Below are 72,089 nucleotides of genomic sequence, written 5' to 3' on the forward strand. Positions count from 1 at the left end.
TTAATTCATAATTAATTTAAGATCAATACTAATTAAATAATACAATTTCATATTAATATATTATAACTTATAATATATTAGTAGGCCGCAAATATACTCTTCTCATAATGTTATCCATATAAATAGTTCGGGTGAAGTGCAACCCAAATGGACCATGCCGGGTCGGGTCAAGTATAGACCAAATAAGTTATGGACTTAGACACCTTATCCAACAGAAAGTTCACGAGCAGGATGTACCGAAGACTCCTTTCCGTACTCGATATGGGCATTATGAATTCCTTGTTATGCCGTTTGGTTTAACAAATGATCATGCTATATTCATGGATATGATGAATCGGGTATGCCGCCCAATGCTCGATAAATTTGTCATCGTACTCATTGACGATATTCTAATCTATTCCAAGTCTGAAGCTGATCATGCCATTCATATTCGTGCGGTATTGGAACTTCTTCGAAAGGAGAAACTATATGCTAAATTCTCGAAATGTGAATTTTGGCTTCGCCATGTTCAATTTCTCGGCCATGTTATTTCTGGTAACGGTGTATCCGTTGATCCTACTAAAATTGAAGCTATTCAAAATTGGGAAGTGCCCCGTAATGCTTCCGAAATTCGTAGTTTCTTGGGTCTCGTAGGATATTACCGGAGATTTATTAAAGACTTTTCTCGTATAGCCATACCTCTCACGAGTCTTACACGAAAGGAAGTCAAGTTCGAATGGGGTGAAGCTCAAGAAAAAGCTTTCTCAACCCTAAAAGATCTTTTGAATCATGCTCCAATCTTATCACTTCCAGAAGGTGATGATGATTTATCTGTATATAGCGATGCTTCAAGATTGGTACTCGGTTGTGTGTTGATGCAACATGGTAAAGTGATAGCCTATGCCTCAAGACAACTGAAAGATTATGAAAAGAATTATGCCACTCATGATCTCGAACTCGCTGCAGTGGTATTTGCCCTAAAACTTTGGAGACATTACCTTTTTGGTACAAAATGTCAATTGTATACCGACCACAAGAGTCTCAAGTATATATTCAGTCAGCAAACTCTGAATATGAGACAACAACGAGCCATGGAGCTGATCAAAGACTATGACTGTGAAATCCTATATCATCCTGGAAAGGCTAATGTAGTTGCCGATGCACTTAGCAGAAAGGTTTATCGTAATAGTATGTGTTATGCTATTACTCACACCACAGTAAAATTCATTATTCTAGATGAACTAGAGAAATGGCAAGTAGAGGCCCTAAAGCCAGAAAATGTGAAGAAAGAAGAGGTGGTACATTATACCGATGTTTTACTTGAAGATCCACGAGGACTAAAGGTATTCAAGAATCGGCTATGGATTCCAAAGATTGGTGGATTAAGAAAGAAGATTTTAGATGAAGCCCATAAGTTTAAACTGTCAATACATCCTGGTACAAGTAAAATGTACTATGATGTAAGAGCTGATTATTGGTGGCCTGGATTAAAGAGAGACATTGAAATATATGTACATGAATGCTTAGTATGCTTACAAGTCAAAACAGAGCACCAAAAGCCTTACGGAACCCCAGAAAGTCTTAGCGTTCCTGTATGGAAATGGGAAGAACTGTCCATGGATTTTATTACCAAATTGCCAAAGACTGCTAGACAGCATGATAGCATTTGGGTAATCGTCGACCGCCTGACTAAAAGCGCTCATTTTCTTGCCATGCATGAAACGGCTCCAATGGAGAAATACGCACAAGTATACTTGGATGAAATTGTTGCAAGACATGGTGTGCCACTAAAGATCATTTCCGATCGTGATACTCGCTTCACTTCTCACTTTTGGGCGAGTATGCAACATGAATTGGGATCTCGAGTTGCTCTCCGCACAGCCTATCATCCCCAGACAGATGGTCAGACGGAGAGAACAATGCAAACAGTAGAAGATATGCTTCGTGCGTGTGTCTTGGAGTTCGGTGGTAACTAGGATAAATATTTACCTCTTGTCGAATTCTCGTATAATAACAGTTACCACGCTTCAATCAAAATGCCACCATATGAGGCATTATATAGTCGCAGGTGTCGTACTCCATTATGTTGGCGTGAAATAGGACAGAAAATCCTTGGAGGCCCTGAAATGATTCAAGACACCACCGACAAGATTCAAATTGTACGAGAAAGAATGAAAGCCGCCCAGGATCGACAAAAGTCCTATACGGAAAAGAGGAGGCGACCAATAGAATTCCAGGTGGGTGATTTCGTAATGTTGAAGGTATCCCCATGGAAAGGTCTTATGCGATTTGGAAAGAAAATAAAACTAAGTCCTAGATTTGTTGGTCCTTTCAAAATCATTCAGAGGATTGGTAAACAAGCATACCGCTTGGAATTGCCTGAAGATTTGGCAGGTATTCATGATGTCTTCCATGTGAGTTATCTGCGCAAATGCTTGAGCATCTATGATGAGACAGTTCCATTATCCGAGGTGAAACAGGATAATAAGTTAAATTATGTAGAAGAACTTGAAGAAATCGTAAACGAAAGAACGACTAAGCTACGTAATAAATAAGTAGAGTTGGTGCTTGTCAAGTGGAAACACCATTGAGGCCCGAACTATACTTGGGAGAATAAGAATGAAATAAGAGCGTAATATCCCCATTTATTTTAATCGATATAATTTCGGGGACGAAATTCTCAAAAGGAGGAGGTATTTGTAACATACACGTTTTGAAATCGTGTTTTAAGTAAATAATATTATGAAATATTATGTGATATTGAGTATTAAGTTCTAACAGATAGTTTTTACTAGAAATGAAGCAAAACTATGTTTAGAGTCACTCATAAATTATTGGAAGTCTTATGAGATTCCAATTAAAAGCCAAATAGTGAAATTTAGCGAAAATATGAAATAAGTAAAATTTTATTATTGAAAGTTGTAGATAATCTCGTTAGAAACATGTAGGCGAAAACCTCATCGAAATCCGAGTTATAACGAAGAAGTTATGACCAATCGAAGATCCGCAACAAAACCGACACGGTGCCGAATGACGTAAAAAGTGAGTTTTTGATAAACTACTTTTTAGCCTTAGTGATCTAAATGAAAGTCGTAGTATTCGTTAAACCGAGAATTTTGATAAAAGGAACGCCAAAATCTGACTTCGTATGAGGAAGTTATGATTTTTCTAAGTTTCAGCTTAGCAGTAGACAGCTAAAAAATTGAATTTTAGATTGAGTGATTTTTAGCCGACACTATCTAAACGAGAATCGAAGGTCTCGTCATTAGCAGTACAACGGTAAAAAGTCTGACGAAAACGGACGTCGGATGAAGAAGTTATAAATTTTTAACGGATTTACCAGTCCTGGTCTGTTAAAAATAATAATATAAAAATAAATTCAAAATTTTCCGATGAAGTCTAAACGAAAGTTGTAGAGCATAATTTTCCCTATGCGTGCATATAAATAACGTCAAAAACAGAGCCTGTATGAGAAAGTTATGGATTTTACAAGATTGGGCACAATTTTCGAGAAAATTCGCATGGAATGGAGCTGGTCACGTGATCCTCGCATGCTTGCCCCGTGCCCGACTCGCGTGTCGCATGCTGATTCGACCGAGGGTGCGGTCCAATGAACTTCTGACGCGCATCGCTGCTGACTGCCCTGTGTCCGAGGTGCTGGACCAATCTGAAGTCGGCACGCAGCCTCCTCGCATCCGAGCCTCGCCGAAGCAGCCAGCTGGTCCGAGCCTCGCAGACACCTGCCCTCTTCCCTTCGCTTCGGATCCGGACCTAGCTACTATAAATAGTAGCTACGAGATCTCCCGGGTAAATTTTAGAAATTTTCCCTTTTTCACCCTTTTTCCACATTTTCACTACTTTGACATCCCCCGAAGCCCCGGTATTAATTCCAACGCCCGAAACACGCCCCGAAATTCCCGAGAAGCCCGAAAAATTTATCTTTTCGGTTTCGAAGCCCAACCCTCGCAGGGCCCGGTTTTCAAGAAAACTCCCGGTTTTCAACGAAGGAAGTCATATTTAGAGCCGAAGTGCTGCCCAAATTACTATTTTAACCCCCGGTTTACTATTTTAACCCCCGGTTATTTCACGGTTCAAATCTTCTTCTAGGTATTTGACATATACGAGATCAATAACACTTTAGCATTGAACGCCAACGATTTGAACCGAGAAATTGAACCTTCTTCATTCTAAGAAGTTCGTGTATGTGTGTTTGCATGTTGTTGCAATGAGTGTTTGTGTAGGTTTTACTTTTTTGGATCATTCATTCTCATATTAGGTATAGTTGATTACTGTTCATCTTCAATCTATGTGAAATGAGCAGCTGGTGTAGTTAATAGAGGGTAGTAGGACATATGTAAGCTTTGGAATTGATTATTCTTAAATGTTTATGATGACATCGAGAAACAGACGGAGAGAATGAGTTTCAGATTTATTGCCAAGGATTTGATGGTTGATTATAGGTTCACATAGCTATGATGGAGAAAGAGAGGGGGAAAGAGAGAAAGAGAGAGAGAGAGAGAGAGAGTTAAACAGAGAAGGGGATATTGTTGGCTGTTTTTTTCTTTCTTATTTTTAAATTAAAAAATATTAAAATAAATATAAGAAGTGAAAAAAAGAAATTAAAATGGCATAACAGTCATTTCAAGTCTTCCAGGAACAAAACCACAAAAAGTTTATGATTTTGGACATTCCATGTAAGTCAGAAACTTTTTGGATCATATCCACATTTTTTGTAATACTACAGGGACCAATTTTGTAATTTAGTCTTATTATTATTATTATTTAAAAAATAAATAAGATCATAAGTAGGGGTGACAATTCTCGACTCAACCTGTAAGCTAAAATGAAACAAACACGAAAATAAACAAGTTTGGGTTAAGATTTCTGACCCGCCAACCTGTTTATTTCATGGGTTGGGTTGGGTTACCTGTTTGGGTTCGCGGGTCAATCCGCTTGTAATGTCCCAAAAATAAGGCCCGAAAATTTCCATTTTTAAATTACTAAGATAGTAAATTGTATCATTTTCATGAAACCAAGATAATCAAAGTATTATCAATACATCATCGTTATCAGAGTAAAACACAAAAAGCGGAACTAGGTGGTGTGTGCCCTATAATCATCCCGAGCCCTTCCCTTTACAACTGGAAGTACCTGAAACATAAACTGAAAGCTGTAAGCACAAATCTTAGTGAGTTCCCCATAATAACCCATACCATACATAATAAATCACATACTGGGCCCCCACTCGGTATCAAGCTCCACTCGGCTTCAGGCCCCGCCCGGCATCGAGGCCCGCTCGGTATACAGATCTGTTATTATTAGGCCCCGTCTGACATAGGGCCCCACCCACTATACACATAGAAATATATCTCATAATCATACTAACATATGCAATGATCATAAAACAATAGCATACGATACAGTCATCGGCCCTCTCCAGGCAGCATAAAAACACATACTGATAACTAGCATACAATATACTCATCAGGCCCCGGCTGGCATCGGGTCTTGACCGGTAAGCATACCATCACATAACACATGAAAGAGACACGCATACATATAGCCTCCTAACATATAAACCATGGGCCGACATTGGTGCCTTCGACCCTCTAAACTCAGTGAGGAGACTCACCTCGAGCTGCTGAACCACACTGATAAATCCCTGGCTGCTGATCTGATAAATTCCCCGAGCTATCAATACCAAAGAACATCCAGTTAACAAACAGTATTCCATTTCATGATCATCAGTCCATAATTAGGGTAAAAATACCATTTTACCCCTTTCCTAGTTTGGGACCAAGACTTAGGCCGAAACCTATAATCCAAAAGGCCCAAAAAGCAAATAATCATTTAAGCCCCATACTTGGCCTAATTTTCCAAATTGGGCCCAAAACCTTACATGGACCTTACCCTAAGCCCCACTAAGTTTCCTAGTCCAAACACCTACATTTAGATGGCCCAACAAGACCCCAAACATCCAAGCCCAAAAGAATGGCCCGAATACAAAGCCCAAAACAGTTGTACGCTAAGCGTACAAGCTTTAGGGCTTGTACGTTGCGCGTACTGGCTTGTACGCCCAACATACTCCTCATGTTCAGCCACCTTTCACATTCAACCCTTAATCCCTTAAGACATAGCTCCAAAACATAGATCTGACTTCCTTGAGTTAGATTATCACGTAAAGTTGCTAACTTTACATTCATGCATGGCTAAATGAAGCTCTTAAAGCTCAAGAGGACTTAATAAGTGACTTAATGCATGCATGTGACCAAATATCCCATAAACCTTGCACCTTTATGCCATAGGAGTCCATAACAAGCTCAGATCTAAAGAATAAGTCCTTAAAACGATCCAACTCCTCAAACCAACCCAAAAGGGGACCAAAAGCATAAAAACAAAGAAATGAAGAGATCTAATCATGGAGAATACAAGGTTTGAACTTGATACCTCAATAAGCTTGCAACAAGGGTGATGATTTTGGATCTATAACCTTCTCACCAAGCAAAGCACCTTCCAACTTCTATACTTCCTTCACAAGGAGCAAAACAACCACCAAAATCTTCTTAAGAACTCAAATGCACAATAATGGAGGCCAAGAGACGATTTCTAGGGTTGTGGAGGCTTAGAGGCTGGTAAAGAGGCGAGCCCTAATGATTAAGGTGTTTATATAGGGTGCAACACCCTAAAATTAAGATTTCTTAATCCCTTCGTACGCCCCACGTACTTCTCATATGCCCAGCGTACGAGGCCGAGGCTTCATGATCCTTCCTCCTTGGTATGCTAAGCGTACAGTAGTGTACGCCCTGCGTACTGCACTTCACACTAGCACGTCCCGCTTACTCCCTATGTACGGCCCACGTACTAGGGTTTCCCATTCAACCCTAAAATACTCCGAAGGCCATAACTTCTTCATTATAAATCCGATTTCGACGATCCTTATATCCATGAAAAGGTAACGAGAATCTCTACACTTTTTTCAACTCATACCTGACATAAATTTTCCTGAACAAAATCCAATTTCCATAAAATCCCATACTACCACTTTACCAAATACCCCTTGGCTCCAAAACACAATCCGAACACCTGGATCATCTAAATTACGTCACCCACACCCAAATGGGTAACGATTCGGGACAGGTAGTTAGAACTCTCCCCCACATAAATTAGATTTCGTCCTCGAAATCATTCCTTACCATCTCTGGCACGCCAGACAACTTGAGTAACATGGCCACATCCCCGAGCATACCACAACCTTCCCAAGGCAACCGAAACCAACCCTAGCAGGGCTCTCCAACCCAAAGATGAACGACTCCTTAATCCCATGTAGAAAACCACCTCAACTTTCCTCGAAACCTGAAATCTCGAATTGGCCCGACTCCCCGACAGACCGCCCATACAGAACCACTACCAGGTCAAATCCTCATTAAAGTCCAGACTTAAACAAAACGCTTCCAACCCTTGATTGACTTGATGCTTCTATTTGGAACAAAATCGTTGACCATTTATTGCTGCAGAACACTTATACTTGATAGAAGTCTCAGATAATCCTTTGAGTAGAAGACTCATCCCTGTAACGGTTAGACTCAGACGAGAGTTGCGCAACACGGTCAAATCATTTACTCTAAGATTATTTAATCCAAGATGCAAGTGACTTAGCATATTCTCCGAACAGCAAGCGGCTGCGCACACGAGTTCCGAATCACTAATACCGCCTTGACTTATCTTGATGCCCCTCACAAATAGAACCAATCCAAACACAATCACAAGGGCCTGATCTACCATCAAAACTGAATCCATTCTTTACCCTTGAACCCTTCAACTGATGCCCTCGACATACAGATACCCTATTTCATATCCTAATGAAAAGAAGACCTTGCACATAAACACCCACGATTCCCAACGCGAGTTCCCACCACGAACCAGCTCGGTGCCCAATTCATAACTCGAGATCCAAGGATCTACACTTGCATTTCACCTAAAACCTTCTGATTCATGACAACCCCTCACTAAACCAGGATATAAATATTCCCAAACCATCGTTGAGACTACCAATCTCGTACCTGGTACAACCACCAGGTTCCCATGAGTCCAAATGACAAGGCTACCCAGCCTAAACATCCCTATGCGCCACTCACTGACCACACACTTAATCCTGCAATCCAAGATCCAATACCTTGACCCAACGGTCTCTACCAGGTCCCACCCGCATTGTCATACACTCACGGGACTTGCCCATGGGTCCCACCCAAACTATACCACAGAGCGGCCTCGCCCACGGGTCCCACCCATATAGAGCTGCACAGGCCCGACTCCGCCACATACCCCAGTAGTCCTCAACCTAAAACAGAGAAATGCTCTCTGACAATCCTGACTGTCGTGCCTATGGTACGAACTGATCCCCCTTTATTCTCATGACCACCTCCACAATAATCTACCTCAAACTGCTGAATGTCATGATCCCATCATAGTCTTACAACACTTCAAACCAACCATGGTTACCACCCATGACCTTACCCAGGGACAGACGTAGGATTTCACAATAGGGGTTGCACGGGAGTAGAAAAAATAAAATTTTCAAAAATTTTCGAAATTTTTTCCACTGCGGCCGGAAAAGTCAGGGGTTGACGGTTCCACCATGGACCCCCATTGGTCCGCCCCTGGCCTTACCATACCCAAACCACCATAACCCCACTCATACTGAGTTGAATCCTGCATCCAACTGCATCCAATCTGGTGTTCGGGTCATGCTTCGAACCCCAAAGCCTTTATCATACAAGAACAGGCGGCGAGGATCTAACACAACCCTCAACTTGGATCCATCCACAAGCCTGCCATACGTCATAGAGAAGACGCCAACCAACTGTTGGAAGTTTCCTGAACTACCAACCTACACAACTTCAATCTAGACGGCCACCAGATTCGTCTCTCCTCCTGGCTAGGATGTGAAACTTGCTCTGGTTCCACACCCGATCCAACTCCCGGAATTTCTGATCGATTCTCCCCCACTTAGATTAGTCGAAACTCTCCTATCTCACAAAATTTAATGGATTCCCAACCCATCCTATCCTCTTATAACATAAACCGACTATGACCTGCGCTCACCAATACTAACATTCCATTACTAGCCGATCTTGATGATTGCCCAACTCCTTAAATCCAGATAAATACTCCCCGAGATCCCAACAACCCGATAACCCCAACGATTCCCATTCTCAATGAATTTTGATTTCTAACCATCTACAATCCTTGCGATAATAAAATTCCCATGGCACTTCTAATGACCAAACAACTCGTGCGACTGACACGACCATCTCCTTGCTACCGCTCCTTCCCCAGCAACGGTAGTGATTGAACCCAAATGTTCTTCAATGGACAACTGCCAGTTATACCAAACAAATGCTAACACATTGAACTCTGACTTCGCTGAAGAACTAATCCTGCTGACCCAACCAAAGATCTCTCCATCAAAACCCATGAACTGGACCCAACAGAGAAACGGAACAACTCCCCGAACAACTGAATCCCGATCATCAAAATATGACCCACTAGCGACTTTTGACATGCAAAATGTCATATAACATCCCTTGACGCTACAATCCAAACAATAACAAAGAACCAAACCAAAGATAATGCTTAGCCAAATCAAAGCAATAAAAAATGGCATATCCACAAAAGCACCTGCCACACTTAGACCTGCTGCGCACATCCTAATGCGCCCCTTCATCCTTCGTGCAAGCACTACGGCCCCTCGGTTTTCTAACACTAGCTATGGAAACATCCAACTGCTCCGATCTCCGAGTCAGACCATGAGTCTGTTTCCTCTTCCCCAGCTGCCTATCCGAACTAATCTCCTGTTCATGGGTTACCCCGACCATCCCCTTAACTGCTTGAATAGTCGAGGTATGACCCTCGAACCTGGCGATCAATCTATCAATGACGCGTCCAATGATGTTGGTTAACTCCTCGTGTAAGGCTCACGAGACCTCCGTGATAATCAAATCATAAGATAGATCCTCCTGAGAACATGGTGCATAACCCACCTCCGATCCCAAATGGCAAGAACTAACAATATGATCCTCCTTCCTAAAGGATTCTAGGGATCCACAAGCTTTGGGGCTCTAAACGAGCCCCCAACTGCCCCACTACAGTCTCGGCCCAGAAGGCCCCGAGATGACCATCCAAGAGCTCCACAATCCCTTCCTTGACTGAACCAAAGATCACAGGGGCCTGCTCCAAAATACCACGGGTAATCCCCGACGAGATGAACTCCCACATCCACGCATAGATCGGCTCATTACCTGAACCTGAGCCGAAACAAGAACCTGAACCCCATTCCTGAGTGCTCAACATCATACCGAAACAACATGCAAAAGATCAGAACATACCCAAGAATCTTCATCCCACAGGCTTTCTAGATTCCCCAAGACTCTCCCCGATTCGAGTATGGATCCTGTGCTTTCAGTAGTACGTGCCCAATACTACCTTCCACACATATCCATACTTTCCTCAAGAATCATCCTAAATCTTCCAAGTCACCTTCTCAAACCAATACTACAAGCACTCGCTAACAACGCAACAAAAATCACTGAAGCATTTCCTAGGCTTTCCTAGGTTCCTGACCTCACCCTGCCATCAGCTGCTGAAGAACTCCTCATAATGTCAGTTAGCTACTTCGTGAACACAATCACATGCAACAAAGCTCAGATAATCCTTCGAGTAAAAGATTCATCCCTACAACGGTTAGACTCAGATGAGAGTTGCGCAATAGGGTCAAATCCATCACTATGAGATTATTCAACCTTTATTACATGTTACTTAACATATTCATTTAACAACTAACTCACATCACTTAAGAGTTCTACAAAGCACAAAGCAAGCAACATTCATGCAGTAACATTCCAATCCATAGAATAACCAAGGACATCCAATCTCACATAGCACAACTCATTCTAGGAACTTCCACTCTCGCTGTCGATTGTCGTACGTATAAGAATTATACCCAAACTAGCATCCCATGCTTCCTAGGCTACAAGGCATCACATATCAGGCCAATCTATCACTGACTAGTCAGAACTAGCATGCAAGTCTACAAGCTCATACAATAGGCATATAAGGCATCTCTCCTAGCATTCTATCATGCAGACACTGAGCAGATCATTAGCCCTAACTAGCATGCGATTCACAAATTCATAAATCAAATCATATCAGATAACATGTATGGGTAATTTGGGAAAAACTTACTTGAGCTTGGCTGATTGCACACACCACACCCTTTCTTTTTCTTAGAAAACTCTTTTCTTAAAAATACTTTTTCTTTTTGAAACTTTACCAAATCCTCGGTTTGAGTTTAGACACACCCGAGAGTATGTCCGCATCCCTCAAACCAAGGCTCTGATACCAACTTGTAACGTCCCAAAAATAAGGCCCGAAAATTTCCATTTTTAAATTACTAAGATAGTAAATCGTATCATTTTCATGAAACCAAGATAATCAAAGTTTTATCAATAAATCATCGTTACTATAGTAAAACACAAAAAGTGGAACTAGGTGGTGTGTGCCCTGCAATCATCCCGAGCCCTTCCATTTGGAACTGGAAGTACCTAAAACATAAACTGAAAACCGTAATCACAAAGCTTAGTGTGACGTCCCCATTTTCACGGCTAGAAAAGACCGATTTTGTTTATGCTTTATAAAAATCAGAGTACTTCTTTTGATAAAAATGTTGCGGAATTTGTTCCCAGTAAAACATGACAAATACGTTATCAAAGCATTTCCGAAGAAATGTATTTTTATTCATTTTAAAACATTTGGGATGTCATTGTCAATACAGAAACATAATCATAAACAGAACTTACATTCATTTACACTAGTGATCTACACCTCTTTAATCTCTTAGTGTAATGTAACTTCGTATCGGCACCTGTGATTCAAATAAGCTTGAGTGGGTCAGGTTGGGAAACCTGGTGAGTACATAGGGTTTTCAACCCACAATAATATAATTATTATGTTTAAACATCAAACAATCAACCCAATTACCCATCCCCATTATCTTCCTCACTCTTAAGGGTCTACCCTAAGAGTCATCTATCCTGCATTCATTCATTCTGAAGTCCCTTTCTTCCAGGGTTTATAAGACAGGCACTAAGTCCATAGCTGCCAATGCTCATTCGTAAAGCACTAAATCCATAGCTGCTAAAGTTCATTCATCGGGTACTAAATCCATAGCTATCAGTGTTCATCTAATAGGTACTAAGTCCATAGCTACCCACGTTTATCTATCAGGTACTAAGTCCATAGCTACCAACGTTTATCTATCAGGTACTAAGTCCATAGCTACCGACGTTTATCCAATAGGCACTAAGTCCATAGATGCCGATGTTATTTATTAGGCACTTAGTCTATAGCTGCCAATGTTCACTCATATCATCTTTCATCTCTCATCATTCATCTACCCATGTTTTACCCAACATATTCGTAGATATAAAATACATATACAGTTTAAATTATTTAAAACATGTATAAAACCATTCATCCAGCGTAGATAGCAAGTATACAGGTTATATGCACACATAGCACGTAATTTATATAAAATACTTCATATCTATGTGTAAGATGAAAGGAACTATGCACTCACTTGATAACGTGGTGACTTGGTACTCGGACAGCGCTTTGTTTACTTTAAAATAATTTCCTTCGACGAAACCTAGTATTATTACCACTAGATTTTAGTCTAATATATACCGTGACTAATTATTAGTCTTATTATTATTATTATTATTATTATTATATAAGCGTTTAAACAATATTTTCCAACCACTATGTACAGACAGGGGTCAGACATAAAACACCGGAGGGCAGGATCATTTTGACATATAGCACTTTTGAAATCCAACAACCCAGGCGGCCCTTCAAACCGGATTCCCCGTACCGCGAGTGGTTAAAAAGATATTATAACGACACTTATATAACCCATAATAATAGCTCAAATAATTATTATAAGGTCCTAATAACGTTACTCTATTTAAATAAAAGTTATATTAAAAATTAGGTAGGCGTATCTTACCTACGAGGGGGTTTGGCTAGAAGACGGGCTCTGCAAGGGCAGGACTTCCAAGCTGAAAGCTCTTCTTCTGGGAGCCGTCGAGCGCTCTGGGGCTTTCTTCTAGCACTAGGGGAGTTTTTGGGAGTTTTAGAGAGAGTGTAGAGAGAAGAAAGAATGGGAAAGGTGTGAAGAAAATGAGGGTGGGATAGGTTCTATTTATAGGGTGAAATATGGCTGAACTTGGTGTCACATGTCACCATCTGGTGGCAAGACTTGGGGAGAAAGCAATGGCCAAGATTGTGCCACATCACCCATTTTCGCACAACACACTTCCGACTTCTAAAATCTGTAACTTTCGTATACGAGCTCCGTTTTTGACGTTGTTTATATCCACGCGTAGGTAAAAATAAGATCTACAACTTTCCTTTTGACTCCGTTGGCTAATTCTTGACCGATCTTAAATTTAATAGTAGAAGGTGACTACACTGTTAAATGTCCGCGTAAAATTTCATAACTTCTACATACGGACTCTGTTTTCGTCTGTCTTTTTGTCGTTGAGTTCCTATTAATGAGATCTTCAATTCTCATTTAGGCCGCGTTGGCCAAAAACTGCTCGATCTAAAATTCGAGTTTCGGGCCGTGCACTGCATGCCAAATCTTAGAAAAATCATAACTTCCTCATACGAAGTCAGATTTGGGCGTTCTTTTTATGCACGCTCTCGGTTTAACGTATACTGCAACTTTGTTTAGATCACTAAGGCAAAAAGTCCTCTATCGTAAATTCACTATTTACGTCGCATAGTGTCGTGCCAGTTTTGTCGCGAAACTTCGACGGGCCATAACTTCTTCGTTATAACTCGGATTTCGGCATTCTTTATATGTACGGAACCCTTGTGACATATACTACAGCTTGGTTAAGATTAATCCTTCTAAATAATCTTCCATCAAAAACTCATTTTTGATGCTCATCGTCTCTAAATTGACTAGCCTGGATCTGCGGGCGTTACAATTATCCCCCCTCCCCCCTTAGGATGATTACGTCCCAGAATCATCAACGAAACAGGGCTATATAATGACTCCGTACGTTATCTCTTTATCCTAGGTAATAATCGTAGCTTCTATGTTCCTTCGAATGAGTATCTAATTCTTGGACTTCTCGACTGCAGGCGGTGCTCGATCTTGCACTTGCTCCCTATCTCACGTTAGACTCCAAATTATGACCTTCAAGTCACAATCTCGATCCTCACTGGATACGAACTTAAGATAAGTTTTTTTTATTACTAGAATGGAACGATGTGTCATATTCTAATGACCTATCATCGTATGTTGCAACGCTTAGACTCAGGTCTCTTAGAGTCTTCCAGAACAGACTATACTTTCGTTTATGTTCTAATCTCATCTTAAAAGGTAGCATTTCTAGCTACAAGCAACTTTTCGCGATACCTCTACTGATCGCTTTTTATTTCAATCTTCCGTCTTAAGTCAGATGCTACATCGAACTTGATTCTCTGAACCACATAACATACTCATCGTAGTCGGACTCAATTTGATATGACCACTAGGGTCGGAATAACAATCATCTTCTTAGTCATTACCGAAACGATGGTAACGATGTACTTGAATAAAACGAAATCAATTACTAGCTCCTTGGTAACCTTGTGACTTTCCCTAATCCAAGCGTGAGTCTTGTGCTTCCGGTAGTATAGGCCTCTACTACCATTCACACCTACTCATACTCGTCCCAAGTATTGTCTCGCAGTTTTTCCAAGTCACCATTCAAGAAAATCACATAACAACTTAACACACCAGATAACAACACGAAGGTTTTATATTATTCATTGAAATGATTACATAGGTGTTAAAGTTCACCCTAGACTATGCCTCTATTAGGCTACACCATACGATACTATGGCTACTGCATAACTCGATCTTCAGATATGAAGTCCTCATCCTTGATTTCTCGCGTTGTTATCTGCTTCGTCGAGGATCATGTGGAATGCCCTTGGCTTTGGCGGTGCCTCTGGCCTTGCTGCTTCATTTTTCTTTGGGTAGTCTCTAGACATGTGCCCCTTGATTCCGCATCCGTAGCATACCTTATCATTTTGTGTACAATCATTGGAAGAGTGACCAATCCTCCCACACTTGTAACAGGTTACTATTCCATCGCATCTTCCAAAGTGCTTCTTCTTACACTTTTCACACCACTTGGCTCCATAACTTTGGTTATCCGGGTTAGACTTCGGGAACTTTCCTTTCTTATCAGGTCTTGAGGATTCTTCAAGCTTCCTCTTCTCGCCAACTTCAGCTTTTTCCAGACCCTTTTCCCTTATTTGGGTCTCAACATTCTTGGCTGCCCAGATGGTGGCTTTCAAAGTGGTTGCTTGCTTGACCATTGGACCAAAGTCCGCTGGTAATCCATGGGCAAACTTGTTGACCTTGGAGAGTTCAGTTGGAACTAAGTAAGGAACAAGCTTCATTTTCTCCGTAAAACTTGCAGCGTATAACGATCATTCTTCCTTTCTTTAGGTTCTGAAACTCGTTGTTGATCTCTAGTAGATCCTGCTCAGAGCAGTACTACATTTTTAGTTCCACCAGGAAATCTTCCCAAGACATCATGCTTGCTTCTCCTTTGGGCATCGTATCTTCCAATAACTTCCACCAGCTCAAGACTCCGGTATTCAGTTGTCTGACCGCAAAGACGGTTTTCAGCTGCTTGCTTCTCCTTGTGACATATACTACAACTTGGTTAAGATTAATCCTTCTAAATAATCTTCCATCAAAAACTCATTTTTGATGCTCATCGTCTCTAAATTGACTAGCCCGGATCTGCGGGCGTTACACTTAGTGAGTTCCCCAAACTACCCCATACCATACATAATAAATCACATACTGGGCCCCATCCCTCTATTGGGCCCCACCCGGTATCGAGTCCCACTCGGTTTCGGGCCCCACTCGGCATCGAGCCCCGCTCGATATACAAATTTGTTATTCTTAGGCCCCGCCTGACATCGCGCCCCGCCCAATATACACATAGACATATATCTCATAATCATACTAACACATGCAATGATCATAAAACAATAGCATATGATATAGTCATCGGGCCTCGCCCGGTAACATAAAAACACATACTGATAAATAGCATACAATATACTCATCAGGCCCCGGCTGGCATCGGGTCTTGACCGGTAAGCATACCATCACATAACACATGAAAGAGACACGCATACATATAGCCTCCTAACATATAAACCATGGGCCGACATTGGTGCCTTCGACCCTCTAAACTCAGTGAGGAGACTCACCTCGAGCTGCTGAACCACACTGATAAATCCCTGGCTGCTGATCTGATAAATTCCCCGAGCTATCAATACCAAAGAACATCCAGTTAACAAACAGTATTCCATTCCATGATCATCAGTCCATAATTAGGGTAAAAAGACCATTTTACCCCTTTCCTAGTTTGGGACCAAGACTTAGGCCCAAACCTATAATCCAAAAGGCCCAAAAACCAAATAATCATTTAAGGCCCATACTTTGAAAATTGGGCCCAAACCCTTACATGGGCCTTACTCTAAGGCCCACCAATTTTCCTAGTCTAAACACCTGCATTCAGATGGCCCAACAAGACCCCAAGCATCCAAGCCCAAAAGAATGGCCCACACTCAAAGCCCAAAATGCAAAACCCAAACAGACTGAGTACGCGGGGCGTACTCAGTTGTACGCTAAGCGTACATGCTTTAGGGCTTGTACGTTGCGCGTACTAGCTTGTACACTGAACGTACTCCTCCTGTTCAGCCACCTTTTACATTCAGCCCTTAATCCCATAAGGGGACTTAATAAGTGACTTAGTGCATGCATGTGACCAAAAATCCCATAAATCTTGCACCTTTATGCCATAGGAGTCCATAACAAGCTCAGATCTAAAAAATAAGTCCTTAAAACGATCCAACTCCTCAAACCAATCCAAAAAGGGACCAAAAACATAAAAACAAAGAAATGAAGAGATCTAATCATGGAAAAGACAAGGTTTGAACTTGATACCTCAATAAGCTTGCAACAAGGGTGATGATTTTGTATCTATAACCTTCTCACCAAGCAAAGCACCTTCCAACTTCTATACTTCCTTCACAAGGAGCAAAACAACCACCAAAATCTTCTTAAGAACTCAAATGCACAACAATGGAGGCTAAGAGACGATTTCTAGGGTTTTGGAGGCTTAGAGGCTGGTAAAGAGGCCAACCCTAATGACTTAAGGTGTTTATATAGGGTGCAACACCCTAAAATTAGAGTTTCTTAATCCCTTCGTACGCCCAACGTAAGAGGCCGAGGCTTCGCGATCCTTCCTCCTTGGTACGCTAAGCGTATAGTAGTGTACTATACACCCTACGTACTGCACTTCGCACTAGTACGCCCCACGTACTCCCTATGTACGCCCCCCGCGTACTAGGGTTTCCCCTTAAACCCTAAATACTTCGAAGGCCATAACTTCTTCATTATAAATCCGATTTCGACGATCCTTATATCCGTGAAAAGGTAACGAGAAATTATACTCTTCTATCAACTCATACTTGCCATAAAATTTCCCTAACAAAAATCCAATTTCCATAAAGCCCGTGCTGCCACTTTACCAAAATACCCATTGGCTCCAAAACACAATCCGAACACCCGGATCATCTAAATTACGCCACCCACACCCAAATGAGTAACGATTCGGGACAGGGCGTTACACCGCTAACCCGACTATATATATTATTTTAAAAAAAATAAAATTTTATTTATAAATTAATAGAATATAGTCAATATACGCCGTTCGAAACCTTTTTTTTTTTTTTTCAAATGTGTTGCTTATTGACTTATTATGTTAGATTTATGTTTGGTTATTCATTTCATTATATTCAATGTAAAATATAGTTATTAATTAATTTAGGGACATGTACAATTCGTATAAATTTAATATATGAAAAATTACCCGAAAATGACTTGTTGACTATTTGACCCGAAATCGACCCACTGACCTACATACTCATATACTTAAACAGACTATATGGGTTGGGTTGAGTTGATGTCTCCAACCCGTTAATCCATATAGTATATGAGTTAGGTTGGGTCAATGTATTATGATCCGTCAACCCATCAACCCATGACCTGCCGACCCAAATCCAACCTATTTGTCATGCCTAACCATACGTTTTTTCGTTATTAGACAACTATCGCCTCCATCACAACTTCTGCTCTACTTTCTTTCCACTCCATTTCATTGAGTCTCCATTCCCTAATCTTGGATAGATAAACAAACCAAATTACAAAAACGAACGACACACAATCAAGTTTATATTCTCTTCTTATTTTGTTTCAAACGCAAAAAAGATGATTATATACATTGTATTTGTCTTTACTTTCTTGAAAAGGAAGAACAAACAAAATCAAACGTGGATAGATAAACTTATTCCTTTTTATCGATGACGTTCATCATCAATTATGTTGAAACTCTATCACAATATCTATGTTCAAATAGAAAAAGAAAGAACAAACCAAATCAAGTTTAGATATGTAATATGTGTTGATAGTGTCGGTCATAATTATTTTCTTTGTTTTATCTTTAAATAAAAGTTATAACAACCTCAATCTGAAAAACTAGGCATAATATTGCTTCCTAAATCATTTGTTTGAAACTTATAGTAGCTCATTATGGACGAGTGGTCAATCAATCAGTGAAATTTTTTTTAATATAAATTATTTTCTAAATCATTTTAATATAAATTATTTTCTAAAACATTTATAAATATTAATAAATTTGTAGAAAAAGTAAAATAATAATAAAGTACAAACCAATAAAAACTCATAAAAACCCGTTGCCAAACCGGCCTTGAAAAACCGTCTAACATACGCACCCATCCCTCTCCTTCCACACCTTACTTCCAAAGTCGTGCGGCACGTGACATCGCCACCTGAGAAAACCCTTTCACCTCCGTATTATCCCCGTCTGCGTCGCTTCTGAGGGCGCTCCACCGCCGTGCTTTCACTAACATGCGCCATAACCTCCTATCCACCTCCTTCTTCCCAATGGCACCTTCCTCCTTTTCCTCTTCCACCACAACCACCCACCACCACCACCTCAACAAAAAGCCCTCTTCATCTTCTTCAAACCCTAACCCTAACAATTGTACAGGCACTTGCTCTCATCATTCCCCCTCCGCGACTCTCGATATCTTAATCCTCATCCTAGTCCTGTTTTCCGGTGCATTTTTAGTCTCTTCCTACTTCTCCTACATCTTCCATTCTCTCTCCCTTATCCTCCCGCCTATTTCTCTCTCTATCCTTATAGACATCTCCTCTCTTTACCTCATCGGCTTCTTCCTGTTCTTCGTGCTTTCGATAATCGGTTTGGAGATCTGTTGTGGCAACAGGTCAAGGAAGTGTGGGAAGAAAGGATGTAAAGGGTTGAAGAAGGCGATGGAGTTCGATCTGCAGCTGCAGACGGAGGAGGTATTGAGATCGGGTGTCAAAGGAATGAAGGAGATGGATGAGTTGCCATGGAAAGGAGGTAGTGAGACAAATCCTGATTATGAGTGTTTGAGGACTGAGTTGAGGAAGATGGCACCGATGAATGGAAGAGCAGTGTTGCTGTTTAGATCCAAGTGTGGTTGCCCTGTTGCAAAGCTTGAAGGATGGGGACCTAAACGTGGGAGGAGAAACAAGAAGTAAGTTTGATTCTCTGTAGACTTCATTTTATTGATTTAACCGTGGATATTATGTATGATTAGCTTATTATGAATTCATATTTAGTTGTTTGTGAATCTTTACTACAAGAACAACTTATTGGCAACATGGTTTAAGTTCTTTTGTCGCATTGATGATCAGGGTTTCATTAGTTGATGAAACTTGAAAGAAAAAAGCTTTGGTTAGATTGATGGTTTTCACATGTTTGCCTGTTCTAGATCAAGTGTTAATAGATGGAGAAATGGTTTTTTGATTGAAGAGTATTGTTATCCCTCTTCTCAATAAGACTCTGATGCAAATATAGATAAAATTGTCTGGATTCTTTATAAACTTATTGACAGGAACATGACCCGTAGTTTTTGGGCTTCTTCAATTAGTGATTTAGATTTTACACAAATCTGATGAGAAGAACTGTTTGGAGGTTGCTTTTTTTAGAAGTAGTTTTGAATCAAATTGATACAGAAGTCAGAGAACCCTAAATTGTCTGGATTTATTTTACATCTCTTGCCTTTCCATCTACTTTCCCTCTTCATAGTGCTTTACAAATTCCAATCTTTTTCTTATCAACCAAATGTATGACAGAATCCAGTTTCTTCAGATTCCAGATTTTTCAAATTCCAATTCCTTTGAACATGGTTCATTTATTTGTGTATTATATAGCATCATACTTTCATTTCTTTTTTTTAGGACATTCTATTTTCAAATTTTTTTTTATCAAGGCATTGTATTTTGAAAACTTTACCCAATTATAACATTCTTATTGTTTGCATTTACACTTCTTTAGATGTCCCAATTTCAATTCGTTTATTTAAAAATTGATCAGCTATAAAAATTAGATATTCGCCTTTTTTCTATATTTTGTACCATAATAACATACAAAATTTGTATATTTGGCAGGAATTTGAGTCTGAATGGAGGAAATCATGGCTGATACTTGAGAATGCAGTTGCTGTGGGTTTCAATTTCATCTGTGTTTCTTGTTTGTCTATTATTATTAGTATTACCCTCAAGAATTTGGGTTTATTTAGTTTTATGGATGACTTGAAACTCTTGAAATATTTACAGAAAAGGCCCTCCATTGTAAACCATATTTGCTTGGTATATCAAGGGTAATATACTTTGATTAAAATAAGAATAAATATCTAAACATTTTGGTTAATGTTTGTTGCTTTTAAACCTAATCTTGGCCATAAGGCTGCATGTGTTAACATGGCACAAGTATTTTAACACTATTTTTGGTTATAAGGATGAGGGAGGGTATTTATGTCTTTTGCGCAGACTAGAGATCGTGAGTGAGTCTGTACCCCATCTAGTTCCAACTTTTTGGTTGGGACAAAATGGTAAATTTTGTTTGGTTCAATTTGGGGGAACATTGTAATTTTTGTTTCATTGATTTAGTTAAAATCAGGACACGTTAATAGGCAATTGTTAGGAAACATTCTAACATGTTAATTTACCATATTGTTTGCTCAAAGCACACTACTATACTTTTTAGGAAATAGTTACCAAAGTTCATTTGAAGAAATCTTAGGTATCCTAGGATTTATATGATTTTGGAAGATATATTAATTTTGGTTATGTTTGGCGTATTAGCTGAAATAAAATCTGACGTTTGGTAAAAACTAACTAATAAGCTAATTGAAAGATATAAAATTACATAAAAAACATTAAGGATGATGAGTTTTCTATAATTAATTAAGAGGTATATTCAGAATATTTTTAAAAAGCTCCCAAAAAGCTAATTTATTTTTGCTTTTTAAAAAGCTAATTTATAAGCTATTTTTTAGTTTTGCCAAACATGACAACTTAAAATTGTTCGAAAAATAAGTTATAAGATACCAAACTCATCATTCATCTTATAAATAAGAATTTACTTGGAATCATTCTATGCCATATATCATCTTTATCTATTGATCAAAAGTATTTGATTAGTATTTCTTAACATTACTTAGTGTATAAATAGTTAAATACACCAAAAATTAACAATAAGGTTGTTATTCTAATTAGACACGATCTCTTGTTCCAAATTACGTCAAAACCTTATGAGTTATGACGATGAGTAAAATGCTTCATTTTATTGTGAGCTCTTGACATATGTTGCTTCAACGAATAGACAAATTAACATTTGGTTGTGTGTTGTGATCGTTTGAAGCATGGTCGTTACTAAGATGTTTAGTCACCATTCCTTAAGTGTTAGGATTTTCAACAACAAAAACACAATTAAATGTGTTAATAAGAATAAACATGATACAAGATTTAGGTGGTCCACACGATTAAGGTAATCGTGTTATGTCCACATGCAAACTAAAAAGGATTATTGATTTCGTAATGGGGTCTACAATCACATCACGATCTATATATGGAGCTAGGAATTCAATTTCGACCCTAAAATTGCTAGGTATTCGATTTTACTCTAACACTATATACAAGCTTAGCTAAGTCTTAATAGCAGGAAATAAAGCCAATGAGCAATCAAGACTCCATAACTCAACATTATGTAGATCACGAGAGAAGACAACAACCTTGTATTGAGCTTGATGAAACCAAGACCAATATCATATTTTTTTAATCCCACCCTAAAGGTAGAAGGAGATTGATTGCTCTTGATCTCTTGTCTCATCCTCATTGTTATAAATAGCCTTCAAAGTTTGCATGTCGCATCTAATCTAATCTACTTTGGTCCCATCATGTTGTCTTGTAACACACAACCTTTGATCCAAGACATTCTATCTTATGTTGTTGGCTCTAACTCAATATCTTGCTACTTGTCATCATAGGTAAGCATTTTGTGATCCTATATGCAAACACATACTTGTAACATATTTGATAGTTATACTTGAGAAAAGGATTTTGACTAAAATAAAACAAAACAGTGAATTGGGATTCAAACTGTATGATGTTAGAAACAATAGGTAAGAACTAAGAAGGCGGCGGATGCTATTTTCAGTTAGCTGGAGGGTTTGGATTACAACTTCCTCAAACTTGAGGAATCTATCTTGGTAAATCAAACCCTAATATACTAACAAACATACTCATTTCAAATAAAACACTATTAAAATATCATCCAAAATCTCGTTGAATAGTAGAAATCAGAGTATAGCCAATCACGTTTGGGTTTAGTTTCTAATGTTGATTGAAACAGGGCCAAAGTATGATAACGGATCACACTTTGCGGTTTGCATCATGTGGTACGAAGGCTACTAGGCCATAGCAACCGGGCCTAATTTCTTATATGTTTAAAAGCAAGTGTTAAGAAATCCCTTATACTTTCTACCATTTAAAGAATTAAAAATAAAAAGTCTATGAATATTGAATCCTAAACCATAATTAATAGCTCTTAGCAGTTATTTTACACAATAAATCCAATAAACATTTGCTTTTGAATTTTATTTAAATATACTAGGTACTAAACCTTGGAACCAACGATAAATACCTTAACTGAGTTAAACGTACTTAATATATGCCAAAACCAATTCATTTGTTATGCAAAATTCACAAACACCTACCATATAAGCAACTTAAAAGCTAAAAATATGTAAAAGTAACCATTGACCTCAGACTCCAACTCTTCTAGACTTCTACCATCAAAATAATATTTGTATTTATGAAAATTATTACTTTCAAGTTTCAACGAGATGTAAACAAGATATTGAGCGGGTAACAGGTTGATGAACTCGATGTTCCTCCTCCTTTATCTCCTCTCAAGTTGTTGTTAGGATCGAGACACTTAACACACGACTCTAAACACACACACAGCTCACGAAAAACAAGAACACAAGGATTTAAGGTGGTTCGGTCTATTTCTGACCTACGTCCACACGAGGGTAACTTGGAGTTTATATTTCTTGGTGCTAATCTGCACTCTTTCTTTGTTACACTAGATACAAGTGTTACAAATACAGAATAATCTCTTATATAGAGATGGAAATCAGAAGTAGTCAAAAAACACAACTGGGTCTTCATTCAACAATTGTGGCTTCACAACTTCACATTGTTCCTGCCATTTTTGACCAGCTTTTCTGTGGATTCACACTCAACATTTCTGTGGATTCACACTCAACATTTCTGTGGATTCATACTCAACAATCTCCCACTTGAAGCCACAGAACAATCTTCACCTGTGCTTCAACTGTGCATCTGTATTTGATCTTAACTCCTTTCTAGTTACTCTGGCCTTCTCTTCAATTATCCTGAAGGCCAGTTGAAGCTATGTAAAGCTTCAACTTTTCTAAGGTGACAACCTTAGTCAACATATCAGCTGGATTTTCAGTTCCTTTGATCTTATTCAACTTTAGAGTGCCATCATTAATTCTTTCTCTGATGAAGTGATATCTCAGCTGTATGTGCTTTGTCTTCGAATGGAAGACGGGATTCTTTGCAAGATGAATTGCACTTTGATTGTCACAAAATAATGCACAATCATCTTGTTCTTTGCCAAGTTCGTTGAGAAAATTCTTCAACCATATAAGCTCTTTGCTTGCTTCAGCAACTGCCATATACTCTGCTTCTGTGGTTGAAAGGGCAACACTTTTCTGTAGTTTGGACATCCAACTTACTGCAGTGCCGCCCACTGTAAAGACATACCCTGTGGTGCTTTTGTATGAATCTTTACAACCACCAAGATCTGCATCTGCATAACCATTCAGAACTACGTCTTTTCCCTTAAAATTTAATGCCGTCTTTGAAGTCCCTTTCAAGTATCTCAACAACCATTTAACTGCTTCCCAATGTTCTCTTCCCGGATTGGACATGAATCTACTAACAACTCCCACTGCATGAGCTATATCTGGTCTCGTGCATACCATTGCATACATGAGGCTACCAACTGCGGATGCATAAGGAACTTTAGCCATTTCTTTCTTGTCTTCATCTGATCTGGGTGACTGAGCTTTAGAAAGCTTAAAGTGACTTCCCAAAGGTGTGCTTCTGATCTTGGCATCTTTAAGGCTGAATTTCTCTAATACTTTCTCAAGGTACTTTTCTTGAGATAGTGTTAAAGAACCATCTTTGTTTCTGAATATACTCATCCCGAGTATTTGCTTTGCAGCTCCCAAGTCTTTCATTTCGAACTCTTCAGACATCTGTTTCTTCAACTTCTTGATCTCTGACATGTCTGAACCGGCAATCAACATATCATCTACATAGAGTAGTAGAATGATATAAGAACCCTTAAACTTCTTGATGTAACAACAATGATCATTGTCACATCTCTTGTAACCAACTTTTCTCATGAAGTTATCGAACTTCAAATACCATTGTCTGGGTGCTTGTTTCAGACCATACAAACTCTTCTTCAATTTACACACCAAGTTTCCTTTGCCTTTATCCTGAAAACCCTCTGGTTGTGTCATGTAAATGTCTTCATCTAGGTCACCGTGTAGAAAAGCTGTCTTGACATCTAGTTGCTCTAGATGCAAACTTTCTGCTGCTACAATACTGAGAACAAGTCTGATAGTGGTCATCTTCACTACTAGAGAGAATATTTCATTGAAATCAATTCCTTCTTTCTGTTGAAAGCCCTTGACTACTAATCTTGCTTTGTACCGTTTGGTACCATCATGTTCATCCTTGACCCTGAAAACCCATTTATTCTGAAGAGCCTTCTTCCCAACTGGAAGCTTTGTTAAGTGCCGTGTGTTGTTCTTCTCAAGCGACTTCATTTCATCTTTCATTGCTAGCTCCCACTGCAATGAATCTTTCAACCCTATAGCTTCAGAGTAACACTGGGGTTCACCGTTTTCTGTCAAAAGAATGTAGTTGACAGATGGTGAGTATTTGTTTGGTGGTCTTGTGACTCTGGAAGATCTTCTTAGTTGAACTTGAGGTGTGACTAGGGACTCTGGAGTTGGAGGACTGGTTTCTTCATCTTCAGAATCATTACTGGAATTATCCCCTGAGCTCCCACTGTCAGTTGAATCATCCCCAGATTCAGGGATTTCGACTGGAGCTTCTTTCTTCTTTTCAACACCTTCAAACTCAACATACTCCTTCTGATCTTCTGGACTTTTGTTGTTTCTGTCTTTGTATAACTCGGCTTCGTTAAAGGTGACATTCTTGCTTCGGATTATCTTTCTGCTCTCACTATCCCAAAGCCTGTAACCCATTTCATCCGACCCATAACCAATGAATGTACACTTCTTGGTCTTTGAATCAAGTTTATCCCTGTCACCATCTTTTAACAAACTGTAAGCAGTACAACCAAAGACTTTTAGGTGTTTGAGACTTACTTCCTTCCCTTGCCACATTTCTTCTGGTAATTTAAAATCCAAGGGAACACACGGTGAACGGTTGATCAAGTAGGCTGCAGTATTAACTGCATCAGCCCAAAATGTCTTAGGTAAACCAGAATTCAACCTCATGCTTCTAGCCCTTTCATTCAGAGTTCTATTCATTCTTTCAGCTACACCATTCTGCTGAGGGGTTCCTGGGACCGTCTTGATCATCTTTATCCCTTGCTTGGCACAATAGTCAACAAACTCCTTGCTTATGTATTCACCACCATTATCCGACTTCAAGCATTTTACCTTCAAATCAGTTTCATTTTCAACAGCAGATTTCCATATCTTAAAAGTATCAAATACATCAGATTTATTTTTAAGAAAATAGACCCATACCTTGCGTGTTGAATCATCGATAAAGGTTACATAGTAGTTTTTGCCTCCTAGAGATGAAACTGGTGTTGGTCCAAATACATCCGAGTGAACAAGCTCCAACTTCTGAGCTTTCGGTGTCTTCCCCGTTTTTACAAAAGTAACCCGCTTTTGTTTCCCGAGAACACAAGATTCACAAAATTCAGTTTCGACTTTCTTCAAGTCTGGAAACTTTCCTTTCTGAGCCAACATCTTCAATCCCTTATCGCTCATGTGTCCGAGTCGTTGGTGCCATAAATTAGATGGACTCGGATTGGTGGTTACTGCATGAACACCATCACCAGGTATCTCTACCATGTATAGAGTGCCTTTCTTCTTTCCTTTGGCAATCACCAAGTTGCCTTTGATCACTTTCCATTGTCCACCCCCAAAGTGAACATTAAACCCTTCATCATCCAATTTTCCAACTGAAATCAACTTTTTCCTTAAGTTTGGGATAACCCTGACATCTTTCAATGTCCAGTTAGTTCCCATGGAGGTCTTCAAATCTACGTCCCCAATACCCGTAACATCAAGCACTTGATCATCGGCCAAACGAACTTTGCCAAGATCACCTGTTTGTAGGTTCTTGACCATATCTGGGCATGAGACGGCATGGAAAGAAGCACCCGAATCCATAATCCAGGATTCCACTGAATTCTCAACACAGCATATGAGAAAATCTCCCGATTCTTCAGAGGATACATTGTTTACTTCTTTCTTTTCAGCTGGTAGTTTTGGGCATTGGCTTCTAAAGTGACCCTTTTCTTTGCAATTCCAACATTCAATATCTTTTCGGTTCTTGGACTGCCCCCTTTTTCTGGACTTTGATCTGCCTCGACTACGTCCTCTTTCGTTTCTTCTTCCTCTACTTTATGTATGCAATAAAGAACTAGAACTAGAACTAGAAGTCTCACCATTGCTTCTCCGTCTGATATCTTCATTTACAATCAAGTCACGAATACTCTCGAAAGTGAGTTTAATAGTGCCGGATACTCTCGAAAGTGAGTTTAATAGCAAAGATGATAAAAGGAGGAGCGCTTGTACTTCATCTTCAAACTTTATTGCAACTGAGGCTAAACGAGAGATAATAAAGTTAAACTCGTTTATGTGAGCGGTAACTGACATGCCTTCCTTCATTTTGGTGTTAACCAATTGTTTGATGAGGAACACTTTGTTGGAAGCGGACGGCTTCTCGTACATGTTGGACAAAGCCTTAAATACTCCATAAGTAGTTGTTTCATTAACAATGTTATACGCAACACTCTTTGCCAATGAAAGCCTAACTACACCCAAGGCTTGTCGATCCAACAACTTCCATTCTTCATCATACATGTCATCCGGTTGTTCGCCCAACATAGGCAAATGCAAACTTTTCTGATATAACATATCTTCAATTTGCATCTTCCAAAATCCATAATCGGTTCCATCAAACTTGTCAATTTTGATTTTACCATCTTCTGCCATTTTTGCAATTTTCTGAAAGAACAGGGACCTGTCTTGCAATTTTCTGAAACTTCAGGGACCAAATCTGAGTTTTTCAAATTCTGCTACAGTGACGCTACAGTGTCGTCTTCTCCGGTAGGTCTCCGGCGTACAGTGTCGTCTTCTCCGGCAAGGCTCCGGCTTACAGTATCGTCTTCTCCGGCAAGGCTCCGACGCTACAGTGTCGTCTTCTCCGGCGAACTGGTTTTCCCGGTCACTATTCCGGCGAACCTTTGACCGGCGATTTGGACGTCTTCCGGTGGTCGAAAAATTCAGAAAAAAATATTTTCGGAATCTTCGGAACGAGACCTTTCCAACGGTATACACCAAAATCGTTTTTGACGAAAACAAATTTCGACCAAAAAACTGAAAATCACCTTCTGGAGCTAAACCACCGCTCTGATACCACTTGTTAGGATCGAGACACTTAACACACGACTCTAAACACACACACAGCTCACGAAAAACAAGAACACAAGGATTTAAGGTGGTTCGGTCTATTTCTGACCTACGTCCACACGAGGGTAACTTGGAGTTTATATTTCTTGGTGCTAATCTGCACTCTTTCTTTGTTACACTAGATACAAGTGTTACAAATACAGAATAATCTCTTATATAGAGATGGAAATCAGAAGTAGTCAAAAAACACAACTGGGTCTTCATTCAACAATTGTGGTTTCACAACTTCACATTGTTCCTGCCATTTTTGACCAGCTTTTCTGTGGATTCACACTCAACATTTCTGTGGATTCATACTCAACAGTTGTACCATATGCATTAGGACTTGTACTGAAAAGTGTGGATTTGGAGGTATGAATTTTCTTATGTCGTGAGTTGGTAGAAATAGAAGTTAGAAGATAGAGAAAACTAATATATCACAACCCTAAGATGATCGGTGACATGTGGGTTAAGAGGATATGTTTTTTTTTTTTTCATGTTATTTTGCAAGCGTCCCATCCTTAACATTTTCCATTTCTTCCTTTTTTTTTAAATCTCTTTATAATACTTTAACCATGGTTGTTAAAGACATTGATCTTGATCTTAAGATCCTACAAACAAGAAAACAATCACAGTCACACTATAATATATCTAAAACAAGATCTATATTGCGATCTTAGAATCTCGACTAGGATCTTAAGATCTTAAACCGGTTTGGTTCCACTTCTTTTATATATAGTTGAGCCTAAAAAATTCATCAATTCAATTTGAAATGAACATCTCATGTCACAAGAAATCTCATAGAGCATCACCACTTCATCTATTTTATCTAAAATTAGACAAAACATCGTGAAACTCCTATTATTCCTTTTATGATATTATGCATTTAGTTGTACATAATTGTGGTGATCTTATTTCTTTTCTTCTTAAGATGTTTTCTTCATAATTTTTATGGTTTGCAACAACAAAAATTATAGTTCATTATACTTCATGCTTAAGAAGTTAAAATTAGTTCCGACATCGATGCATTAATCAACATCAAACAATATATAACTGGTTCCGTACAAACAAGGCCTTGCGAACAAATTTGGACACCATTTCATTTTGATAAGATCTTACAATCTTAATCCAATATTACAATCACGATCTTGCAAAACGTAAAACAATATTAGTTAATATCTCGATCTTGACAACTTTTGTTTTAATAACATTATTTACACGTTATTTCTTTTCTTTATATATTGTTTCATGATTATTATATGATCTACCAATAATTTAATAACAAAGTCACTAATCATTGATAAGACTTGTATTTGTTAATACGAACTCAATATACATCTTCTTAGTTTGCTCTTTGACGTAGCACAATCACTCTCACCGTATGACCCCACATAGATCTTATATAGTGTATGCATGTTAGATTGTGTACCTTACACACAATATGAATATTTACTAATCGACGAACATTCATAGAACTCAAGAAATCCTTAACGAAGTAACAAACACTGCATGTTCCCTTGACATAAAAGTACACTTACCTTTTGTTCAAGTTGTTTGTCCAGGTCATGGATAAACGATTTTGCAATGACTTCTTTAGCTTGCTATCGCGGATGGGTGTTGATACTTGATAGTTCCACTGTTATTTTTTATTCATCCACATAATTTTTAAGTCAATGGACAGTTATACCCTTCTACGTAATTCTTTTCTGACAAATAAAAAAAGTAAATTAACCCACCCCTTTAGGTTATTTCCCCCGAATAAACTCACGCTCACCTTTCTTCCACACCATTGCCGGAGACCTTCAACCCACACCCACACCCTCGCCGGAAACCACTCCCTCTCCGCCACCTGTGAAAATCGACAACCATTTCAAGAAACCCACCACACCCTCGTCGTAAACTGCTCCCTCTCCGCCACCTGTGAAAATCGACAACCATTTCAAGAAACCCCGCTTGTAAGTATGAAAATCAACTGCAAAACCATTTCAATATCACCAGCAAAATCGACAATGTTGTCTTCAAAAAACTACTTGTAAGTACCAAAATCAAAACCCCTTTCAAAATCCGATTTGTTGGTCCATGGGGTTCTACGTTTTCAAGATTTGATGCAGAAGAGTTGAAGATTTGATTGGCTTAAGAGTTCTTTGAGTTTTCATCTTCGGTGACGAGTACAAACTTCTGATCTGGTGCTTTCTATCGGCTGGGGTAGGAGGGTTTTTTGAAGACGACGGGGACAGTGGTGGAAGGGACTTTTGGATGAGCATGGAATCGATCAGAGATGACTGTTTCTCTAGAGTGAGAAAATGGCACATGTGTGTACACCCCACGCCGATGTCGTTCACAACCCTGGGGTATTCTACTGCCAGTTATTACACCTTCTTGGGTCTATTCGTCAACTCCATTCCAGGTCTTTGGACCCTCATCAAACAATCAGTTAAATCCAATGTTCTATCGATTTAGCGAAGATTATTGGTTACTATCGAAGTTTATTGAGTACTCATATGAAACAATAGATTCCTAACAACGATTCATTTGATGGTGCAAAAGGCATAGATGAAGAAAAGGAAGGAAAGAAGAAAGCGGTGGGTTAATTTACGCTTTTTATTTATTACAAAAGAATTGCTTAGAGGGGCATAATTGTCCATTGTCTTTAAAAGTATATGGATAAATAAAAAATAACCGTGGCAGTATCAGCTCCCATCGCGGATACAACAAGATTTTGAAGTCGAAAATCCCTCTAGCTTAATGATATCCAACTTTGATTTATCACAAACAAATGAATTCAACAAAAGTATACTTCACAAAGTCGGTAGTATGAACATGTTTTAGAAACAAAAAAATATGTATAAGGTCATGAATCTAGTTCAAATGAGTACTCAACTATTTGTGTCTCATCATGCCCTAGGAGGCTAGGATCAAATTCATCCAATAGCCTTGATTTGTAAAGGCCTAGATTCTCATAAATCAAAGACGAAGAATTAACTTGATCCAAACATTAGCTTTCCTAGATTCTCATAAATACGCTACATTAACAAAAACCCAATATACATCTACATCCAACAATTTACAAAACTTCCAAACAACAAAATCAAAAAAATCAAACTCTACAAAATAAAAAACTACGAATCAATCTGACAGATAAGTTCAGCCGCCGCACCCATCGTCCCAACACCACCAGCCTCCAACAACCCAACCGCAAGCTCTTCCTCATTACATAACCTCAACCCTTTACTCAGCCTCATCAAAACCTCCCGATCAACTTCCACCACCCAATTCGGCACACAACCCACCATCAACCTCACGAACCCCGTCACATAACACCGCCACGTAACAGAATCACACCCAAGCGTTATCTTCCCGTTAACCGCGCTTCCCAAAAACTCCATATGCGATTCTAGAAACCTCGGCCGCCACTTCGACGCCGATAGCCGCGAGTCAATCCCCCACGCAAACGCCCCACACAGCACCGTGAAATGGGCCAAAGCGTATCCCCGTAGCATCGACATCGCCCCATTTGTGCTTTCTTCTACCTCGGTTTTGTGAACGGAGATAAACCAAGAAGGTAGGGTTTCGTTTATTAAAGATTGAACTAAACCTTGACCTCCGGAGATATACACAATCGAAGCACCTAATTGGGCTGCGAGTTTGACCTTGGTCAAACTCGCCGCTAATGAAACTTGTCCATATCTACCTTTCGTTTTGCTATTCGAAGCTATATCTTTCACAGATTCGATTAACAACGAGATGATATCATCTCTGAGGAACATGATGTCTCTGATGGAGCGATAGACGCGTAGGTAAAGGAATCCGGGGGCTACCGGAGATATTTCGCCGTAGAAATTGGAGCCGAAGCCGTGTCCGAGAAGTGCTCCGACGCCGCTGTGGCTGAGGGCGGCGGTGAAGCAGCTTTTGAGGAGTTGAGCGACGGCGCTGTTGTTGTGGAGGAAAACTGTACGGGAAGATGAGAAGACTAAAAAGTCGCTCCATTTTTTGGCTTTTTGGGTCCATAAGGAGGCGACGATCGGCATACATGGCCATGGACAACCGGCGGCTAGTGACTCTAGGGCGGGGCCGGCGAGGTTGAGGAAGCGTTGTGATGCTTTGTCGAGTTTGTAGGTTATTGTCAGGCTGACGAAGGCGGCTAAGGGAAGTGGTAGGGTAGCTGGGGAACTTATTCCTGAAAAAGATAGTTACAAAATATCATTTTTTGATTTATCACACAATACTTTGCGATTTTTTTTTAATATATGGTGATTTTAGTGAATCCGAGAAGTAGTTTTGAAATATGTGGTGATTTTAGTGAGTAACTCAAAATAAATGAGGGGCATATACGTAAGTTAGAGAAAAAACCTGCAAGAAGGCTAGGAACATTAACACGGGTGGCAGCCAATATATTTTTGATATGTTCTTCAACTTTTGAAAGATTTGCAGCTGGACTTGGCCAATCTGTCCCATTCATAAAAACCGGTTTCCAAACACCACGCGACACTTCAGCTGAGAAGTAGCTCACAATGATTGCCAAAGATGCAGGAAGAAAATCCGCCAAATCTTTAAGCCCTGCAAAAAAAAAAAAAAAAAACTATAAAATTACAACACATACAAAAGGAAGGAACTCAAATGCTAACTAAAATATCATTTATCCAGACAACACTTTATCTGACCTGTACACAGCTCACGTGGAGACAGTCTGCCATGGTCGCAAGCCGTCAAAGCAGCATCAACCACAAAAGGGACAGCTTCTAGAATATCCCAAGCAGGAAATTTAGGTCTTAAAGACACATCTTCACTACCAGGTCCAGACGAAGTACTACTTCCCGATACGGAATTCAACGGCTGGCCCCTATTTATCTTTCTAAACATCATATTCAAAAGGCCATCAACAATTTGATGAACAGGGGAATGAACAAGCCCAGAAAGTGTAGAAGCCAAACACGCTTGATGTTGTCGATACCATGCTTTTAATTTTGGGAAAGAGTCAAGGAATATAGGATTCGGACATGACGTTTTTGCCACTGCGGATAATCGTCTTCTGTTTCGATCCTCGTATCCAGAAGAGACTAATTGGGAATTCCGCATTAGTAAAAGGTATTCGGGAGTGAGTTGGGAACCTACTGGAGGTACGTCTCCTACTCCGTATTCCAGAGGCGGATGATTGAACCTCCATAACTTTAAGAGAAGTGCAAATGCGTTTGAAAACACCGCGTGTGCAGAAATTTCTTCCCCTGAGGTGAGAGTCCATGATATGTTTGGTACACATGACCCAAATACTTCACAGAGTGGCATCAAAGAACCAGCCAGCTGTGGAACCTGAGAAACCTCAACATACGTAAATCATGCTATTTATATATGTAAGTATCACACACAATATGTCTGATACATTCTGTAACAACACACATAGTATTGTGCGTAATACATAATGTTTCAGGCACAATGTATGTCTGCGTATCAGGCATTGTGCCTGATGTAGTCAGTCATCTGACTGCAACAGACACATTATGTGATACATTATGTATCACTGTGCCTAATACATACTGTGTGATATAGTATGTATTAGGCACATATTGTGATGTTGTGCCTGATGCAGATATGCATCAGGCACTAGACACTATGTGTGTCTGATAGAGTAAGTATCAAGGCATATGGTATAATTTTAAAAATTTGAACTTACGAGTCCGTGTAGAGAGAAAATCTGGACACAGTCGATGGGTGCTATACCAACTAGAAGGACATTGAGCATGGGAGCATAAGCTATGAGATGGCTGTCATTTTCTGGATAGTTTGCAGGTAGTGGAGGTGACAACAATCTTGTAATGAAATAAGCACTGTGCTCCTGCAATTACCATGACTCTTTAAATCAATCAACAAATTATTGCATTGTATTGTTTTGAATGTAGATTATCAAATAAATTTACCTGGACATTCCAACCTCGAATCAAAGAGGCACCACAGAGAATAGTAGCAGCAGCTATTTTCTCATCATCTGATCCTTTGACTGCAATCTCAAACACCTTTTCAAGCTCTGCTAAGCTTCCATCAAATCCATTAGCTTAAATTCAGTTGCTTTTTTTTTTCGTTCACTAAATCTAAACAAAAGTGCATCTCATATCATGGCTTCCAAAACAAAATGATGACTAGCCATTTATGGCATTTTATTTGTATACCTTGATGCAGGTTCAGAAACAAGAGCATTCATCATTATTGGAGTAAGAGGTGCTCCTTTCATAAATGATGACCAGCCAGGCACTTGAGTAGGGACCCCACGAGGTATTTGGTTCATGTGACCTGTCACATAACCTGGCCAGAAATACGCTGACGTGTCCAACAGATTTCTTGCAATACAAGCCTCAACTATCAAATGGTGCAAGTTTCCAGCTGCATATTAAGAACAATGAAGATTGGTTATGATCATGTATGATTAACAGCATCATCATATTGTAACAAAATATTCAAGAAAATGACAGCCCACTTGGCGAAATGTAAGGAAAAAGTAAACGAGGGCAAATTTGTAAAAAAGATAGGATTTTACGGGGAAAGCCTTCTTCTTTTGACTTTTTTCTACTAAACTGTTCTTTTTCCATTAAATCAAAAAGAAACACTCATATATAGCTTACTAGATTAATTACTATCCCCATTAAGTAAAAAAGAAACAACACCATAGGGTGTTGTTTCCTTTTAACTTAATTGGGAGGGAGACTAAATCCACTAAGCTATATATGTGTGTTACTTTTTGACTTAATGGAAAAAGAACAACTTAGTAGAAAAAAGTCAAAAGAAGAAGGCTTTCCTCGTTAAATCCTATCTTTTTTTACAAATTTGCCCTCGTTTACTTTTTCCTTACATTTCGCTAAGTGGGCCATCATTTTCTTGAATATTTTTCAACACATAATCTATTTCAAAACATAATCTATCCAGACAACACGTGATGAAAAAAGAAAAGAAATATGTAGTATAGTTTTTTTTTTTTTTTTTTTTTTTTTTTTTTTTTTTTTTTTTTTTTGGGTCTATTAGTGATTTATGTGACTTACAGAAGTTGATTGGCATATCTTTTATGTCAATGAAGTCAAGATATGCACTGCTACCAATATTAATGCCTGAAGTAAACACCATTGCTTTTGCAGCAGCCTGATTGGCATCAGAAACAACCAAAGGAGGTGGTGTCAACAAGCTCTGATAATCACCCAAACTCTGTAAGCATGATACTAAGTCCCTACGACGTGTTTCTTTATTATTTTCTATTGTTTGATTATTTAACTTGTGTTGTAATGGGGTTTCATCATCCTCAATTAGATCAGAAACCACTAGAGTTGTAATTGACAATAACATGCATAAGCGAGTATCCAAACGAGGCATAGGACCCTCAATGGGATCTCTTTCCTGAAATAAAATAAGATAATGTACAAAATTAATTAATAGTTTTGAGTTTTCATGATGAAAAAGAAATTAATTATATTATTATAGACTAAATTGATGAGAATCCAAACCCTTTGAACAAGTCGAAGAGCTGCCATCCAAAGACCAAGAAATATCTCATGCCAAGTGTTGCCATTTAAGGCATGAAGAGCTTTTACAATACCTACAAGAGAAGATACAGATAAGAAGGGCATTTACGTCTTTTACATTGTACAAGCTTTTTAGGGCTATTAACAAGAGAACTATAACAAGTCATTGTCACACCTTGTTTAACTTTTTTGGGTGGAACAAATAATTGCAATTTTTGTCTCGTTGACACCTGTCTCACTCCCAGTCCAATGTATATCAAACACAGTACAACCTATTGTGTCATGTCCTGTGTAAAGGAAGTGGAAAAAAAAAACTAAAAAAAAAAAATGGAATTACGTGTAACGATTTCAATGGAACTTGTTGTGTCAACTTGTGAGCCATCCATTGCATCTTCAAGAACAAGATCAAGAGGAATCCATAGAGAAGAACCACTGATTTTATGAGAAAGACCAGCAGATGAAGACATTACTGTGTGGATTTCTTGCAAGTAACTTGATTTATTTTCCTCTGACACAACTTTTCGATCATCTGATATTAATTGAAGAAGAATTTCTGGTGTAATCACCTTTGAATTTCTTAGTGATGAAGAATTTACAACAAGAACCTCTATATCTTGGATAAAACTTCTCCAATGTGTTGGCCTGAGTAAAACATTCATGGTTTTAAGAAAAATGTTTAACTATTCATCAAATACCTAAAATACCCTTCAAAAATCACAAATCGAATGAAACTTGTGGGGCCAATGAATCTTGGGACTTGATGTGATTAGACAAGCTTTCTAGGACTATTTTCAGTAATGAAGACAAGGAGGGCATTCTTGTCTTTTTGCACAGACAAGATAACAAGTACAAGTCCATGTCCCATCTTTTTGGGTTGGGCAAAAGAGTAGAAATTTTGTCTCATTCACATCAGTCTCAATGTCATATCATGTCAGTTGTGATAAACAAGGCCTAAATCTTTTGACTTGTTTCGAGTTTTTTTTTTTTTTTTTTTAAATGTTAAAAAAAAGTGTTAAAGGAAATATGTTCTAACATGTTTCGGCGTGCCAAAAGAAGAATCCTTGAAGTTACTTTGTTTTGAAGGAAAAGTCCAATGAGTTCAATAGCCATTACAGTATTTCTACTTTGTAACATCTCATGATACTCATTCCTCTTTCCATCATAACCTACATCTAATTCCATATCTTGAGCTACATTCCATCTAAATTTTCTTTCCTCCAACAACCCTTCATCTCCTAATGCTGCCTCTACTAACTGCCAAACAACTGAAAAGATGAACTCAAGTAGCAAACTCCCAGGATCATTCACTTTCACTTGCATACCAAATATCTGAGAAAGATGGAGAACATTGTCTATTGAATTCATGATCCTGCATCAACAAGTTAGTAGTTTATTACATTCAGACCAATATTTAAAACATACATTCTCAATAATGACAAGTAGATACATATTGTAAAAGAGGTGATATCAAAATAGAGGGAATTAAGAGAGAAAGCTTACATGTCATAATTTTGAAATTCTACATGTGATTTGAGCTTAAAAGCATGTCGTTTAAGGAGTTCCATATACAGTCGAAATGCTGCTGGTTGATCACGTCGCATAGGAATAACCCTGTTCAATTTAAACAGTATTTAGTCAAGTAGTTCGATCTGATGTATCAAGAACATTGAGCCCTAATTCTCGCATAAATGGATCAAATTAACAAAACAGGATAAAGCTAATGGCATGTGAAATTTTAGTCGATATTTATTACAGATATAATCGTACTATGATTTGCTTTTTCCAAATTGGGAAAGTGAAGTAAGCAAAATTTCAAAGTGCAATTAATTATACTTGATGAACATAAGAACCCCACATGTAAAAAACAGACAAAACGACACAGATCCTTTATTAATTTTGTCCGATTCAATAAAGAATCCCAGAAATTTTAGTCAAACAAATATGTGCATCGCAAAATTGAGATCAACTTCAACTTCAAATGATCTCAAAACGCGTGAAAATGATTCAGAAAATACTGAAATTTTTGACTCGTGGAATCAGTCAACCGGTTGGATTGATTCCATGAGGGACCCACACAACTAAATTCGAACAAATCAGGATCAAACTGAAGATAATTACAATGTTGAAACTTGAAATCAAGGAACCAAAATCAAACTAGAAAACCATGAGTGATGAGAAGAGATTCAAAACACCATCATCGCTAAACCTTCGAGTTCGAGAATCGAAATTCGCTTTTGGAAATCAGATTGTGAAAGGAATTAAGTCGATATGAAGAAACCTGGTGGATAGAAGAGCGAGAACAAGTAAAGGAGGAACGATGTTGAAGATCAACGCCTTTTCCAGAAACTTCCATGAAATCGGATTGTTGTTCTCCCAACAAATGTGAGAAACTAAAAGGTCTGCTAAATCTGTGGAAGGAAGACAGACACCAGCCGAGTTTAATTGGGATGAAAGGTGAATCGCCCATATCAACGGATCACTGCCTTTATCCTGAGATTTCTTCGTTAAATCAAGGACAGAGTCCCATAGCCTGTTATTATAACTGAAGGTCCCTAAGGACACCGCCATTTAAAACCGCATATGTTGCTTAGAGAAGCTTGGAAAGTGGAAAGGGAGAGTTTGTTGGGTGGGTTTGATGTGTGTAAAATGATATGAATTTTGGAAGTCAATGGTGAAGGCGTGGGTGGATGGGCACACGGAAGTGAGGGAGTGGTGGCAGACAAAAGTACTTGAATATCAGAATTTTAAATGGGCAACTGAAAATGGCCTTTTAACAGAAATATATGGTGGCTTCATCTTTTAGACGCTACCTCTAAAAAGAGTTGATTAATCACAAATAGGGAAATTAACTTAGATAATTACTTTTTTTTTTTAGTTTGTTCACCTTTGGGTAAATTCATTTTTTCAACATACATTGGTAACGAATTTTTTAAAAGTGTTCATATATATATCTTAATTATTTTATGAATGTATAACTAATCATAGGCCAATCATTTCATAAGATTAATTTTGAAATTTTACAATAGATTAATTTATTATCCCAAATTAACAAACCAATAATTAATAATCAATTAAATAACTAACCAAAAATAAAACCTATAATTATGGATCTGTAGCACAACTCACGTCACTACATTCACCACAATCCAAGATCACCACCACTCTCATCATCGCCACACTTCACCACAACCCTACCCTACTACCATTAGCCACCACAACAATCGTGAGTGACCTCACATTATCTTGAAGCATCAAAAGTTGAGAAGTCGCCATAAAAATTTGATGGGGATTATATTTGCGAGTAAGATATGGATGCTTAAAGAGAAGATGAAGGGGAAATTGTTTGCTTCGATGAGTTTTCTGTTCTTAAATCCACCCCTTAGTCACATCCAATTTATTTTATTAACAGTATATTCCCTTTGTGTTTTCCTTATAAATCAATTAATTAATGATTCAAAATTGTTATTTGTCCTCCAATTTACTTCGCATCAAACTACATTCATATCTTATTTTCTACTTCTATGGTGTTTTAAGGTATTAGAGTAGTGACGTTCTTTGTTATTTCTCTCATATACATATAATTATTTAAAATGTAATACTCAAAACTTTATGTTTTGTCAAAGAAAGAAATATATTTATTTTAACTAAAAATAAATAATATGACAAAAAAAAGGTATCAATGATGAGCTATATTTTGAAATACTCTAAAGAGATATATTTTTTAGGAATGTAGCTTAACCAATTAATAGTTTAGTAAATTTAACATGATTCTTGAATAATGGACTATAGAAGATATTAATTCTTCAAGAATTGACAGCAGATAAAGATTCTTGAATGGTAAACAAAACTAAAATTGATTCTTAAAGAATGAAAAACGAAAGATTATTGTAAAGAACGTAGTTTTGAAACTGAATCTTGAAGAATGAACACAAAATTGAAACCTATTCTAAAAGAATGGAATGCAAAAGAATGTGACACAGATGATAGTAAAAAATGTTAATTTGTACTTTAAAATATTTGATTTGGTCTTTTTTCATGAACTTTTAATTTGAATACTTTAATCTTTGCATTTTCCTAAAGATTGAAATCTTCCGATTCTTTAATTCGTACTTTGTGAGGACTATACAAAAAATATTGTGATGAATATGTAAAACCAAGAATGAAATTATCCGAGTCTTTAAGAATGAAATAATGAAATATGTTTCATTAAATCACATGATTCTTAAAGAATGAAACATATTTCATGCATTGTGAGAATTATATAAAAACATATTGCAGATCACGTAAATTGAAACTAATATTAAATTCCATGAAATCTCACATTCCATATATATTGTTAACTATTCTTACGATTTTGTCATTACAATTAATTTATTGTAGTTATATAGTATATGCTAATCTATGTTCATTAACATGTACCTTAAAATCACATCTCTTCATTCTTTTAATCTAGTGGCTAGAATTTGGTCACACATTCACACAATATTTATGATTCACATTTGATCCTAACTATATATATATATATATATATATATATATATATATATATATATATATATATACACGAGATAAGAGCAATATTATTGATGTAGATAAAAGCTACTTCGATTTTTTGTATTTTAAATTCTTGTAATACATTGAGCAAACTTCATTGAAGACTGTGTTCTATTTAATGTTATTGATCTCCATCTATAGTATTTTTACTCTCTAACACATTTTAATTTTTATATTTGATATCTTAAACAATAAAATTCTATAAAATAACGATGACTTTTTTCCCGTCAATTATGGAGTTTTTTTTTCTACAAAAGTAGTGTATTTTAAAAAGATATTTACCAAAATTGTGCGATTTTAAAAATATTTACCATTTATGTTAAATTTTATACCAAAATCAAAATTAGAAGGTAGAATAAAAAGAAGGAAAATTGAATTATCAAGATAATTACCTTTTTGTTTTGTTCACATTTGTGTAACTTCTTTTTTACACATTTAGGTAACGAACTTGTTGGAAGTGCTCACATATGACCATTTATGACATGTTGTAACTTGCTACTGATGGTCATAATGGTCATATGTGAACCCTTCCTACAAGTTTGTTACTTAAATATGTAAAAAAAATGAAGTTACCCAGATATGAACAAAACGAAAAGGTAATTACCCTAATAAGTCAACTTCCCATCACAAATATATTTTAGTTTTGCTCAAAAAAACAAAATAAATATTCTAATTTTAAGTTTTTTTTCCAACCAAAATGAAACTAGTAAGATAATCGTAAGGAATTAAGTATGGTCTTTTAACCCAATCAACCCACAACGTGTTTTTTTTAAAGACAATTATTGATCTAACCAAATTCTTTAATGACTTCTCACTTTTTAGCTAAAATTTAGGACTTAGCCCAAAATAGCCCTCAAAACCGTATGTAATTAAAATGGTTTACTGTTTCGCCCCTTTACCTACGGTTTCGGATTTAGTACATAAGGAATTTGTTTTCATAATTTAATACGAAACCAAACCGTAGACCTTAAAATGGTCTACTGTTTCCTCTTAATGGTCTAATGTTTCGTCAAAAAACCTACGGATTTGGGATTTTTTTGGATATTTGACTATTATTTGCTAGAAGTTGACTGATACTTCATGCATTTTGACTATTGTACTAAGTATATATTACAAACATGATCTTTTTTAGAGTAAAAGTTAGTGTTTTCTTTTTCTTGATCTTGTTTCTCTCAAAAATCATAATATGAGTTAAAGTGAGTAGCCAAAAAGAATCTCAAAACCTTAGGTTTTTTTGACGAGACAATAGACCATTTTAGATCTACTATACAGTAGACCATTCATTTAGAGGAAACAATAGACCATTTTAAGGTCTACGGTTTCGTACTGAATTATGAAAAAATTCCTTATATACTAAAGCCAATACCGTAGGTAATGGACAAAACAGTAGACCATTTTAATTACCTACGGTTTTGATGGCTATTTTGGGTTAAGTCCTAAACTTTGGCTAAAAAGTAAGGAGTAGTCAAGAGTAAGAAGTAGTCACAATCGCTTCAAAAATTGATTCATTGCGCATCTGAGTCCAAAGAATACAATCTTATCACGATATAAGCAAATCATCACGGGTAATAACTAATAAGTACTACAACATGCAAACATACCTATTAGTCAAATATTTGTGCATTATACGAGTTAAATTATATATTAAATTTTTTGACAAATATGTTGTTGAAAATGATTATACTATTAATATTAACTATCAAATAATATTTTTTACACTAAATTGCTATCATAGTCACGGGGGGAACACGAGTGTTAGAAGTAGGGGGCCGAATTAAAAGGCTTATTGACATGAAAACCCTACGAAGTTTTGCTTCCGCCCTTAATTGGTCATCAATTTTTTTGACCCTATGATGTCATTTAAATAGCTTAATAATGTTTTAAAAAGGTATTCTGTTAATTGTCGTTACAACTCGCGTTTAGATAAATGACATGTATACAAAATTCATGCCACATAGACACATTTTGTTGACTTGGGCAACACATCACCCTCTATTTAAGAGATGGATGTCTTGAAACCAGAAGACACACTTCTTTCCCCTTTTACGATCTAAACCTTTCAGCTCCATCTTCCACGTCTTCATCAGGCTCATCCTGTCAAGAAGGTCATGAAACAATTGATGAACTCGTACCAAACGAGCCTTGTAGCCATGACGGTAAACCTCCTGCGAATCTACGCGAGTCTTGGAGTGGAAAAAACCTTGCTAGACGATTCTTCAACTGTCACACCCCCTGTCGAGGCGGCGAAACATGTCGGGTTGTGCGACGTAGTTCATGGATCTCAAGAAATTTGGATATATAGCACAAGTACAACGATAAAAAACAATAGTTGTATTCCATATTGAAGCTTAAATACAAGGTTTTTACAAATAATAATAGAGTACAAGAATTACCTTAAAAAGGTAGGCAAATATAACAAAAACTAGAAAAACTAGGTCGCCTGGAATCCATGACGATTCCTTCATTGACATGCATGTTTAGTGATTTCCTGAGAATACATGTAGTTTTGAGGGCCAACAAAATGTTGGTGAGAGTTATAGGTTTTCTGATAATGTAGAAATGATACTTTTAAAATGACCAAAAAGTATTGGATTTGTAAGTAAAACCATATTTACTAAATGTTTTATAAAGAGAAACCAACTCAATGGTTTGTAGAGAGAGAAAGAGAGAGATAGAGAGAGAGAGAGTTAAACAAGTTAATGTTTATAGTGAGTCCTATAACCGAGCTATGTGACTAGAGTACCCCTTACAATGCTTCATTGGACGTCATAGAAATGACTTAAGATATTTATCAACTGCTTCGACTTGACTGTCGTGGTTGTAGCTAGTAACCGTATGTGGGGGTGTCAACCCGTATAGATCTATACATATGTATCTCGCTACGAGGATTAACAATTATAGAGGTGTGGGTCTACTAAGTGTTGTACTTAGTTAATGAATAGTGCCTCACTATAAAAGCCATTAACTAATGTACATGAATAAATACCCACCCTATCTTATACATGGATAAGCATCCGAGGCGTAATGAGCGAGAGTGAATAGCCCTAACTTATACGTGGATAAGTCACTAGGCAAATGATTTACGATGAATAAAGTATTTACTATAGAAGCCGAGTATGTTTGATAAGTATATATGTAAAGGTGTAAGATAATCGCTTTAATAAAATGGTAAATCTCATGGTAGTGTACACAAGTGCATTTATAAATCCAAGTTATAAGATTTATAACTTATATATATATATATATATATATATATATATATATATATATATATATATATAGAGAGAGAGAGAGAGAGAGGAAGGATATTTGAGAACTCAAAGTTTCTCAAGAACCCGAGAACCGATCGTGAGCCGTTAGATCAAAATAATAAAAGGCTAGGATGATTTGTGGCGTTTTTGTAAATACTTTAAGAAAAAGAACACGGGGGCATCATAATTATTATGAATCAGAGCCATTTTAGTAAACAAATAATTCAGACCCCTATCATCAAATTGAATCACGTCAACCTCCACCTCTCTCTCTCTCTCATCCCGACTCCTATCGTCGCATCGCCTCCACCTCCTCGTCGGAGATGAAGTCTTCATCCGTCAAAACCCAATGTTCTGCAACTTGCAATCTCTAGAAATAATGTCAGTCAGGCCCAACAGCGCAACTTTTATGGCGCAAGCTATGAATGTTGATAATCCTCACCGTGAAACATTCCATAAGTTCTTCGAGTGTTGGATCTGCAATCAGAATTCCTACCTTGAAGAACTTGTCTCCGTCTCTAACAACCACAACCCGACCGAAAATGACGACGCCGTACTGATTCCATTGATCGAGAGAGTTGTCAGGCATTACGAGCAGTACTACCAGGCGAAATCAAATTGGGAGAAATGAGATGCGATTTTGATGTTTTCGCCTACGTGGCGAAGCAAGCTGGAGGATGCGTTTCTGTGATCGGAGGATGGCGGCCGACGTTAGCAATCCATCTTCTGTAATCGAAATCAGGAATTCAATTAGAGCCTAAAATCGGTGATCTAATTGGTGGATTGAAGATTGGAGATCTAGGAGATTTGTCACCAAACCAGATGAATCGAATCGACGACGAAGTAGATACTAAGAAGTAACTTTCATTCTTGATAAGGTTTGATTTTAGTTGCACTTTTGGGTTTATCTGCCTTCTTTTCCATGGCCGAGACTTCGATCACCACTCTTTCACCTTGGAAGGTTTCTGTCTCGTTTTTGATTACCTACATTGAGATACTGGTGCCTCAATATAGTATTTTATTCACATGTGAGAGAGCTAGCTAAAAAAGAAGATGAAAATGGCGTCTTCAAGCTCCTTCGTACTGATATCACACGATTCCTCACCACCATTCTCATTGGCACAACGTAAACCTTACAATTTCTTTTCGTTTCCAATTAAATCTTGTTATTAACAATCATAATCTTGTTTCCAGTGTAGTCAACATCGGAGCTACTGCCCTTTTCATTGAAGCAGCAACAACAGTGTTTGGTGAAGCTGGTGTTAGTGCTGCAACTGGTGTCATAACTGTATGTATCCAAAACCTAATTTTCAAATCAATACAAGAAAATTTCATCTTAAAAACCTAAATGATTTGGTTTTTAATTTAATTTCAGGTTGTTGTATTACTTCTCACTGAAATCACCCCCAAAAGTATAGTTGTTCATAATGCTACTGTTGTTGCTAGGGCTGTGGTAAGTGAATTTATTTGCATCTTATTAACAAAAAAATTTGCATTTTAATATTATTTCAAATTAATTAATGTCTAAAATAATACATAGGTGCGTCCAGTTGCATGGCTCTCAATTGTTCTATATCCAGTTGGAAGAGTTGTAACTTTTCTTTCAATGGGAATGCTTAAAATTCTTGGGTTAAAAGGGAAAAGGTTAGCCATTTGACATTTCTTTCAAAATGTAAATACTAAACACTTTAAATTTCATTTAATTTTTTAACAATTTATAATTAAATTTTGCAAAAGTGAGCCATTTGTGACAGACGATGAACTCATGTTGATGTTGAGGGTTGCTGAGTTGAGTGGGGGCCACTGAGGAAGAAGAACAAGTATGCATATCATATTATCATGATTATAAATTTATAATCCATGTCAAGTTTTCATTTTTTTTAATAGCAGAATAATATTTAAATTCAAATTTTTATTTAATACAGGATATGATTGAGAATGTGTTGGAGATAAAAGATACTCATGTGAAGGAGGTTATGAGTTATGACTCCTCTTATAGATGTAGTTGTAGTTGATTCTGGAGCAATATTAGTTGATTTTCATCACTTATGGGTGACTCATCAATACTCTAGGTAAAATTTTACAACAGTTTTTTTAAAAGTAATTTTTTTATTTAAAAATAACTAATAATTGTTGAGTTGGACTCATAGGGTGCCAGTATTTGAGCAACGAATTGATAACATTGTTGGTGTGGCTTATACAATGGATTTGTTGGATCTTGTTCAGAAAGTAAGTTGATTTTGAATTATTTTATTTTATGTTGTTGTTATTTATTAAGATTATATAATTTATCTTGAAATATGTGAAGGGAGATATGCTGGAAACTGCTATGGTGGGAGAGATTGCTCATAAGCCTACTTATTTTGTCCCTGGTAAGATTGTATATTTGGTAGTCATATTATGATATATTCATAGATTTGTAAAATTATAAAACTTGGAGAAAAAAGAATATTGTTAATTAGGTGAGAAAAAAGAATCTTGTTAATTAGGTTAAAGTTTGCCCAAATTGTGATTTTGATGCATACAAACTCCTAATTTAGTCAGAGAATTAGATTATTATCATAATTATTTAGTTTCTTTAAGGGTTAATCACAAAAATACTAAAATAGGAGATGCATACTAACAAAATCACCATTTTTTTCATACATATAACACAAAATAATCACCCATTTCACAAGTGAATGACATATGAATTACATGTGATTCACATATAATTCACATATGAATTACATGTGATTCACATGTAAATCACATATGAATTACATGTGATTCACATGTAAATCACAAGTGAATCACATATGAATTACAAGTGAATCACATATGAATTACATGTGATTCACATGTAATTCATATATAAATTACATGTGATTCACATGTAAATCACAAGTGAATCACATATGAATTACAAGTAATTCACATATGATTCACATGTAAATCACATGTAATTCACATATGATTCACTTGTGATTCACATGTAAATCGCAAGTGAATCACTTATGAATTACATGTGATTCACATGTAAATTACATATGAGTTACATGTGATTCATATGTAATTTACATATTAATCATATTTAATTCACAAGTAGATCACAAGTGATTCACATATAAATTACATGTGATTCACATGTAATTCACATGTAAATCACAAGTGAATCACATATGAGTTACATGTGACTCATATGTAATTTAGATATGAATCACATGTAATTCACAAGTAAATCACAAGTGATTCACATATGAATTACATGTGATTTACATATGATGTCATATGTAAATGTGATTCATATGTGAATCGTATGTGATTCATATGTTAATCACTTGAAAATCAAATATGTATTTTTGTGAGTGTTTTTGCATCAATCAATTTTTTAAAATTTTTTTTTGTAGATTTGGAAGAAATTTTGGTGAATATTGAAGAAATGAAAAATGATAAATTGAAGAAAATAAGGAAATATTGACACGAAGACACGAAAACACTTTGAAATTTGTAGCATTTTTTATTTTTTATATTTTATTTTGTATCGAATAAAATACTTGTACTATTATGTTTATAGATTAATTAATAAAAATGAGATTTTTTTATGATTTACTTACGAATATTATAGTATCAGAAATATGCATATATGCATTTGAAAAAATATGCATATATGCACCTAAAACTTTGATTTTATTGTTAAAAAAACAAGTATTTTTTTTTAAATATTCTAGTTCTTTTTTCAATTTATTGATTTTTAAAATTTTACTTTTTAAAAAAAATACAGTTTTTTGAAAAAAATGCAGTTGTTTTTTTTAAATGCAGTTTTTTTTTGAAAATATGCAGCTTTCTTTAAAAAACTTGCAGTTTTTTTTGAAAAAAAAATATAATTTTTTTATTTAAAAATACAGCTTTTTAAAAAAAATTGCAGTTGTTTTTTTTGAAAAAAATTGGAGTTTTCTTTAAAAAAAGTTACAATTTTTTTTGAAAAAACTATAGTTTTTTGAAAAAATTGCAGTTTTTTTGAAAAAAAAAATACAGTTTTTTTGAAAAAAAACAATTTTTTTGAAAAAAAAAACAGTTTTTTGAAAAAAATACGGTTTTTTAAAAATAATGCAGTTTTTTGAAAAAAAAAATATTTTTTTCAATTTTTTTTCATAAATTCATATTTTCTATAAAAAAATTAAAAAATCTGCACTTTTTTTTAAAAAAAAATCGAAAAATACAATTTTTAAAAAATCCGAAAATTTGATTTATTATGTAAATTTTTAAACATTTATATTAATATGATCAATAATACAAAAAATTAAACATTAAATGAGATTGGTAAGATGACGATCATGTCTTTAATGAATTAATTTTGATCCAACGCTCCACTTTTAGTTCTCTAGTTCTCGGGAAACTATGAGTTCTCAACCGATCTCAACCATATATATATATATATATATATATATATATATATATATATATATATATATATATATATATATATGAACTTTGAAATGTTACTAAGATTACTTTTCATGACATACAATTTATGGCATTCATTTTCACATAAAATCATAACTTGTTGTAGTAAGTAGCATATGTTATTTTGAATAGTTGTAACATGTTAAACAACCATAATATATATATATATATATATATATATATATATATATATATATATATATATATATATAAAGTTTATAACTAGTTTTTAGTAAACAATGTATTATTTAACAACTAGTTTTCGTAAACGATATGTGTTTTCAAGAGTGTTTTGTATAAATGAAATAAGTGAGCATATGTATCTGCCCCCTAATATATATATATATATATATATATATATATATATATATATATATATATATATATATATATATATATAGACTTAGGCTCAATTTTTTCTTACATCTATTGTGTGCTAGAATGTACCAATAAGAATTTAGTAAAAATTAAATTATTATATTATCAAATAAAGATAGATATTAAATGATTTCCATAATTATATGTATATTAAATGATATCCATAATTATAATTCTTTTTTTATGGAAACTAATTAAATTCGTCATTAATATCAGCAATAATATTCTTTCAGAATAATTTCGAATATAGTTTTTCATGTATGGGTTCGTATTTTGTTTCATGACTAACTCACTTAAAATACAACAAAGTTGCCTAAAACATGGAAAACGAGAGTGTATTCAAGTAGAATGAGAGTATATTCTAACAGAATGAGCGTGTATTATAGTAGAATACACTATTCCATGCAACTTTGTTGTATTTTAAGTGAGTGTGTCCATAAACAAAACACGAATCCATACATGAAAACCTAGATGCGAATTGATTCTGAAAGAATGTTATTGCTGTCACACCCCCAAACCGGAACGGCGGAAACTTTCGGGGGTGGATGACGTCATGTGTAGTATCTCAACAATTGCATAATAGTAATCAAAGTACAACAATCATTACATTGATAAAGTATAGTTTTACATTCGTGTTTAAATCAATGTATACTTGACACTAAAATGTATAGCAAAAGTTAAAAGACATGAGTCTATGAAGCTCCGTCTTCTCAAAACCTGTGGATACCTGTTTATTGATTTCTTGAGAATACAAGTAGTTTTGAAAAGAGTGTCAACAATTAAGTTGGTGAGTTCATAAGCATGTTTATAATTGAAATCTGTCATTTGTTCCTTGAAAATGTAAGTATGTTTTCCCAGAAAATCCTATATTTTCTGTTGTAATATGTTGTAGTCTTAATACCCTAAGACCAATACGTGTAAATGTTATTGTACTCTGAGATAGTATAATGTAGTTTTTAATTCACATAAAACCATGAAAAGTATGGTTTCTCTGTACTGGAATAGTATTTTGTATTTGTACTTGTATAAAAACTCAGTAATTATAAGTACCTGGATTCACCAACTGTATTGTAAAATACTGTATTGTAGTTTCATTATTAATAAAATTATGTGAAGTTGTTTACTTATTCATACACTAATCGTATTTTTCAATACCAAATTGTGATTTATCATAACCATGTTTGATGACCTAAGATGGCCTGAACACGACGTTCTTCAGGCGTCGCAATCGGTACGACATTTGTCACCCCAGGCCTGCCGGCCTAACTGTAGCTAGAAGTTAAGGCGTGGAATTGTCAGTCCCGTATAGATCTATACACAAGTGTCACGCTCTCCCTCCAAGAGATTCTGGTTATAATTTCAGGACTTGGTTGGTACTTAGATAAGTACGTGAAGTGTGTCTCACAAATGCTATATTGACGGTTACGTATAGAATAATGAAAAGTCCTTTTTATGACAAATAACCGTACATATGTTCCATAAACTATATCTATTATAGTTTATATCTTTGTTTTCTGTAATGTATTCTGAACTTGGTAATATAGTACATATGATCCATAAACTATACATATTATAGTTTATATGTTTGTTTTCCGTATTGTATCTCGACTGTGTTAAATGATATGTAAGTTCCATAAACTATACATATTATAGTTTATATGTATGTGTTCTACTGAGACGAAAACCTTTGTATTGTTAGTGATTTGGCAAGTTTAGATCGTAAAAATCTATGATAAAGTTGTTCCGTGAAATTTAACATTTATGCCCAAATGGTACTAAAATAGATTGCAAAAATAATATTTTTGTCTAACAAGTTTTAAATGGTTTTATACTTATATAAATATAATATTTATATAATTATGATTAAAAAGGCGGTCGAATAAATAATTATACCCTAAGCCCACAACCAAACAAGGAACAGGAAATAGAGCAAAATCATCAATTCTAAGCCTGTTGAATCTTAATTATATATATATATATATATATATATATATATATATATATATATATACATATATATATATATATATTCAAAAACGACAGCGATTGACAATATTTGAAATCATTTAGATATTAACATAAAATTTCTTGTTTTACATTTGTATTCCCCCCCCCCCTAAAACAGTGAAAATCATGAAAACATAAGGGTATGAACTCACCTTGTATGTGTGTTCGTGGTTAGGTACGGTGTGGTTGCGATAATATTTGGATTAGAATACGTATAATTTCCGAATTCCTAATAATATATAAACACATAATATTGTGTTCATATTAGTAAATGAATATTAAAGTATTGTATATAAGTCACTAGATTAATGAAGGATGCTTACTGCGAATCCTTAAGAAAACTTTGAAGAACTGCTTTCTGGGATGAGTTTGAAGATGTTTTTTGGATTGAAAGGAAAAATGAGTTTGATACTTGAGAGAGAATGGGGAAAGTTTTCGTTTACTGGGAGTGAAAAGTGAAGACTGATCTCTATGTAGTATCTTAAATAAAAAGGAAACTTATGAGGCGGTGATGTGAGGTTTACGGTGGTAATTGAATTATATCACATTGGGAAGCTGAATTAAGATAAGATATTTAGATATTTGAGGAGGTTTACTGCCTATTTGAAGGTGTTTGCAGCCAAAAGAAAGAGTTTATTGCCAAGTATGACCGAAATCTCACATATGTACTCACAAAAGAGAGATTTCGGTCCTAATGGACCATAAGGATGGGATTTCGGTCCAATAAGTTTGGGTTTACGGTCTTAATGGACTTTAGATATTTTGTTTTCGGTCCTATGTGATCCCATGAAGGAGTTTTCGGTCCTATGTGACCGCAAACTCAAGGGTACATAGCCTAAAGTTGATTTCACTAAAACAAGGTAATTCATTTGACTTTTATTGACCCATTTTACTCCTTAATGTTTTGTTAACTTGTATTAGCTTATTATAACTTAAACTAACATGTGTTATCACCACACATACTTAAATAAAACCCATACAAGTATGGTTCATGAAAGTCATAATCCTGTTGTATCAAGTTACATTGTGAATCTACTGGTACATGGTTTGAAGTTTAGACCTAGTTTGTTCTTGGAAATTTCCAGTTGTAACAATTGCTTACATTAATGACGAATTTAATTAGTTTAGAATTATAATTATGGATATCATTTAATATACATACAATTATGGAAATCATTTAATGTCTATCTTTATTTAATTAAATAATTATTTAATTTTACTAAATTCCTATTGTTGCATTCTAGCACACAATAAATGTAAGAAACACATGAACCTAGCCCTATATATATATATATATATATATATATATATATATATATATATATATATATATAAGCTTTAAAAGAGGGGTCGTAAACACTCATCCTTGATGCGTGATTTGTGATCTAGATTTGAGAGTGTGATCATTTTTTAGAAGAACTTCGAGAAAGAACGAATAACAATTAACTTAAACCTGGTGCTTGGACTTGAAATAACCCATGAAACAAACAATAAAAACTTGATACTTGGACTTGGAAACACCAAAGAAAAATAGCAATCACGAGATATGCAGTGGTGGTGGCCAAATGGTGGATTAACGACGACAACAAGGTGGCAAGGGGGTTGCTCCGACAGCCTCTTCGTTGCTTCTTCTTCTGTTCTGATGGCAAACGATGAGAGTGAAAGGGGAAGCATCGAATGGTGATCGTGGCTGGTCAACGTAACATGGGCCAAAAGGGTGGAGGGTGATGGTGACCTCGACGGTTCTCGGTGGTCGATGACACCATCGTTGATGGTGGTTTTTTTACTGAGAGGGAGAGAAAGGGAGAGGAAAAATGAAGAGATACTTATGGCTGATTTGTTGTGCTCAATTGAGGAGGCAACAGGCTTCTTGTATAGCCCCATGCAAGCCTCAAGCACTCATACTTATTTGGTTAGTCAAACACACAAACTAGCACATGTTTTGTACCATGAAGTGAAGGGGGAGGTGAGAGAGGGATGGTGGACGTAGGAAAGGAGAAAAAGAAGGGAAGGCATGGTGCCTTGGTCATTGGCTAGTCATACACTATTCCATGCATACATGGTAGTACTTGGTGATGTCATATTTGTCAAAAGTCCCTTGAAACCTTTGTAGATTTACGTGCCAAGATCCCGACATCTAATATATTTTTCGAAAGTGGAAAATGATAGAGCTGAGTGCATTGATTCCAGAAACTTGAACGGATCATTTTTTTTGAGTTGTAGAACTCCGGGAAATCGCGTTTAAAGATTTGCGTTTAATTGATCCGATTCGTCCGATTTTTCGACTTCTACAAATATTTTTGCTAAAAATATTCCAAGTAGGGAGTCAAATAAAAGACCACAGTCTGAGTCCAAAAATGTTCTCAGAACAAATATTTGGATTTTCTTTATATTTATGGACTCAAGTGAACATGTACTACAAGACTAGAGTGTTTGCTCCGCTCACAAATGCTCAATTCGAAATTTCAGTTTTTAGACGTATTAATTAGGGTTACAGTTTGTGCTTTATGATTCGTTTGAGATTTTCAGCATTGGAAGTAAGATATCATCTCATATCTTATTTTAATTGTAATGACACTATTTATTTTCCAAAATATGCATTAAAGCTCAATAGGTCAGGTTACAAAGAGGTTCGCGGTGAATTGGCTATCTGTAGTTTTAGACCTAAATTTCGGGATGTCACATTACCTCCCCGTTAAAGGAATTTCGTCTCGAAATTATTTCATTCCACTAGTGGAGGGTGCACCGCTGAACAGTTGCAGGTACTTTTGTTTCATCTGATATTCGCGTTCCCAAGTAAACTCCGACCCTCTATGAGAGTTTCATCAGACTTTTACTATAGGCATGCAACTTTGTTTGAGGCTTTTGATTTCTCGATCCGTGATCTTCACCGGTTCTTCCACGAAGTTAAGTTTAGTGTTGACTTGGATCTCATTGAGAGGAATAAAAAGGTTCTCATCAAAGAGACACTTCTTGAGATTACACACGTGGAAGGTATCATGAACTTTGTTGAGTTCTTGAGGTAACTTGAGTTTGTAAGCCACCGGACCAATCCTTGCTAAGATTTCAAAAGGTCCGATGTATCGGGGATTTAGTTTACCTTAGCTCCATGTCCGAATATCTATTTTGGAGTTTCGCAGCCACAAGTCTCATTTCCACAATCTACTCCATTTTCACAGATTCTACAGCAACAACCACAACTACCACTAGTACACCGCCAGTAACTGTCAACGTATCTGATACGGGGGCAGGTGCTTCTGGTGTCACTTTTCGTCCTGATTTCTCTCCTATCTCACCTCTAAGAACTGATGATCCTGATATGGTGTTTGGTGATAATCGGGATTATTTTCAAGACTTCCACTACAGCCCATTCACCGTCCAACCATCTAGTGATGACGAAGATGAACCTATAACGAAGGGGCAATTCAAATCCCTAAATGATAAATTGGATACTTTCCTTGAGTCTTCCAAAACTTCGTCAGGTGTTGAATATTCATACGAGTCTGTCAAAGCTTTAATCGAAACTTTCACAAAGGAGCATGCCACAAGTCTTGCTAAATCGACAAAGGCTGTTGAGCACTTTGAAAAGATTGTTCGTGATACGACCGAAAAAGTCGATAAACTACTTTATGATGTTAAACAGTTTATGGAAGATTTCCGAACTTCTTCGGAATGAAACACAACTGCTGCGAACAAGCAATTACGAATCTTGGCACAACTCTTCAAACCGAGAAAGACGTTCTTTCCAAGGTTCGCACTGGCATCCAGGCTGATAATGCAGACCTGTAAACGTCGATCTCTTCCAAAATTGAAAAGCTACAAGCAGATCTTGCTACTGAGAATGCTCTCATGGATAAGCTTGCCATTAAAACTGAAAAAGTGAAAGTTGTTTCAGTCCATCTCTCTCACGCCAACAAGGAGATAGAAGAGCTCAAGTCCGAAAAAGTTGTGGTCAAAAGTGTTGTCACCGATGTTAATCAATATTTGCAAACTCTCATCGAGACTCGTGATTCTATGCTCACAGTCTCTGTTCGACAACATTTGACTGACAAACTCAGACCTGTATTTGCTATGCTTGATCGGATAGAAGGTGTTTCGACATCGGTTACTCTTCCGAAACAAGGGGGAGAAGCGACGAAGGCATCCGGTGATGAAATCAAGAAACCAACTGGTGGCTCTGATGAGCACGAACAAAAGCCAAAATCAAAAGATCCGAAGGGTAATGAAGCTTTGGGATCGAAAGGTAAATAAAGGTTGATTGATGGTGATGATGAAGAATAAGAGGATGAAGGGGAAAAGCTTAAACGCAAGTCTCGTGACAAATAGATTGATGGGAATTTAAGAATTGACAAGGAAGCCGAAGCTTGAAAAAGGGAAGCTCTTGAAGCCCAAGTGACTTTGAAAACTCAAAAGCTTCTATTCCCTGCTTGGTCTATGGAGAGGATTCAAAATGAGGCAACAGACAATCTGAATGTATACTGGTTGGAGCCAGTTACTTCGTTTGAATTGGAAAATACTTTGCACTCTCAGCTTGATTTTCCTATGACTCCGAAGGCTTTTCAGTTTCGTAGCTTTGAAAAGATTGCGAATGCTCCTCTTTCAGAATATGATGTTGATCAAATGCTTTTCTCATTCTATCTCAAGTACATGAAGCCTCAGTACCAAACTTGGAGCTCAAAGAAGATTATTGCTGTCAATTTTTTTGGCCCAAATGAAACTTAGAGCTTTATCAATGCTCGTTTCATGGTTGCTTGTGGAGCTGCAAGTTCTGTTTTTGAATTTACACTCGATGATTTTCCGTGCCTTAACCCATTCGACTGGATTTCTTTGTTGCATCTATTGCTAATGGATGAACAGAAATACAAACCTATTGTGGCACATCTCAAAAGAATGTTGGTTTCCTACATTCAAGAAGTTGGTAAGATGGATGTGGAGATTGCAACTGTTCTTCGAAAGAAACCTACAGTGCTACTTAAATAGCCTCCAAAATATCTTGACAAGATGAAACTGGGACGAATTCGGAAGGACAACTGGAGTATGGAGTTCCAGATACGAGAAAGGTCTGGTGCGAATTTTCAAAGATGTTGCTTCTTTCTGCCTGACAAGCATCTGTATTCCACTCCGTGCCTGGAATATGTTTTGGAATTAGCAAGTGGTTACAAAGGGAACGATGTTGCTGACAAGAAATGCTTCACAAATATGATTAAGTGGTACATCACTGTTCGCAAATCTTTTCTTGGTCTATTGTCGTTACTCTTCAAATTTCAAAAGCGCCAACAACACTGAAGAATCTGCCTTCCTTATTTGACACAAAGGGAGAGATTGTTGGGTCATTTATTAGATTGTGTCAAATTTATTATGTATGTAATTAGCCTTTTTACGGTTTGGGCCTGTCCATCCGTCTTTATGATGCTAGGGTTAGGCTTTAAATATTGCATGCATGTATTTTATTAGGGTTAATCATTTTTGTGATTCCCTACTGTGCCTTTACAAAGAAGTTCTTCATCGAGCTCTTCTAAGGCATTGCTTATTAATCATTCAGCACAACTTCGATCATTGCTTTTATTGTTTTGATTCATATTCCAGTTTAGAATCTATCAATCTATTCATTTTTGATCTAACAGTCTCTGGTGCTCGACCTTGACCATGCGATAGGTCAAGCACCTATCAACATACCAGGCTATCTCTCTCTCTCATCATGCACGACCACTAGTAACTAAGTCGCAAATCCCAATACATCTTGGTGGTTCTAGGTGTATCGAAAACCTAGACTTGTGCGCCTCTTCCATCACAGTCTGCTTGATCCCACCAAAGTCTGGCACCCAAACCCGTCCATACAGGGTCAATAATCCACCAATTTCAGTAGAAAACCTGTCAATCTCACCCCTGGGTCTCTCCTATTTCCAATTCTCCTTCTTGACTCCCTCAGCCTAAGCCTCCCTAATCAAATCTATCAATGGCTAATCAATTGAAATCCTCATACATAGCCGTCTTGCGTCTCAAAGCATCAGTGACCACATTTTCTTTCCTTGGGTGATACAGAATCTCACAGTCATAATCCTTGACTACATCAAGCCTTCTGTGCTGTCTCATGTTTAGATTTGGCTGATCCATAAGAAATCTTAAACTCTTGATGCCCGGGTAGATGGTACACTAAACCCCATACATATAATGTCGCCAAATCTTAAGGGAAAACACCACCGCCCCCAACTCTAAATCATGTGTCGGATACCGGCCCTCATGCGGTTTAAGCTGCCTAGAAGCATACGCAATGACTCTCCCATGCTACATAAGCACTGCTCCCAAAACAATGATGGATGCATCATAATACACGGAAAAAATTCTCAACACCCTCATGGAGGGTCAACACTGGGGCCTCACACAAATTCTGTCTCAGTGTCTCGAACGTAGCCTGCTGCTCAGGCCCCCAACAGAAATCCACGCCCTTCCTCATCAGACGAGTGATGGGTACCGAAATCTTGGAGAATCCTAAATAAATCTCCGATAATACCCTGCTAATCCCAAGAAACTCCTGATCTCTGAGGTAGACTTCGAAACCTCCCACAAGATCACAACCTTAATCTTGGCCGGATCGACCAAAATCCCGTTCTGGTTAACGATATGATCCATGAACTGGACCTCTAATAACCAAAGTTCACACTTCTAGAACTTGGCATATAGTCGTTCTCACCTCAAAACTCCTAGAAGCTCTCAAAGGTGCTCCTCATGATACTCCCTGGCTTTGGAATACACCAAGATAATATCAATGAAAACAATGATTGATCGATGGAGCATTCGCCTGCATACCCGATTCATCAAATTCATAAATGTCGCAGGCGTATTGCTGAGCCCAAATGACATCACCACGAACTCGTAGTAACCATAACTAGTCTAAAACGCGGTCTTCTCCACGTCCTCCTCTCTAACCCTCATCTGATGACACCCCAACCTCAAATCGATCTTGGAGAACGAAGATGCACCCTGCATCTGATCAAAGAGGTCATCAATCCGCAGAAGTGAGTAATGGTACATCACTAGCAACTTGTTCAACTCCTGGTAATCAATGCACATCTGGTGTGAACCATCCTTCTTCTTGACAATCAATATTGGTGCTCCCCACGACGAACTGCTCGGTCTAATAAACTGCTTGTCCAATGACTCCTGAAGCTGAGATGACAACTCCTGCAACTTAGGTGGTGCCAATGGGTACGACGCCTTGGCAATCGGAGCCACACCCAGAACCAAATCAATCTTGAACTCAACCTTCCTCTCAGTAGGCACACCGGGTAAATCTTCCGGGAACCCTTCAACAAACTCTCTAATAACAAGCACATCTAAAACTGAAGCCTACTTTCCAGCCTGAGTATCAACCACATATGCAAGATAACCCATACAACCATGTTGAATATACTGTCGAGCCCTGGCAGCAGAATGAAAGGTTGGCCCAATCGTGGTACCCTCTCCATAAATAACCAACTCTCCCCCACTTGGGGTTCGAACTACCACTCGCTGACCCTCGCAATCAATGACAACCCCAAACTTGCACAGCCAATCCATCCCTACTATCACGCATACATCCCCCCATGGGGATAGAAATCAAATCAATCGAATAAGGCACCCAAAAAATCTCCAAGACATAGCCCTAATAAACGCTCGATCCAGAAACCCCGTGTACATTAGTGATAGAAACCCACAATGGACGCTCCAACTCTCTAAGAGTCATATCCAAATCCCTACTAAAAGTCTGAGATACAAAGGACCGACTTGCACCCGAGTCGAAAAGCACAAGAGCAGGCAAGGAATTCACTAAGAAGGTACGTAGCAAAATCATAAACATAAGCATTCCATAACTGACATAATAATAAATAGAAACATACCAGTAACAACGTCTGGCGCTGCCCTAGACTCCTCTGCAGTAAGCTGAAAAGCACGACCTTAAGCCCTCAGGGGATCCACCCTACCCTGGCGCCCATCTGTGATCCTCAAGGTAGCCGGTGTTGGAGCCTACGCCGGCTCTCAATGTGCAAGGGACAGTAGGCCTTAATATGGCAAACTTGCTCATAGTGGTAACAAATCCTAGTGCTTGATATTGGGGCATGCAGACGACAATCCTTGGCATAATGCCCCTCCTTGCCATATTTTTGGCATCCAGATGAAGATCGAAAAGAACCATCATGAACCTTGCTACACTTGCCACACATGAAACCTCTCTGTCCCCTAGATCTCGAATCAACGGGTTTGAACTGCTTCGCCGCAGGCTGTAACTGAACGGGAGCCTACCTCAGCCCCTCACTGGAGCTCTATCTCAATCTCTCGCCTCCTCACGACCTCCAAAAGCTCAACGAGAGTACCATAACATTGGGTGGACATGAACTGGCGAATATCCGTCTTGAGCATGCTCAAGTACTGGGTCATCTGAGCCTGCTTAGAAGTAGCAAGCTCAGGGCAGAAAATAGCCCTCTCAGTAAATATCTTAGTGATCTCCATCACCGTCTTAGTCCCCTGTCTCATATCCAGATACTCCGGAGCCAATCTCTCCCTCTCCACCAAGGGGATATATCTCATATGAAGCAACTCCGAGAACACCTCCCGAGTAACAGCAACTCTCTGCTCAAGAGTGTAAGAGCCAGTAACCAATCCTTCACCCATGATCGGAGAAGGTTCAAGGCGCACTTGACCTTCTGGTTGGCAGGGCAAGAACATGTGAAGAAACAACCCTCCACATCAGACAACCACCTCATCGCCACAATCGGATCCCTGACCGCATCAAACTTCGGGGGCTTCGTATTCTCAAAGTCCCGGTACTGGAAAGATCCCTCCCTTCAAATCCCTGCCACAGAAACAGCCGCGGTAGTTACAGCAACAACATGATGAGTTTTGCGCATTCTAACACTCCTAAGTGTACATGCAACCCTAAATACCTTGGATCTATGTTTTCTCTATTATACATGCAATTATGAACTTTCCAAGGTATTACCCTATCTAGCATACAATACTTGATACTTGGGTAATCAAATGGATAGAATACATACCTTTGTTTGATGTAGCTTGTCTCCATGAAGCTTGAGTGCCTAGTGCCCCAAGTGTGACACCTCAAATGGTTCACACAACACCAAATGCACATGGAATGACTTGAGAGAAATGGAACACTCCTTGAAATCGTCTAGCCCTCATATTCACACATTAGTGCACGATTTCTTGAGCCATGGGATTCTTTTATATGGTGGCTATTAGGGTTACACCATGTAACTCATAACTTTACCCATTCCTTATGCTCCATGGATTTTAACCTCCATGGAGTATCCATGGGTCACCCCATGGACTTAGTCCAACATAAGGAATCTTGGATCACAAGCCCACATATATAAGAATGAATGATTTACACAATCAACCCATATATTTAATTAGTCTCCTTTTGATCACTTAATTAATTCCAAATTAATTCTTGATCAATACTAATTAAATAACCTTATTAATATATTAGAACTTATAATATATTAACCAACCTTAAGTGTTATTTTTCTCATTATAGTCTATCCAAATGCATGATGCCATGCAACCCAAATGGACCATGCCGGGTCGGGTCAAGTCTTACCAATTATAGTTATGGACTTAGACATTAATCCAACAGTCTCCCACTTGGATAAGTCTAAAACTATTATTGCGTATGACTTCAGGAACCGATCAGCAATCGTAGCTCTCAAAAGCTTCTGTCGAACTCTGACCTTGTCGATGAACTCTGACCTTTGTCAATGACTTGTCCATTAGATAAGGGATCATATATTCCTCCATTCTAGATATCATATCGACTGAGAAATGGATTATCAATCATTCTCTCTGTCCATTTGTTGTTTCCCGATTTTCGATTCATGATGACTGACTGATTGAACAAATCAAATCAGTCCTGGCTTGGCCAAGCACTCACATGTATCATCTTTAAATTATCGAGGGGCCCACAGATATCGCTTTTATCCCGAAGGTAAAAGGAATGGATAAACTTCGACTCATATGGCTTGTTCTACTACTTGTTGAATCATACACAAAGGCACGTTTTATAACATCGAGTTACCAATGCGTTTTCGTGCAATCAATGTATAACCAACTCATAGTAACAACTCATATCTCTAGGTTTGAAGAATATAAGATATTATCGTCTCATGATCACTCGTGATAAAATCCATGAAGTGATTCAAATGAGCGCGGGTTGAATCCAATACTCAGAACTTATGAGCACTCATGAGTGTTGTAGCACCACTTTGTCCACCAACTTGGACCTCTACAAACCAACCCATGACAGTCTTGATTCATATCTACTTCCAACATATGACCGACTGTGGATGGTTTGAATAACTTAATCATTCAGGAAGAGCGACTTAGTTATTCTGGAAGTCAAAACATGCAAAGTGAAACACAAGAATAAATGAATCAAATATGGTATCAAACCCTATGAATATAAATAAACACTTTTATTTATCACCATACTGATTACTCATTATTCATTGTTTCGGTTTTATCAACTTTATACTTGAATTTAAAACAATAGTTGTCCCATGCTCCAAGCATGTACACTATGTTTTCTAAACACTAGTCATGCCATACACCAAGTATGCATACTATGTTTGTCTATGATCTTTACTTTGTAAAATAGATCAATTGAACATCACTCCAATGATCCTCTTTTCATAGTCCCAAATCCTTACTGCAAATGCAAGAATTCCAAATTCATGCCATTTACTGAAATCTGTTAGATTCTAAACTTATATGCATTGATCCTCTTAATGATTATGCACGAAGTCAGAAAGACTTGACAATAATCATTACAGAGCATTCCAAAGGAGATCAGCTCCTTGGAAACATCCTTCTTTCATTAAGTTTCCTAATCTTACACAGATTGAATAATTTCTAACTTTGAAACATTTCCATATTCCATTTTGACTATCACTTCTGAACAAGAGTTGCCTCCTTACAGATTATGTCAATATGGTCCTTCCAGAATTAACATTATACTTCCAACTGTCCTTGAGCAACCAATCTTTGGTAAACCTTAGATTGTCCTCGACAATTGCTTAATCATTTTAGTCATATCCAATTCTAGACCTTTTCCCTTCATAATGCCCCAGGCATTTGGAAAATTTTAGAAAGGATGAATATAGCACATGTAATCGATCCTATATCCGAAGCATATGGGACACGATTCATGATGTCTCACATAAAGACTAAACCAGTCTTTTGCTATAATATTTCCATTTCAATTTGCCAAGTTCTCAAAATTCAGATTATGAAAAGGGATGCCGTAATCATAATCGAATTTTAGAACGCAAATAATGGACCCATATATAGAATTTCCTTATGTTGAGCCATTCCAACATGAAATTCATATATACATCCTTGATTAAATACGATTAAAATCTCAATCTAAGCTTTTAGAATTGAAATGAAGTATAATTTCCTCTCCCTTAATTATAGCAAAAGAACTTTTTCAACCCCTGCAACCTCACGAATTGAAACTTTTGTTTTCTATAATTAACATTGCTAACTTGCAACCTTTGTCATAAGTATCATGCTCCCACTAACATGATGATTATTAGCATAACACTTATGCTCCCACTAGCTTTGACATGTACTCAGAAATCAACTGACTTTCTTACCAAAGTTCAGATTTCTGATACTAGATTGTTTTGATAAAACTTTATCAAAATCATACACCTCTCTTAGATAGCTCACATGTGTGTCTAAACAATTTTAGAACTATGAAAAGGGATGCCGTAATCACAGTCTCAGTTGTTTAGACCTTTGCCACTTCTCACAAGTCCATGTTAGTGTGCCGGTAAACCACACACGCTCCACTAACGACTTTGAGAATGCAAATATCACAATTGCTATCTAGCTAAAATCTACTTAGTGAAAGTGTTTCCTCACCATCATTTTCATGAATCAGAGAGAAACCTTATGACACTTAGATTTAATAGTGTATGTGTTCTTATCCATGTGAATTTGTCAAAACCATAATCACAAGACAAGGTTAGTGACAAATCCAAACTCATATTGATTAAACTTGTGCAATCTTAAATTCTTGCCATTTGGCAGCTCAGGTGCCTGCCATTGCTTCCAAGTAGTTGTGCAACCAATTGAGAACTCTCAGAACTCCTATGCAAAGCCAACTTGAATAGGCACAAAAATTTCAACACGATAGGTTATAAACCTTAAGTCGTGTGCTAGTGAAGGACTTTAGGTTTTATTCTTGATTAAGTCTTGAAACTTTCAAGAGCTTTAAGACTCCCACTGTCCTCTTGACATATAAGACTCCCTTGTCAAATATTCAAGAGATAGTGCGAATTCTTTATCAAGACTAACACTTTACACAATTGGCCTAAGTTGGTCTCTGTTTTATCCAAAACATCACAACTTACCAATTTCAAATGTACAAGAGTAGATAACCTTTTACTCTTACATTTGACTAGTGTTAACAAACCCTCTTTAAGATATGTCACTCAAGTTACAATCTTGGAGTATGACTCTAAGAATTGTTTTGGAACGAAGTATGACTCATCTTTTTGATTTAACCATTTCAACAATTCATGACTCCTCTTCTTAGTCATAAGAATGCACTAAGATGACTTTAGAGGACCAATTGTGATATGGTATCTTAATCATTAAGATGATCATAAACATGATACTAAAGTACTCTCCCATCTTTTCAGATTTGAGAAACTTTTATCTTTCTGCCATACTTTGATTCTTCTTATTCGTTCTGTCTCACATTGAAACTTCTCCAATGCTACAGACTTATACTTAAACTTATAAGTATAACCATATTTACTGAACTTAAGTAAATCATGACGAATAGTCTTCTTGATCTTTTGTGGTGGACTTGACCAGTGCACAAGAATGTGTACTCGATCCCTTAGTCCTTTCCTTATTCACATAAGGAATTAGTCTTAATTTTCCAAGCTGAAAGTTCTCATTCATCATACTATACAACTTGCATGATTCCAAGTTTCGGTCCAATTGAACCTTGGGTGATGAGAATATTTCCTTATTTGGTAATATTAGACACTACCACAACCGAAAGAATCAAATCCATTTTTCCAATATTGCTATCAATGGAATCTTATAAGCAACAACTTTTCACAAATGCCATTGTAAGGATACTTAAAATAAATAAAAAGCAAAACTTTTTTCTTTTATTTTAAAACTTTGCGGAAAAACTTATCCTTACAATCCATATGAAAACCTTGTTGTTATCTATTCCTAAGCAATATAAATATCATAACTCTTAAGTAATAGCCCAAAATTCTGATCACCGAACCATGCGATTGAAATCCATCTTCGCGATCAGAATCAGCATGTACTTAATAGAGTTAGACAATGGACTTTACCTGAAGTAGAGACAAACTTATTGACTTTAACATCCTTAGGTAAATTTGGCAGCTTCGTAACCAATGCCCCTTCCTTTGGCAATAGTTACCTATGGACCCTTGATAATGGGACTATCTCAGACTTCGCCTCTCTCTTTACCATTGGGTCAACCGAGTTGACTATGGCCGATCCCTTTCCATTGGGAAGAGAGAGCTTTACTGGATATCCAATGTCGTCATTGTCAATGTCCATAGCGTTTTAGGACGTTGATCTTAGCAAATAGATAAGATCATTAAGGGTCTTGTCTTAGTCTGTTTCATAGGATTCCCAAAAGAACTCACTATGTGACTTAGAAAGTAGTTGAGCCACCAACTTTCTCAAGACTTTGACACCCAACTCTCCCGGCTTGTCAATATGTGACTACATCTCCAAGATGTGATCACACCTAGACCTTGCCTTGCCAATAGGGCTTGAGTGACCTTAAACTTTTTAGGAACTTGTGGGTTAGGGAGAATAATTGGAGGCGGTGAAAGAAATATGATATCCATGGGACATCATCTTCATTTAGGAAAGCTTGTTTCAAGAGATTTGGGAAGATCATAAATGTCTAGACCAGACATCTTTTTGGGAGATATTCAAGATAGTTGATTTAAAGTCCTTAATATGACACCCAATATGAAATATTAAGGCTAGGATCCAACAACCTATTTATAACTGGAAGAGGGATGCCGTAATCCGAGTTATAAAATAGTTGATGGTAGGTAAATGACGATTTACCAATTTCCACCATGAAAAACAAAATAATGTAATTAGGTTTTTAATTGGATTTGAAACTCCTAGATCTTTGAGATTCATTGAACTTTTCAATGGCATGTTTCAATCTCGAGTGTGCCCTTCAGGTTTTGTGACTGGGATGCCGAGGATCACAAAACAAGGTGTGAAGTAACCATGCAAATATACTTGGTACCCTTAATATTTACCCCTCAATCGATGTGCCGGTTAACCACACGAGCTCCACCGATACTATGATAAATATTAAGTTACCCTTTGCCTACTTTGTTAAATCCAGGTTAGTGTGCCGGTTAACCACACACGCTCCACTAACGGTTTAAACAAAGTGCAAAGTGTAATTTCATGGATTAGCACCTTATTCACATTTTCCTAAGTAACTAAGATTGGGAATTTATAAAAAGTTTAGTTACTTAGTATTTATCATTAATACTTTTAATGAAGGGAGAATTATAGTCCTTGTCCTACCCGTTCGGCTAACGACCCTCCACCAGTCAAGGAAGCGGTGGGTGAGAGTGGACACCCATTAAACTGCCATTTTATAGGCAGTAACCTTATACCCCCCTTATAGACCGGCTTCGTGAATGAGGCCTACTAACGGTAAGACTGACTTGCTCTTATACATATATTTATTATTAACTTATAATACTATAAAGTATAAGGGTTGAATTTTAACTTTTAAAATTCTAAGGGCTAACTTGGAATTAAAGTATTCATGGGGAAAACTTTACAAATTCCAAAACTTGAGGGCAAGTTTTGAAAATATTCAAAACTAATTAATTCCATAACTTATGTGTTTAAAGTAGTTTTAGTTAAAAAAAAAAAAACTCTTCAAGTTCCATAACTTGAGGACAAGTTATGGAAGACTTTAAACTAATAAAAGAATGTAACTTTTCTTTATTTTTGTAACTTATGGAACTAATTAAGGTTACACATTTTATCATTTAATGAAGTGACTCTTGAACCTCCATAACTTGAGGACAAGTTATGGAGTCATAAAACCATTTAATGAGGACAAGACTCTTCATTTTTGTAACCATTGCCAACTTTTTATGAGTTTTATGAAACTTAAATGTGACTTTTCATATAACTTGAGGACAAGTTACAAAAACACATTTTAGAATCAACTCTTAGATTAAAATGGATTGAAAACACATAATCAATTAACTTTTCTATTAATCTAAGAAACTCATATGAACAAAGATAATTCACATCAAATTTTTTTCAAGTAATTAACATAACTTTTAAACTAATACAATTCGATTTTTCAGCTAATTTTGCAAGTATAACAAGAAAACAAGCCTTGTCTCTGATACCACTGATGGGTTTTGCGTATTCTAACACTCCTAAGTGTACATGCAACCCTAAATACCTTGGATCTATGTTTTCTCTATTATACATGCAATTATGAACTTTCCAAGGTATTACCCTATCTAGCATACAATATTTGATACTTGGGTAATCAAATGGATAGAATACATACCTTTGTTTGATGTAGCTTGTCTCCATGAAGCTTGAGTGCCTAGTGCCCCAAGTGTGACACCTCAAATGGTTCACACAACACCAAATACACATGGAATGACTTGAGAGAAATGGAACACTCCTTGAAATCGTCTAGCCCTCATATTCACACATTAGTGCACGATTTCTTGAGCCATGGGATTCTTTTATATGGTGGCTATTAGGGTTACACCATGTAACTCATAACTTTACCCATTCCTTATGCTCCATGGATTTTAACCTCCATGGAGTATCCATGGGTCACCCCATGGACTTAGTCCAACATAAGGAATCTTGGATCACAAGCCCACATATATAAGAATGAATGATTTACACAATCAACCCATATATTTAATTAGTCTCCTTTTGATCACTTAATTAATTCCAAATTAATTCTTGATCAATACTAATTAAATAACCTTATTAATATATTAGAACTTATAATATATTAACCAACCTTAAGTGTTATTTCTCTCATTATAGTCTATCCAAATGCATGATGCCATGCAACCCAAATGGACCATGCCGGGTCGGGTCAAGTCTTACCAATTATAGTTATGGACTTAGACATTAATCCAACACAACATCCTCAGAAAGTGCAACATCTTGATCATCAAAGAGCTCAATCATAGCGATCTTGATAGACCCAAACATCTCCGTCATAGACCTCAGGACAAAAGCAACCATCCAAGTGGCGATGATATCCCGAATCCGATCATCAGTCTATCCTGGCCACCCGCTCTAGATCTTGATCCTCCGTCTCCACCATTCTGAAAATTAAACCAAGACACGTCAGAAAAGCCACAATACACATTGCTACAATCACAAAACGAGGCTAAACCCTTAGGGTTTGTGACTTCCTTGCTATGTGTACGGGTCTTGTGCTTTCAGTAGTACGGGCCCATACTACCTTCCACACCTACCTGTATTTGTCTCAAAGATCATCACAACCGCCCAAAACAGATACAACAAGTAGGATATACATACATCCTATCCTCACTCCCTAGAGAGTGGCTAATCACGCATCATCTGACTGACTGCTAACACACCTAATCACCTATGAATTGACATCATTTCAGCCACTCGTGCATGCTAATCATACATAACACTGGATCCTTATGAGATAAATCCCCTTGGTTACGCAACTACCGCGTAACTAATCATAATACTTGATTATACGTTAAGCCCACAACCAGACATGGAACATGAAATAAGGCTATACCAAACATTCCGAGGCTATAAAATCTTAGTTATCTACAACTATGATGCATACACTAAGCAACTACAGTAATGATGTCAATTTGATACAAGAAGCACTCCTAGGCTATCAGGCATCATACATCAGGAAATTCTATCTTGCAATTCCTGAAGATCCCTAGCCTACCACTAGCATGCAGTTCTACATTAAATATCATAATAAATAACAGTGTGGGTAACTTGGGGTATACTTTCTTGCTCCGACTGATTGTACACATCGCATCATTCCTTGGTTACTTTTGAAAACCATTTAAAACTTTTGTAGTCCCTTAGTTTGAGTCTGGATTCACATGAATATTTATCCAATTCTCTTAAACCAAGGCTCTGATACCAACTTGTTACATCCTAAAAATCTTAGAAATTTAAAATTTTCAAAAACAACCCATTAACCATAAAGTGTTTACAAAATAATTTTTTCAAAAGTATAATCATAATCAGAGTATCCCAAGATCCAATATCATAAAAACAGGAAGATGTGCACAATTACGCCTTCGCTTTCCCATGATCCTCTGAAGTACCTGAAACAACAAACTGAAACCGTAAGCCAAAGCTTAGTGTGTTCCCTCAAAGTACCACCACATAACATAACAAACAACAACATGAAAATATGAGCCTTCAGCCTGACTAGATCGCCTCGCAGGGCCTACAGCCTATCTGGACCACTCTCCGGGCCTTCGGCCTAACTGGACCACCTCGCAGGGCCTACAGCCTATCCGGACCGTCCCGGATATCTTGGCCTTCAACACAAAGCAGGACCGCCTCAACTCATCCACAATATGTCGACGTATACAACAAATAAATATAAACACATATCCAACAAATACATTTAATCGTACAGATATACTAATCTATCATATAACTAGCATAACATCATCGTATATAGCAGGATACACAACCTAGTGGGCCGACATTGATGCCTTCGACCCACAAGTACAGTGAGAAAAACTCACATCTCAGTCTGAACAAATAGCTAAATAGGTCTCTGCTCTGAATCTCAACTCTACCCATCACATATTCATCCAACAGTGACCAATCTCAAATACAAATTAAAATACCCAAAATACCCTTAGGCCAAACTTGGTCAAATCCTGGTCAAGGTCAAAAAGTCAAAAAGTTAAACTTGGTCAACAAAGCTGAGTACGCCCAACATACTCAGCTGGTACGCATGGCGTACACAAATGTAACACTAGTCAAAATAGGTCAATAACAATCAAATGTGATTATGCTAATCATGTAATGTGATGTTGTTAAACTAGTAATGTGATAAAGTTACTATGTAGTTCATGATAAATTCTAATACAAATATGAACTTTATTTACGATACAACTCAAAGTATACGTCCATACAATTCCAAAAATATAGAGAACGTCTAAATCTGACTTCGCGTGAAGAAGTTATGATAAACCGAACACTATAGATCTCTATAGTAAGAGGAATTTAAAATAGACTTAGAATTAGCTATTAGAGTCTAAAATATAGTTGTAGTACTCGTAAATACCTACACGTAGATATAAAGAACGTCAAAAACGGAGTTCTTATGCAAAAGTTACGACCTTCCAAAGATATAGCCATCAAAAACCATAATTTGACTGAACTCACGACGTGAGCATAAACACTCACGACGTGAGGAGTCAACAGACACTAATCAGAGCTAGAAAACACACGTTAAGACTACGGGATGACTCATGGAAGTTCACGACGTGAACCTATCATGTTCACGACGTGAATGGCCCCAGAACACCCTATAAATAGCAAGTTCGGCTCATTCAATCCTTACACCAATTCTTTTCTCTCTCTCTCTCGTTTCCGAAGGCCATTTTCCTTCCCGAGCCTGAAAACGACGAGCCTCTGACCGTTTAGATTCTATAGATCACGCTACTAGGGTGAGTTTCACGGCCCCACTTTTTAATATTTTCGGGGGAAAAGGCATGCTAAATATTGTATATACGTTAATATTAAGTCTATATGATAGTATGTCGGTATCAACGTAGATATTTATATTAACCGGGATATAGTTGTTTAAATATAATATTTTGAATATATACAACTATTATCAACTTGTTAGCATGTTATTATACTAATGTAGATCTTAAGTTATACTTAGGATTCTATATATATGTTGTGTGCGATATAGTTCCGAAGTTATATTCGGAAGTTCTATATGTTAATTTATAAAGTATGTTGCTATTATTGGTTTTATGTCAAGATAAAACTTGGTATGCTATATGTTGTTATTGTTAATTTTATGATAAAACCTGGTTTTACCTCAAGTTATAGCTGTTATACTGCCTAAATATTATGAAATTAGGAGTAATGTTTAAAAGAATTGTGTAGTAATTTAGGGTTTTAGATACGAATATGCTTTGTTGTTAGAGTTATAGGAAGCCGACAGAGTCTACATGAGCTACCTCATTCATCAACTAAGATTAGGAATCTTAGTGGAAATCCTCTGACCTGTAACCGTTAATCCCGTGTGAGCGAGGAAGTTGTGTATGGATCTATGTGGGTTAAAGCCCCATCCGTGGTTGTTGGCTACAACCCAATCGGTTTTACGGTGGACTATAGATCTATGCGGGTTGACGACCCCACCTATGGTTGCTAGCTACAACCCAACGATCTGCGAGTGATGAACTGTCCTATTGATTGTTATCGATCCAGCGTCGATGAAGCGTACGGGGGAAGTATTTACCTTGGTGGAATCCTTTATGGCACCAATGGCGGTTTTATTGTGGCACCAATGGAGGAACCATTGGTGGGATATCTTTTAATCAGAGGTTTGTATGTTTAGCAGCGGTTACGGACTCATGGTAACACAACTTTAGAAGCATTATACTTAGTCGATATACAAGTATGAATGTTAAGTATAAGTTTCCCAAAGACTTATACTCTAAGTACAAGGAAATCGTAGGTATACTACTTGCTCATTAAGTAGACAATTATACCTAGCACACTTACTCGTATAGAATTGAAATAGATTTATGCGTAGCGGTTTTACTCGTATAGAATTGAAATAGATTTATACGTAGCGGTTTTACTCGTATAGAATTGAAATAGATTTATACGTAGTGGTTTTACTCGTATAAAATTGAAATAGATTTATATGTAGCGGTTTTACTCGTATAGAACTGAAATAAGATTTATATGTAGCAACCTTAGTTTGTATGGGATTACATTCATTTATTCATAATATGTGAAACTTATAGGTATATCACTTATTTAATAAGTAAACCATTATACCTAATATATATACTAAATGTTGGAGAGTCAAAATGATACTTTCAAAACTAAACTTTTGAACTTAGAAATAGTATTATTTCATATGGAGTCAAAACCTGTGAACTCACCAACTTTATGTTGACGTATGTTTAAATGCATGTGTTTTCAGGAAGTTGATAACTATGATACGAGAAATGACGTTACACCGCCCGGTGTTTCCACCGACGGCCGGGGTGTGACAACAAAGCTTGATCAAAATGCAAGGAGTTGACCTCGTACGCCCAGTCTACCTGCGTTAAGCCCAACGTATGTAATGGGTTCCTTTTTTTCTTATTAAAAGCTTAATCCTTAAGCTCTATTGTCCATACTGCAGATCTAGCCCAAAAATAACGTCCTTAACCATAATGTTTCCAACTTTATGGTCTTGTATGGCCAATAAGTGCCCAATAACAAAAACCCTAACTACTTAACCCATTAAGACCTTGTAACTCATGCATGGAAAGAAACTAACAATCAATATTATATTTTTATGCTTCTAAATGCTCCAAAATGCCTGAAAGGACAACTTATATGGACTAGAGTAATCAATACTCATAATACCAAGCTTATGGGACCAAAAGGACACAATTTCATGGATAAACAAGATCTAATCACTGCTTCATCAAGCTCATATCTTTTTACCTCCAAATGGTACCAAATGATGTTGTTATTCTGGATCCAAAGAGTTCCACTTATCCAAGATGACCTTCTCTTCTTTCTCCCTCACTCAAAGGCTCAAAAATGCTCTAAAATAGATTAGGGTTTGCAAAGTGGTCGAAATGGGACTGTAGGCTGATGAACGGAAGAAGATATGGGAGTTAAGGATGTTTAAATAGGGTCCAAACCCTAAATATTAGGGTTTAGGACTTACGTATGTACCCCCAACGTACCAATCTGTACGCCCAACATACTCAAGTTCTTATGAGAATGCCACTGTGGGCCAATTTGCAGTTAATTTACATCCAAGGGCTAAAATGAAATAAATTCTCATACATAGGGTTTAAAATGGAAATACCTCAATATCAAAAAGGTACAATTATCCTACAACAAAAGCTATCCGACAACATTGGTATGCCTCCCTTTGAGTTGCTTTATGAGAGGTAGTATCGGACCCCGATTTGCTGGGGCGAGGTTGGTTAACTAGTGGTGGGGAGCACTGAGGTATTGCTTAAGAATACAAAGTTGATTCAATAGGTGTGTGGTAGATTGCAAACTGCACAGAGTAGACGGAAGAGCTATGTTGACCGGCACCATTATGACCTCAAGTTCCAGGTTGGAGATTTCGTGCTTTTGAATATGTCACCATGGAAGGGTGTCATCCTATTTAGGAAGCAATGCAAGTTGGAACCCAGATACATCGGTCCTTTCAAGGTTATTTCCTAGGTGGGCAAGGTTACTTATCGGTTGGGTCTTCCCATGAAGCTTAGTCTAAGCCACAACACCTTTCATGTTTCCCAGTTGCGAAAGTGTTTAGTTGATGATTCCATCGTGGTATCCT

At 37.1% G+C, this 72,089-nt stretch overlaps 2 protein-coding genes and 1 pseudogene across 3 annotated transcripts; 2 read left to right on the forward strand and 1 right to left on the reverse strand.

Annotated features, from left to right (window-relative positions):
* The first annotated feature begins 18,877 nt into the window (after positions 1-18,877).
* Positions 18,878-20,903, forward strand: LOC145117317 (uncharacterized protein At5g19025-like). The gene is made up of 2 exons (XM_079053619.1): positions 18,878-19,725; positions 20,642-20,903. The coding sequence occupies exons 1-2, from the start codon at positions 19,052-19,054 to the stop codon at positions 20,673-20,675; spliced, it is 708 nt and encodes a 235-aa protein (XP_078909745.1). The 5' UTR covers positions 18,878-19,051; the 3' UTR covers positions 20,676-20,903.
* A 10,376-nt stretch (positions 20,904-31,279) lies between these two features.
* LOC145114938 (mediator of RNA polymerase II transcription subunit 33A-like) lies at positions 31,280-38,551 on the reverse strand. Of its 2 annotated transcripts, none has more exons than XM_079051063.1 (12): positions 38,074-38,551; positions 37,296-37,406; positions 36,829-37,164; positions 36,133-36,437; positions 35,778-35,869; positions 35,322-35,670; positions 34,458-34,668; positions 34,209-34,323; positions 33,965-34,126; positions 32,958-33,603; positions 32,647-32,853; positions 31,280-32,473 (listed from the first exon to the last, which is right to left on the reverse strand). In XM_079051063.1, exons 1-12 carry the CDS (start codon positions 38,361-38,363, stop codon positions 31,416-31,418), a joined length of 3,882 nt encoding a protein of 1,293 aa, XP_078907189.1. In that variant the 5' UTR covers positions 38,364-38,551; the 3' UTR covers positions 31,280-31,415. The 2 variants fall into 2 exon arrangements, with proteins under 2 accessions (XP_078907189.1, XP_078907190.1); XM_079051064.1 differs by having other exon boundaries at positions 38,002-38,216.
* Positions 38,552-42,499: 3,948 nt separating this feature from the next.
* On the forward strand, positions 42,500-46,089 carry LOC145112545 (putative DUF21 domain-containing protein At3g13070, chloroplastic; annotated as a pseudogene).
* Positions 46,090-72,089: the final 26,000 nt, after the last annotated feature.

Source organism: Lactuca virosa, chromosome 5, assembly GCF_052849685.1.
Source record: "Lactuca virosa cultivar CGN04683 chromosome 5, Lactuca_virosa_CGN04683_v6, whole genome shotgun sequence".
NCBI classification, from domain to species: Eukaryota; Viridiplantae; Streptophyta; class Magnoliopsida; order Asterales; family Asteraceae; genus Lactuca; species Lactuca virosa.

Coding starts and splice junctions, on each gene's coding strand:
- LOC145117317 (XM_079053619.1), top strand. CDS start 19,052: ATGCGCCATAACCTCCTATCCACCTCCTTCTTCCCAATGGCACCTTCC. Junction 19,726..20,641: donor CGTGGGAGGAGAAACAAGAA/GTAAGTTTGATT, acceptor TATATTTGGCAG/GAATTTGAGTCTGAATGGAG.
- LOC145114938 (XM_079051063.1), bottom strand. CDS start 38,363: ATGGCGGTGTCCTTAGGGACCTTCAGTTATAATAACAGGCTATGGGAC. Junction 37,165..37,295: donor GAATTTCAAAATTATGACAT/GTAAGCTTTCTC, acceptor TTGTTGATGCAG/GATCATGAATTCAATAGACA. Junction 32,854..32,957: donor TCCACGTGAGCTGTGTACAG/GTCAGATAAAGT, acceptor TTTTTTTTGCAG/GGCTTAAAGATTTGGCGGAT.